At 41.3% G+C, this 72089-nt stretch overlaps 1 protein-coding gene across 1 annotated transcript; it reads right to left on the bottom strand.

Annotated features, from left to right (window-relative positions):
* Positions 1–13157: 13157 nt before the first annotated feature.
* On the bottom strand, positions 13158–46597 carry LOC127433210 (glutamate receptor ionotropic, NMDA 3A-like). Its single transcript, XM_051684937.1, has 9 exons — positions 45836–46597; positions 33983–34584; positions 23156–24206; positions 22910–23055; positions 19242–19357; positions 18980–19131; positions 16031–16195; positions 15801–15871; positions 13158–13494 (listed from the first exon to the last, which is right to left on the bottom strand). The coding sequence occupies exons 1-9, from the start codon at positions 46595–46597 to the stop codon at positions 13158–13160; spliced, it is 3402 nt and encodes a 1133-aa protein (XP_051540897.1).
* Positions 46598–72089: the final 25492 nt, after the last annotated feature.

Genomic DNA, 72089 nt, shown 5'->3' with positions numbered 1-72089 from the left:
GAGCAAGAACCACTAATCACAGTTAAAGAAATACTCAAACCAGCCCATCTGACACCCAGGTGATTTTAATGTTGTGGCTGATCAGTGTATATACAGCTCTGGAAAAAATTAAGAGACCACTGCAAAATTATCAGTTTCTCTGGATTTACTAATTATGGTATGTGTTTGAGTAAAATGAACATTTTTGTTTTATTCTATAAAGTACTGACAACATTTCTCCCAAATTCCAAATAAAATATTGTCATTTAGAGCATTTATTTGCAGAAAATGACAACTGGTCAAAATAACAAAAAACTTGCAGTGTTTACAGACTTCGAATAATGCAAAGAAAACAAGTTCATATTATTTTTAAACAACACAACTAATGTTTTAACTTAGGAAGAGTTCAGAAATCAATATTTGGTGGAATAACCATGATTTTCAATCACAGCTTGCATGCGTCTTGGCATGCTCTCTGCCAGTCTTTCACATTGCTGTTGAGTGATTTTATGTCACTCCTGGCACAAAAATTCAAGCAGCTCGGCTTTGTTTGATGGCTTGTGGCCATCCATCTTCCTCTTGATCACATTCCAGAGGTTTTCAGTGGGGTTCAGGTCTGGAGATTGGGCTGGCCATGACAGGGTCTTGAACCAGTGGTCCTCCATCCACACCTTGATTGACCTGGCTGTGTGGCATGGAGCATTGTCCTGCTGGAAAAACCAATCCTCAGAGTTGGGGAACATTTTCAGAGCAGAAGGAAGCAAGTTTTCTTCCAGGATAACCTTGTACGTGGCTTGATTCATGTGTCCCATCACAACAGCAATGTGAAAGACTGGTAGAGAGCATGCCAAGACGCATGAAAGCTGTGATTGAAAATCAGGGTTATTCCACCAAATATTGAGTTCTAAACTCTTCCTTAGTTAAACTATTATTATTGTGTTGTTTAAAAATGATTATGAACTTGTTCCCTGTCTGTCACTCACTCGACATTCTGTCGATGTAGTGACACTAGGGGTTCCATCTTGAGAGCCCCAATCATCTTTGCTTAAAATAGAAAAGACCAATGAAAATTGGCGAGTGGAATTTGCATGCCACTCTTCGCCCCAGATTTTTTCTTTGGAGCCAAATGCATGTGTGTTGGTCCTCTCACTCTTTGCTACGCTGCTGGATTCTTACGGCGCATACCAGCAGTCACCCTCACACGGTTGAGGGCTGTGTTTCCCATGGGCACTTCGGCAGCCTGAGTCTGCAGGTGCTAAAAGAGTATATTCGAAAGAGTATAATTTCTTCTAAAAGAGCTTGCGCAAACGCTTGCCGTCATTTTAAAGATGTCCATCTGCGTTTGCGCTACTGGATGTGGCCGTTATCTCTCCCCTCCAGATACCCATGAAATTTGCCTCGAGTGTCTGGGGCGTCAGCACGTGTGGTAGAGCACAGGATGAGTCGGACACTGAGATGGCAGACGTGCTTGCCTGGGCAGCTGCGAACATCGGGCTGAAGTGGAACATTTCACCCTGCCCTGAGCATTTGCGGCTGGATGATTGATTTCTGGGCTCCGGTGCCTTTCTACCCGGAAGTGCACAAGGAGCTAACGAAGTCACGGAAGGCACCTTTTACCGCCCGTACACGCTTCGCGGGCTCGTCCACTCTGACTATCCTCGACAGCAGAGTGGCTAAGGGATATGTCGATCTTCCTCAGGTAGAGCGCGCTGTAGCGGTGCATTTATGCCTGCAGGGTGCAGCCACCTGGCATGACCGACCAAGGCTCCCTTCCAAGGCCTGTAAGTTCTCTTCATCTTTAATGACGAAGGCTTACAAGGCTGCGGGTCAGGCTGCTTCCACCCTGCATGCCATGGCCATCCTGCAGGTCCACCAGGCCAAGGCGCTAAAAGACCTGCACGAGGGACTGTGATCGACCTCGCCTTACGTGCGACAAATGTCATGGCATGCGCCCTGGGGGGACGATGTCCTCGCTTGTGGTCCAAGAGCGGCACTTGCGGATCAACCTTGCGGAGATGCGTGACGCCGAGAAAGTCTGCTTTCTTGATGCGCCCATCTCCCAAGGGGGGCTTTTTTGTGACACCGTTGAGGATTTCGCCCATCAGTTCTCGCTGGTGAGAAAGCAGACCGAGGCAATTAAACACATCCTGCCGCGGCGCGACCCGGCCGCCTTCAGGCCGCAGAGGTCCCGCACCCCGTCTGTTTCTTGCCAGAGCCATTCCCCTGCGGGGCCGGCCTGGCTCCTGTACCATCAGAGCCCGCAAGCCGGCCTCAGAGAAAAAGATCCTCCCGCAGGAAGTGGGCTCCACCTGCCCGTCAGTCGGCCCCAAGAACCCCAGATGGGCTTTGAGGTGGTCCTGACATGGCCGCCCAGGGATGAGGTGACCGCTCCTGACCGGTCTGGCCCGGGACATCTCTCCAGCCCCACCATCACCCCTGGGCCAGCATGTGGTGAGTATGACATCGCTGAGTGCCCTCTGGGCCTCGGCACCCACATGGTCAAAGTTTCCACATTCCCTGGGCCAGCGCACTCACAATGGAGTACTTCCCGTTCCCTCATTCTCCGTCGAGAGACAGCCGGCGAACAGGTAAGTGTGCTGATCTCTGGGGCCGCTCGCCTGCCCCAGTCACTGGCCACCGTTGCGGGCTTGCTGAGAAGCACATCCCCCCTGGGCTGTCTTCCAGGTGGGGCGCCTGCTCTGCCTTGCCACGAAACACCCTGCCTGGGCACGGTAAGTCCAGTCGTCCCCCTGGTGCCACTGTCATGAGGCTGGAGGCCTGGTTAGAGCTCTCCAGCCCCTCACGGTGGCTCATCAGGACGATTTGCCTCAGCTACGCGATCCAGTTCGCCAGACGCCCGCACCGGTTCAGTGCGTCCTCTCCACTATGGTGCAGGGTGAGGGTGCCTCCATCCTTCGGGCGGAAGTTGCCACCCTTCTGGCGAAGGGAGCAATAGAGCCCGTCCCTGTAGCCAAGTTGCACAAGGGCTTCTACAGCCCTTATTTTATTGTGCCCAAGAGAGGGGGAGGGTCACTCCCAATCTTGGACCTGCGTGCCCTGAACAAGGCCTTTCACAGGCTTCCGTTCAGGATGTTAACGCAGAAACACATCCTGGTGTCAGTACGACATCAGGATTGGTTCGCGGCCATCGACCTGAAGGATGCGTACTTTTACGTATCGATCCTTCGAGGGACGAGCATACCAGTACAAGGTCCTCCCCTTCGGTCTGTCCCTGACCCTCACATCTTTTCCAAGGTCGCAGAGGCTGCCCTGGCCCCGCTAAGGGAGAAGGGCATACGCATTCTCAATTATCTCGATGACTGGCTAATCCTAGCTCACTCGCGAGATCTATTGAGTGCACACAGGGATCTTGCACTTCAGCACCTCGACCGACTCGGGCTTCCGGTCAACTGGGAGAAGATCAAGCTCTCCCCTGTGCAGAGCATCTCTTTTCTTGGTATGGAGTTGGACTCAGTCACTCTAAGGGCATGTTTTACGACCGAACATGTTCAGTCAGTGCAGGCAGAAGGTAGTGGTGCCAGTGAAACAATTCAGAGGCTCCAGGGGCATATGGCATCCTTGGCGGTGGTTCTCCCCCTCGGGTTGATGCATATGAGACTGCTTCAGCACTGGCTACAGACTCGAGTCCCGAGGTGGACATAGCGCCTCGGCACCTGGTGTGTGACCATCATGCCACAGTGCCATCATACTTTAAGCCCTTGGTCGGACCTGGCGTTTCTACGGGCAGGTTTTCCCCTAGAGCAGGTCTCAAGGCGCGTAGTGGTCACGACAGACACATTGAACTTGGGCTGGGGCACCGTGTGCAACGGGGCCCCGACTCCAATGGCACATCAACTGCTTAGAGTTGCTGGCAGTATCGCTGGCCCTGAGGAGGCTCTGGCCATTGATTCAGGGCAAGCATGTGTTGGTCCGAACCGACAACATGGCGACTGTAGCGTACATAAACTGCCAAGGCGGCGTACACTCACGTCGCATGTCGCAACTCTCCCGCCGCTGCCTCCTTTGGAGTCAGCAGACCTTGAAGTCTCTGCGAGCCACTCACCTTCCGGGCGCCCTCAACCGTGCAGCGGACGCACTCTCACAGCAGGTTATGCTCCGCGGGGAGTGGAGACTCCACCCCCACGTAGTCCAGCTGATTTGGGAGAGATTTGTGGAGGCACAGGTAGACCTGTTCACCTCCCAAGACTCCCCTCACTGCCCTCTGTGGTACTCCCTGTCCGAGGTCCCCCTCGGCACGGATGCCTTGGCGCACAGCTGGCCTCGGGGGCTTTCCTCCTGTGAGCCTCATTGCACAGACTCTGTGCAAAGTCAGGGAGGATGAGCAGCAAGTCCTGTTCATTGCGCCATACTTGGTTCTCAGATCTGATGCTCCTGACAGTAGCACCTCCCTGGCGCATTCCCCTGAGGCAGGACCTTCTCAATCGGGGCAATGCATGCTCCAGCACCCGTGGCTGGACCTCTGGAATCTCCACGTCTGGCTCCTGGATGGGACATTGAAGACCTAGCAAGACTTCCATCAGCAGTAGTAGACACGATCACTCAGGCCAGGGTCTCCTCTACAAGGCGGCTGTATGCCTTGAAGTGGCGTCTTTTCACTAACAGGTGTTCTTCCCGTGGGGAAGACCCACAGAGATGCACCGTTGGGTCTGTGCTGTCTCTTCTTCAGGAAGGGCTGGAGAGACAGCTGTCTCCCTCTACCCTGAAAGTGTACATGGCTGCCATAGCAGCTCACCACGATACACTAGATGGCAGTCCCTCACACTGATCAACAGGTTCCTCAAAGGCGCGAGGAGATTGAATCCTCCTAGACCGCGCCTGATCCCCTCTTGGGATCCCTGTCCTACCTGCCCTACAGTGAGCCCCGTTTTTAGCCCCTGGAGAGCAGGCCAAGCTCAGCACTCTGTCTCTGAAGACGGCCCTCCTGGTGGCACTCACTTCCATCAAGATGGGGGTGGACTTGCAGGCACTCTCTGTTACCAGCGAATGCCTGGAGTTTGGGCCGGCACACTCTCACGTGATCTTGAGACCCTGGCCCGGTTACGTGCCCAAAGTTCCCACCACTCCTTTTCGGGACCAGGTGGTGAACCTGCAAGCACTCCCTTCAGAGGAGGAAGACCCGGCCTTGTCATTGCTGTGTCCAGTTCACGCCCTGCACATCTATCTGGACCACACACAGAGCTTTAGATGCTCAGAGCAGCTCTTTGTCTGTTTTGGAGGACAGCAGAAGGGGAAAGCTGTCTCCAAGCAGAGGTTGGCCCATTGGATTGTGGATGCCATTTCTCTCGCATACCAGTCTCAGGACTTACCGTGCCCCTTGGGGGTCCTGGCTTATTCCACTAGAGGTGTTGCGTCCTCCTGGGCACTGGCAAGGGGGGCCTCTCAAGCAGACATATGCAGAGCTGTGGGTTGGGCTACGCCCAATACCTTTGCAAGGTTTTATAACCTATGCACAGACCCGGTTTCGACCCGAGGTAGACCGGGCGACTCTTTAATTCTTTAGCACTGATGAACTCAACGGAGGAGTAACGCCACCAGGCCCAGTACTCGTGGTATTGCCCTTTTCAGGTGAGCCCGTGTGCTTGGGCTCAGTGCTCCATGCGTGGTGATTCCCCTTTGGTAATCCCGTATGATGAGTTTCAACTGTTCGGTTTCCCCCTTAGGTGAAACCTGTGTTTCCACTCATCAGAGCTTTCTCTGTCTCGGTCACTGTGCTGCGTACCCTCTCTGTAGATAGGGTCCTCCTGTGGTATCATTCCATATATGTACTTCCTGTTGGTAAGTCCATGTGAGGTATACTCCACATTTTATCCTCCCTCCGGCAAGATGTGGTCTCCGTAGTGCTCTCCTTCTTGGAGAGGGAAGAGCACTTCCCAGTGCTATTCTAGAAAGTGCTCGGTGGGAGATTTCTTAACAGCAAATTAAGAAAGGCACCACCGGTAGCCTACTTGGGTAAGTGCCTTCTCCCCCCTTAATGGGACTAGGGACATGCCTTACCTAACTCGCTGGAAGGTCACGACATGGTTGAGTGTTCGCTGCGAGGCACGCAGCAGCTTGCCCGTGTCCACTCTTCTGTGCCTCGTGACATGGTTCAGCACCTGCAGCATTTCCTATGGGAACCCCTAGTGTCACTACATCGACACAACGTCGAGTGAGTGACAGACAGGGAACGTCTTGGTTACTGATGTAACCTCTGTTCCCTGATGGAGGGAATGAGACGTTGTGTCCCTCCTGCCGCAGCGCTGAACCGGCTGCTAACATGGCCTGGACTCGCTATCGGCTCCTCAGCATAAATCTGAATGAGTGATGCACGCCATCTCCTTTTATACCCGTATGTCCTGGGCAGAGACGGAATTTTCATTGGCCTTTCCTATTTTAAGCAAAGGTGATTGGGGCTCTCAAGATCGGACCCCTAGTGTCAGTACATCAACACAACGTCTCGTTCCCTCCATCAGGGAACAGAGGTTACATCAGTAACCAAGACGTTTTCTTTGCATTATTCAATGTCTGAAAACACAGCATCTTTTTTGTTATTTTGACCAGTTGTAATCTTCTTCAAATAAATGCTCTAAATGGCAATATATTTATTTGGAATTTGGGAGAAATGTTTTCAGTAATTTATAGAATTAAACAAAAATGTAAATTTTACTCAAACACATACCAATAAATAGTAAATCCAGAGAAACTGATAATTTTGAAGTGGTCTCTTATTTTTTCCAGAGCTGTATATATATATATATATATATATATATATATATATATATATATATATATATATATATATATATATAAATTCAGCAAAAAAAGAAACATCCTCTCACTTTCAACTGTTTTTATTTTAAGCAAACTTAACATGTGTAAATAGTTGTTGAATCTTTGTGTTCATACAAATAAAACATAAACTGAACAAGTTTCACAGATATGTGACTAACAGAAATGTAATAATTTGTCCCTGAACAAAGGGGGGGTCAAAATCAAAAGTAACAGTCAGTATGTGGTGTTGCCACCAGCTGCATTAAGTACTGCAGTGCATCTCCTCCTCATGGACTGCACCAGATTTTACAGTTCTTGCTGTGAGATGATACCCCACTCTTCCACCAAGGCACTTGCAAGTTCCCGGACATTTCTGGGGGGAATGGCCCTAGCCCTCACCCTCCGATCCAACAGGTCTCAGACGTGCTCAATGGGATTGAGATCTGGGCTCTTTGCTGGCCATGGCAGAACACTGACATTCCTGTCTTGCAGGAAATCATGCACAGAACGAGCAGTATGGCTGGTGGCATTGTCATGTTGGAGAGTCATGTCAGGATGAGCCTGCAGGAAGGGTAACACATGAGGGAAGAGGATGTCTTCCCTGTAACTCACAGCATTGAGATTGCCTGCAATGACAACAAGCTCAGTCCAATGATGCTGTGACACACCGCCCCAGACCATGATGGACCCTCCACCTCCATATCGATCCCGCTCCAGAGTACAGGGTAAATGCGAGTCCGACCATCACCCCTGGTGAGACAAAACCGTGACTCATCAGTGAAGAGCACTTTTTCCCAGTCCTGTCTGGTCCAGCGAAGGTGGGTTTGTGCCCATAGGCGACGCTGTTGCTGGTGATGTCTGGTAAGCCCCTGCCTTACAACAGGCCTACAAGTAGGGCTGCCCCCGACTAGCAGGCAGCAATTTAAGCCATTAGTCGACTATTCGCATGTTTATGATATTAATTTAATTACTTATATTTATATATATATATATATATATATATATATATATTGGGGGGCATCAGAAAACGGTTTGAGTTCCAGGGCTGAGAAAATACAGTATGTTATAAGTAACATTGCTAACACTGTTCTACATTACAGAGAAATACTAAACCGTAATAATAATTTTAAAATATAAAGTTTTACAAGCGCACGCACGAAGTGAGCTGCAGTGACACCGGCAAAAGCAGCAAGGAGACTGTCTGACCATTTTTTTAATTTACAGAGAGAAATGCACATTAGGGTTGTGCCGACAGACAATGATCTCGGGGATCGACGATGGTCAGAGTGATCACCAATAGCTGATGCCTTTGACGATGTCAAGACGATATTTGGCTCGTTTTCCCAATGTATTAAATTATTATTATTATTATTATTAGGCTATTATTATTATCAAATTAATATTACAAATTATTTCCCTTTAGACACACAGACACGCGCTTGAAGAAACACACTTTATTATATTATTAAGAACATATGACAGAAAAGCCATCTGTGCGCATATATGTTTGTTCGGAGGCGTGCAGTCTCATGGAACATGCGCATGTAAAAGGTTCTCACTCTTTCTTTGTTTCTGTCTTCTGAATTTTTTCGTTTTGTTTTGCAAGAACAGTATTGTCTATAAGTGCTGCAAATGACCTCATGGAGGTGCTTTGAATTCAGTTCACTTTATTTCCACAGAGACATTCATTGTGACCACAACTTTCCAGCATATACATCTGTGATTAAAACATAAACTAATACAAAAACACATTCACCTGGAACCATGATTTATATTTCAGTGATTATTATCATCATTATAATTATTATTTTTACATTTATAATTGTTTTTATGTCTTCATTTGTGTTAGTAATTTTCTGCCTGCATGTTTATACGGATACTTTCCTGACGGTAAATGGATAGGTGTATATATATTATTCTTTTATCACTTCATTATTTTATTTGCTTTTTCATTTCGTTTGGAGTGCAATTTGAATTTACAAATGTATTTGATTTAAGTTTATCATTTTTAAATAAATAAATGTAATTTTCAATGCAAAATCACTAAAGCAAGAATATTCACCGATCCCTCAGCCCAGTGGTTGCTGATGTAATTGAATATTGCAATATATATATATATATATATATATATATATATACACAGCACTCGGCCTGCGGCCGAATCACAGCAGTGCTGATGTAGGGCCATATCACACTCTAGCTCATGTGATATTGCTTAATATATATATATATATATATATATATATATATATATATATATATATATATATATATATATGTATATATATATATATCCATAAGATGTTGGTTAATGGAGAAAAAATAACCTTGAGGGAAACCAGGCTCACGGTGGGGGCCTCTGGCTAAACAGCATGAATATAATGCCAATAGTTTTTATTTATGTGTAGTACAAGTCAAGATTTTAAAAACTATGTAAGTGTTAAGGGCCAATGTTTAAACAAAAAGCTTTTGTATTAACTTTTAGATTAATGACTAAAGTCTTAACATTCTTAATTAACTGCAGAAGTGCAAACAGATGCATTGTCCTTTGTTATTTGGCTGATTAAGACTGCAATTAATGTATTATCTATATATTCCATTTTAAGAGTGTAGTCCATCCTTTGATCAAGGTGATTCAGGCAGAGGTCAGTAAGGTGCACTGCAGTTTGACTGTAATCTTGTGGCAGAATAATTTTCCATGTCTGATGTTTGGCATCAGTTCATCTTCTGTGAAGTCCATCATAGTAGACTGAAGTGACATCTGGCTGGCACAGACTGCAGTTAGTATATATAAGGAGCATATATAAGGAGAAAAGAAGAGGCCCTAAAACTGATCCCTGTGGCACTCCATACTTAACTTAAGTTTGATCTGACAATTCCTCGTTTACACAGACAAAGTGGAAGCGGTCAGATAAATAAGACCTAAACCAAACATAGTTGGGAGGACACTACCTTTTCTAGTATTTTCGACATAAGTGGGAGATTTAAGATCTGTGTTTGATAAGTTTGTTTAGCTCTTCCTGTCCTATGACAGCAAAGGATTTAAGTTGCTTGTGGGGAATAATATGACACTGTTTTCTGCTGTGCTATTTCTGACGGTTGCATAATTCCAATTTTGTTTTTGATGATTAGACATTTTATCAGTAAAGAAATTCATAAAGTCATTAATTATGACATTTATTCCTTACAAATTTATCCGCAGTACAGGATAAACACCTAGGATTACTGTGGTTATGTTCTATGAGTTTGCTAAAATATGCAGACCTGCCAGCTATTAGAGACATTCTGTAGCTAGAGACACTATTATTCCATGCACCACGAAAGACATCTAATTTTGTACTCTTCCACTTGCTCTCCATTTTCCAAGCTGCTCTCTAGAGAACATGAGTATGATCATTGTACCATGGTGCGGGGCATTTCTCTTTAATTTTCTTTAATCAAAAGGGGGGCGACATTATCAAGAGTGGTAGAGAAGACTGTATCTAAATTTTCTATGACTACATCAAGTTCTTCTAAATGTTTTGGTTTACTGAGTATTTGAGACAAATCTGGAAGATTATTAGTGAAGCTATCTTTAGTGGTAGAAAGAATAGTTCTACCCGATCAATAATGCAGTGTAGATTGAGTGACCTTTGCTAAGCGCAGCATACAAGAGACGAGGTAATGATCTGAGATGTCATCGCTCTGCGGCAGAATTGCTATATTATCAACATCAATTTCATATGACAGAATTAAATCTAGCATATGATTATGACAATGAGTTGATCTTGTCATATTTTGTCTGACCCCAACAGAGTTGAGAATATAGATAAATGCTAATCTTAGTGTATAATTTTCTTTCTCTATGTGAATGACCAATGATTAAAGCTCTATCCACAGTAACTACTAGATCTGACAGAAAATCAACAAATTCTCTAAGGCAATCTGAATATGGCCCAGGTGGTCTATATACTGTAGCAAGAACAAAAGACGACAGATATTTTTATTTATATCATCATATAATTTATATATAGTGCTGTCAGTTGATTAAATGTTTAATTTTGATGAATCACATTATTTTTCATAGTTAATCATGATTAACTCTATAGAGTCAAATTTACCATTTTCAAATTCAGCTATTAATCTTCTTTTTTTTCTGTCAAAATGCATATACTTCCTTCTTAGAAAAGAAAACAATATGTAACAATAATGTTTTATTAGCATTTTCCAAACAAAGCATTCCACAGTATAAAGATAGAAATGCACCAAAAAGCACAAATTCAAGTAACATTTAATGTTTCCCAGAGTCTAAGTGGGAGGTTAACTAATTGAAATAGTCCCTGTAGTTTGCATTTTCATTGTAATGAGCATTAAATCTCTTAAACCCTCATCCTCCACAATATTATAGTCACTATCCACTTTGCTACAGCAATCGTGAAGCCACTTTTACATGATTTGCTGCTTTAAATTCCAAATGAAAAGGGCTTGCACAGAATGTCTTGTTTCATTCAGAGAATTTTCTGAAGCGTGACACAGGGGAAATGCTGACACTACATTCCAGCGGGCCGTGTAAATGTGGCTTATCACAAGTCCTATCTGGGTTTATTTTGTACAAAAAATTATGGTTAAAAGGCCCTTTCTTCATGACTTGATCATTGACACGTGAATCACTGTTGTGTGTGTTTGAGGTGTGTGTGTCAGTGTAATGACCTCGGACACAGCGCAAAGGTTCTTCCCTATTCCAACCAGTCTTCAGAACTCACATGGAGCTGCTTAAAATGTCAGAATCTAATGAGAAAAGTGGTAAATGTGTTAATTGTAATTAAGAAAAATGAACACGTTAAACATTTTAAATGAATCCCATGGGTTAATGTGTTAATTTTGACAGCTCATATACAGTTTGTATATAGATATATACACAAATGAGTCAAAACATGATGACCACCTGCCTAATATGCTGTTGGTCGTCAACATGAATGGCAGGACCCAGGGTTTCCCAGCAGAACATTGCCCAGAGCATCACAAACCCTCCACCAGCTTTTCGTCTTCCCACAGTGCATCGTGGTGCCATCACTTCCCCAGATAAACAGCGCACACTTACACGGTCATCCACGTGATGTAAAGGAAAACAGAACTCATCAGACCAGGCAACCTTCTTCCACTGCTCCAAGGTCCAGTTCCAACACTCGTGTGCCCATTGTAGGTGCATCTAACGGTTGACAGGGGTCATCATGGGCACTCTGACCGTTCTGCTGTTACTCAGCCCCATATGCATCAGGGTGCGATGCACTGTGTGTTGTGACACATTCCTCCCGTAACCATCATTAAAATTTTCTGTGACTTGTGATACTGTAGACCTTCTGTCATTTTGGACCAGATGGTATAGCCTTCGTTGCCTTCACATCGATGAGCCTTGGGTGCCCAACACCCTGTCGCCGGTTTGTGGTTTCTCCCTCCTCAGACCACTATTGGTAGGTACTCACTGCTGCTGAATGGGAGCACCCCACAAGCCTTGCCATTTCAGAGATGCTCTGACCCAGTCGTCTGGCTATAACAATTTGGCCCTTGTCAAAGTCGCTCAGGTCTTTACTCCTGCCCATTTCTCCTGCATTCAACATGTTGGCTACGAGCACTGATTGTTCACTTACCATCTAATCTACCCAGACCATGAGGATATTTATATATCTAATATAATCTTTATAATATTATGATGTCTTCACTGGTCGCATGCATTTTCTCCAACAAAATCACTAGCAATAAAAATCATTAAGTGGAATCAAAGCTCTTAAGATTCCCATCCCCGAGCATCTGATCATCTTGTCAAGATTATTGTAATTCATTTAAATTAATTAAAAAAGATTTGAAAGTCTGAAATTTATCTCACACAATTTATCTCAAAGTATTTTTTAATTGTTAGAAACAAAACACTTTCAAGGTTAACAGCATGTTTTCAAGGTGAAGACTGTCCCGTTACAACCCAAGAGATGAAAGTCTGCCTTTCTTCTTAAAAAATTTTTTTCTCAGCTCTGTGTATCAATATGCAGGAAACGCTATCATACAGCACACTTTGACACCTTAAATAAATTTTACTTTGACACATAAAATATCTTCCCTTGAGGCAGTTACACACTGTCTTTCACGTCAACCCATACAAACAGGGTATACACAGAATTAAACATCTGGGAATACAGAAATATACACTTCCAACACTACCAACTCATGACTTAGTTTCATTTCCCCCTCTGTCCTTTTTCAAATATAGTTCGATGAGGAATCAAAATAAAAATCAAAGTAAAACAGGACTTCAAAAATGCGCAGAGAAAGACTTGTTCCCTTAGGAACAGCAATTGAAATAATCAACCCTTAGGCCCAAGCCTTTGAACACAGTAACCAAGAAAACACCAGCTATAGAAAGATTTTTAAAAACTCTAGGGCTCAGTCAGAGTCTTTGTCTTCTGATACTGCTCCAGCTCTTTTTTTTTCTTCATGGCGAGCTGTAGTTGTTTTTTGATGAGCTGGATCTGTGTTTCCAGGTCTGTCAGTTCCTGTACTATTGGGTTCTGGGCCAGACCCAGCAGATCTGTTCTTCCATTGGATGTGGTCTGTAGAGGGAGCAGTCTCTTCTCCTGTGGGGACAGGAGCTCCTTGCACTGTGAACATTCCAGGTCATTCTGTTGCCCCTCCTGATTGGACATTTTCCTTCGATTACAATTGGACATTCCCAAAGAGTTCCACGGCATTTGTTGATTGTTTCCAACATTACAGCTTAATTGGGGCAAGGAAGACAAGACAAATTTTAGTTATATTCCAAAGTATGCCACCTAAATATATGATTCCTAATTATCTATCAAAATTGGTATTATGTAGTAATATACTGTATATTACAGGTTTATGCTTTGGAAAACCCAACTTGGAAAAACCAAACAGTTTAATCAAGACTATCCCAAGTACATCTAGTCACATCTAATTATCTAGTACACATGCAATAGCTGTTTGGCTGATTAAATCAGTTACTGGGTCGTCCTTGAAAACAGTGCAGTTTGTGTCAGAAAATGTGAAGAAAAAGTATACGATTATTATTATTATTTATTTTTCATTTGAAAAGGTTATTGGTAACACTTCACAATAAGGTTAGTTTTGTTAACATTAATGAATGCATTAGTATCATGAACTAAAACTTAAAAAGGGCTTTTTACAGTATGTATTAATCTTTGTTAATGTTAGTTTGTCGAAATACTATTGTTCATTGTTAGTTCATGTTAGTTCATAATGCTTTAACTAAACAGATACAACTTTTAATGTAAAACATTTATTTGTATATGTAGAAATTATCATTAACCAAGAATAATAAATGCTGCAAAAGGATTGTTCATTGTTAGTTCATTTTAACTACTGTGTTAACTAATGTTTACAAATACAACCTTATTGTAAATGGTTACCAGCTTACTACTAAAATTATGGGTTTACCAATTACTGATTCTTGTTGGGGGTGAAACAATCACCACCAATCCTAAATGTTATGTTATAGCCTTGCAAAATACCAGTAGTTATTTAGTATTACTAACCCTGAGCCTAACCCTAAAGAGCTACAAGGTTTTAACCTTGTCATAGTTAGTTTGGAATTTATATATTTTTAATTTGAATATACACCCACTTTATTAGCTACACCTGTACACCTTCTTATTCATGCGATTATCTAATCAGCCAATCGTGTGGCAGAAGTGCAATGCATAAAATCAAACAGATACAGGTCAGGAGCTTAAGTTAATGTTCATATTAACCATCAAAATGGGGAAACATTTTTTGACCATGGCATGGTTTTTGGTGACAGATGGGCTGGTTTCAGTACTTCTGTAACTGCTGATCTCCTGGGATTTTCACGCACAACAGTCTCTAGAGTTTATTCAGAATGATGCCAAAAACAAAAAACACCCAGTGAGTGGTTGTTATGCGGACATAAATGCCTTGTTGATGAGAGAGGTCAACAGAGAATGGCTAGAATGGTTCGAGCTGACAGAAAGGCTACGGTAACTCAGATAACCACTCTGTACAATTGTACATGTCGACCCTTGAGGTGAATGGGCAACAACAGCAGAAGATCGTGTCTGGTTCCACTTCTGTCAGCCAAGAACAGAAAGCTGAGGCTGCATTGGGCATACCATCTGTGTACCTTAGCAGAAATCGAGATTTGTCAGACCAGGCTATGTTTTTCCAGTCTTTAACTGTCCAGTTTTGGTGAGACTGTGCCCACTGCAGCCTCAGCTTTCTGTTCTTGGCTGACAGAAGTGGAACCCGACATGGTCTTCAGCTGTTGAAGCCCATTCGCCTCAAGGTTTGACATGTTGTGCATTCTGAGATGCTATTCTGCTCACTACAATTGTACAAAGTGGTTATCTGGGTTTCCGTAGCCTTTCTGTCAGCTCGAACCATTCTAGCCATTCTCCGTTGACCTCTCTCATCACCAAGTCGTTTCCATCCGCAGAACTGCTGCTCACTGGATGTTTTTTTGTTTTTGCCACCATTCTAAGTAAACTTTAATGACTGATGGTTGATGTGAACATTAACTGCAGCTCCTGACCCATATCTGTATGATTTTATGCATTGCACTGCTGCCATAAGATTGGCTGTTTAGGTAATCGTATGAATAAGTAAATATACAGGTGTACCTAATAAAGTGGTCGGTGAGTGTATAACTTAGTACATTCTGGCAGTTTCAGTGTGCCTTGTAATAAACCACACATTATGATTGCAAAACAAAATGACTATGTAAAAACATATTTTATCCCAACCCGTTACATTCAAAATGTTTTTTAAATATCACAACACCACACCACATTATTTACAGTGTTCTTGTGTTCTGTGCACAAGGGGAAAATGTCACAACATAATGGGGTTGGATAAAACAAAATATTATTTGAATCAAACAATGTGTCTAATTTCAGTAGCGTGTTAACTATATCAGTATTAACTTGTGGTGGACACACACATCACTCAAATGACAGTTTCCTTAGAATGACCCTACTTTATTTATTTAATTCAATGCTACATAAATGCTTGTGAGAGCAGTTTACCTTTTCTCTGGCTTTGCGACAGTCTGTAATTTGTCTTCTTTGAATCTCGGGTTAAGCGCTCGATGTAATCTCTGACAGAACAGATTAAATTAAGTGTTATTACAGAAAATTAGAATTAAGAAGTACAAAGCAAATAATTAGCTAAAACTTCCCCTACTACTACAATATGTCACCTTGATGAAATATGATTGTTTAATAAAATCAGCACAGAACACTACAAATCTACTCACTTGACTAGTGTGAAGCCAGTACGTATGCTGTGATGAGTTCTGCATCCTGGGTATCACCCAGCGATGGAGGATGTGTTCACCTAATGTAGTGAGCAGAGACAGGGCAACTCCAATGCATAACATGACAAATAATCCTGAGAAGTGCTTTATCCCCATCTGTAGCGTCTGGAATAAACAACACAACGTTGAGGTTAGAAAAGGTGTAAGAAGACAGCACACTAAAAAGAGTTTTGTGGCTTTTAGTCCATATCTGTTTAACTTCTATATGTCATCTAAATGCTCATTTTAAAATGAACACTACACACACCCTTCGACCCTAGTTGGTGCTATAATAAGCACTTTTACATTTTTGCTAATGTCTTCGCAACCACATGTTTAAGAATTTTGGTCTAGAAAAATTTGTAATTTGTAAAATCATTTAAAAGATATAGAGAATGGCTCTGTCTGACCGTGCTAGGTGCATCACTATGCGCAACGACAGTGTGCTACGTGCAACAAATGTGTGCTATGCCAATTTTCATGAGACCTCTAATTCTAAGCCCAATTTTCATGCCAAAGCAAAGCGCAATTGGGTGTGGGTGGGAGTGCTTGCACTGTCTGTGGGCATATGCATGCAAACTTTGGGTGTACTGTGATTAATGAAGTGGTGCAAAGCACAATTTGTTATTTTCCTTAAACGTCTGAGAACCACGTCTATACTCGGCCCAAAGTCTAAAATCAGTTCCTGCATTTGCAGTTTGGGGATTCCACCAGCAGAAGATATCAAAGAGCTATTGATCACTTTTAATACTAGCAATGATTTGTTACAGAGATGCCAATAGAGAACACATATAACACATACATCGTGGTCTGGAGCAGCGCAGCCGACAATACGGTCACAGAGCAGAGCAGGGGATTTCTGGGGCCAGGAGGAAACACAACTGTGAATTATGCTCGTCATTGATTATTCAGTCGTGACTTTGAACTCTAGTCTCCCATGCAGCTGATGCAACGCGCTGCCTATTGCACCAGGTGGAAAGGTAAGGCACATTGAAACCACTGCAAACATGTCTGACAAGAATGCTGCATGTCAGCGCATTGGCACACAGTCGCCAATCCTAGGGTACCGAAACTATCGGAAACATCATGCCGACTTCACGTGTGACCATGTTGATTTTATTTCAAGGCGTAATTTATATCATATATATATATATATATATATATATATATATATATATATATTTTTTTTTTTTTTTTTTTTTTCATTTTACACCCTTTATTTATTCAATTAAGTCTGTTATATCCTTCCATAGCAATTACCTCAGAACCTAATAATTAAAGGAATGTTTTGGGTTCAATACAAATTAGCTCATTCGAAAGCATTTGTGACATTTTATTGATTAGCACAAAAATTTGTTTCGACTTGTTCATCCTTTTCTTTAAAAAAAGCAAAAAACAATGTTCCAATGAGGCACTTTCAATGGAAGTGAATGGGGGACAATTTTGTAATGTAAAAATACTCACTTTTTTCAAGACATAAAGGATATGTGTGTAAACATGATTTTAGTGTGATAAAATCACTTACAAACCTTTTCTGTTTAAAATTATAGCCAATTTTACAACTTTGTTACCATGGCAATGTAATGTCAACAAACCATAAAACAACTGTAATCAAACATTACAACTTTACAGCTCAAATAATACACAAGTTTTAACAGAAGAATTAATGCAAATGCTTTTATAAAATTATAAGCTTCACATTTTTGTGTTCAAACCCTCCATTTGCCCCATTCACTTCCACTATAAGAACCTCACTGTAAATTTTTGCTTCTTTTTTTTTTTTTAAGAAAAGGAGGGATGAGTCGAAACACATTTTTGTGGTAATCAACATTATGCCACAAATGCTGTCGATAACTTGTACTGAAACCGGAACATTTAAATTGCACTTGACACGTGGACGATTTCACCAACCCACTTGTGCCTAGACTTAGCACATGCTTTTATGAAAAAGTCAAAACTTCATGGCCATGTCCACTGATTTGCACATATTGCAAAGCACTGCACTAAAGACGTAGTGCTCTAAAAATAGGATACTTAGTAATGAAATTACCCCTGACAGATCTATTCTTATCTGTTCTTTTAAATTTGGCAGTTTTGGTCATTTTCTTCACTTTTCCAAACTGCTTGGACCCCGGAAATTGATGCTTGCGGCTATATTTACATTTTATTTAATAGAGAAATTTGTGTACTTTTTCTATTGATCATGGCAACAGCGATTCATCAAATGAAAATCTAATGATGGAGAAGAGCATTAAAACCGGGAATATATCCAGACATGCCATGCATTCAAATGCACTTTCAGCATTTTAAAGAGCTGATTCAGATGCCTGGACTCCAGTTTTGAAGCGATGCTGTACATTTCCAGTAAAGTATGCCAGAGTGTTGTAGTCTGCTGCATCTTCCACAACCTAGCACTCAAACCAACCTGCAAGATGGGGATTTGCTTTGTACAAATAATGTTCAGCTCAAATGTTTTGGCCTTATTTGCATAGTTACCTGATTAGCAAAATTCCTTCAGTGAATTGGGTGCTAAGAAATCACAGACAGTGTGAGAAAATAAACAATTTGCTATCAGCGGGTGCAGTACATTCTTAGTTAATTCCCCCCACAATCTTTCTCTTCCTATAAATTTGGTGACATCTATATTTTTGTGCAATAAAATGCCCTCTAGAATAAGAATGTCCTTCCACCTAATTTCACCTGCGTCTGACTAGCAATAGCAAGGAGCAAATCATGGTTTTGCTGAGCTGTAACATACATACTAAAGTATATTGGCTATTGCCAACTCCCTTTTTTAATAGGAAATATGTGAACGTAGGACAGAAATGGCTTTTGTCAAACCATGCCATGGGGTCTTTAATATCTTTACTGAGCAAACAGATATGATTTTCATTTTATATCATGGCTTACCTCAGTGACAGCAAAGCTTCTTTTACCACAGGGCACCACCTTGTACCACTTATCATGTAGCATGTCCATAAATCCATCAGATTTGTACTGACTGACCAACTCAGAGATATTTGAAGTCAGACGAGAATTCTGTTTGAGCCCAATACCATAACCTGTGGACAGAAGGGAAAGTTAATAATAGAGTATATGCATAGTAGTACATTCACTCTACAACACAGGAAAACAAAAACAATAAGTGCGTAAGAAGCACCCATGTACTTGCCTTCGATTGCAAAAGGCTTCCCCACTGTCAGCATCTTGCAGTCTGCATCAATAGACACTTCATAGTCTAAGAGAGCTTTGTCCATTATAAAAGCATCAAGCTTTTGTGGATCATCCCTGAAATAGCATGAGGCACTTTGCTATTATATGATGAGACACATATTTGCTGCATTCAGAAGATTTTTCTGTGGAGATTCATTATCATGCAGTCACAATAAGACCTTTTGACATAAATATCTCTGCATCAGTTGAAATACTTCAATGCCTCTAAGTCCTCAAAATACACTTGTCTGTTAAGATTTGTACAACCAAATATGCTTGAATCTCATAAAAACTGTCAATAAATTTCCAGGTCATATTTCACACCAAAATCAAAAGATTAAAAATAAATTAAATAGCATATTTTTTTTTCTTTCAAAATACTGTAAAGTAAAATGTTTTTACTGTTAAGTGAAAAATGGTCAATCATTACTGCAATGCAAAATAAGTTACGCATTACTGTAATGCAAAACAAAAATACTCATTACTGTAATGGGAAAAATTCCAGTCTCATAACTATAATGTGAAAAAATTGTCACTCATTACTGTAATAAAACAACAGTCATTCTCTTAAAATCTTTATTTAAGTTACAATAATAACAAACACAATCTGTTTTAACTAATAACACACAAATTATTGTATTGTTCTTGTACATAATGAATACCTCATTCAAACATTCACAGTGTAGGTTGGAAAAAGTATGTGAACCCCTAAGCTAATGATGTCAACGAAAGCTAATTAGAGTCAGGAGTTGGCAAACCTGGCATCTAAATTAATGATTTGAGATTGGAGGTGTGGGTTAGAGCTACTTTGACTTATAAAAACACTCAAACATTTGGAGTTTACTATTCACAAGGAGCATCTGCTGACATGGACCATGCCTCGCAAAAAAGAGTTCTCAGAAGATCTACGATCAAGAATTGTTGCTTTGCATAAAGCTTACAAAGGGTTGCAAAGTTATCTGAAGAGCTAGGATATTAATCTGTCCACAGTTAGACAAATTGTCTATAAATGGAGATGATTTAGTACTGTGGCTACTCTCCCTACAAGTGGCCATCCAGCCAAGATGAATCAAAGGGCACACATAAAAAATAACCCTCGAGTGACAGCTAAAGACTTGAAGGAATCATTGGAACTGGTTAACATCTCTGTTCATGAGTCTACTATATTTAAAGCATTAAACAGGAAACAGGAATGGTGTCTATGGCAGGACACCATGAAGGAAGCCACTGCTTTCCAACAAAAACATTTCTGCGTAGCTGAAGTTTGCCATAGACCACCTTGACACTCCACAACACTACTAGGAAAATGTTTTGAGGACTGATTAATCTAAGGTTGAATTGTTTAGGAAGAACACGCAGCACTACGTAAAAAGGGCACCACACACCAACAAGAAATCATCATCCCAACGGTACAGTACGGTGGAGGGAGCATCATGATTTGGGACTGTTTTACTTCTTTAGGGCATGGATCGCTTGCTGTCATCGAGGGAAAAATGAATTCCCAAGTATATCAATACAGGCAACAGAATAATGTCAGGGTGGCTGTGCACATGCTGAAGCTCAGTAGAAGTAGGGTGATGCAGCAGGACAATGACCCTAAACATAGAAGTAAATCCACTATAGAATGGCTTCAAAAGAAGAAAATCCACCTTTTGGAAAGGCCCAGTCAGAGCCCAGACCATAACCCTATAGAGATGCTGTGGAATGACCTCGAGAGCGCATTATCCGCAGCTACCAGAAACGTTTGGTTGAGGTTATTGCTGCAAAAGGAGGAGCGACCAGTTATTAAATCCAAGGGTTCACTTACTTTTTCTACAGCACTGTGAATGTTTAATGTTTTCAATAAAGACATAAAATAGTATAATTGTTTGTGTGTTGTAAGCAAACGCACATTGTGTTTGTCTATACTTGTGACTTTGATGAAGATAAGATCACATTTTGTGACCAATTAATTCCAATGGGTTCACATACTTTTTATTGCCACTCTATGTCAGTTTCATTAATGTAATGCAAGAAAATGTCATTCTCATTACTGTAATAATAAGAAATGTCAGACTCACTACTGTAATTTGAAAAAAATTTCATTCTCATTACTGTAATTTAAAAAATACCAGTCTCATTACTGTAATGCCAAATATATATTTAGTATATACAGAATATTTAGTGATGCTCCGATCGATCGGCCACCGATCTGTATCTGCCGATATTCACTGTAATGAGATGACAGTAATGAGAATGAGATTTAATTAGGGTAGAGTAATTTGGGGGAAGATGTGCTCAATAGCTATGAAAATAATGTCACAATACAACAAATCTTAATGCTCCTAATCATTACATAAATATATAATTTCTTATATTCTTCTTTTGATTTTGAAATGAAATATGACCTGGACATTTCTTCTTACCCAAAGATCACATTTACTAGTTGCAGTCACATCCTTGTATATCCTGTGCAATTCAAGAAGTGAGTTATCTTGTAAAAACACGTGCCAGATTGATTTGAGAGGAGAAACCTGGCCGACCTTCATAGGAAAATATTGCAAATTTCATCAGCCTCTACTGAAATCTATTTATTCTGCCCTGCTTCAAGGAATTATATACACTGGTGATATTTCAGAGAGGTCTGATTTAAGGACTACATCAAATAATGTCCTGGAGGTTGTGAAAACTCAAAAGGAGAGTTTCAGGCTTGTCATACAGGATGTGGAAGAAAGAAAATCAATTCTAAATGTACTTGTGTATGGCTTGACACACACTCAAGAGATTTTGTCTGGAAACTCTTGGCATTCATCGTTTCTTGAGACATTCTTATTATGAAGTAAATTTTCATGCTCCCATCAAATATGTCTTAATATAGGATAAAGCTTAAATATATTGGGGATATTTTTGCCCTGGTGCAATGCACTAACTTCAAATAAAAAACTGTAAATTTGTTAAGAAATGTTCCATGTGTTTCTTTCTTTTTTTCCAATTGCAGACATAATGTTTGGAGGGAAAACATCAGTACAAACATTTGTAAGTATTCACATTGGATGTTATGAATTGTGTGATGTCTTGAGGTGTTAGTTGGTTTGATTCACTGAAACATTCCATCCTGTTCGATAAAACTACAGAAATCAGTAAAGGTCGACCGATATTTCGGTTTTACCAAATAATCGAAAGTTGCTTTTTGGAACATTTATCGGCAAAAATCAACACTGATATTGGCAGGTAGTTTTTGGTTCCAATTTGCAATTTGTTCCAGTAAGGTTATACAAATTAGAGCTCCAAAGAGGTTTTGTTGTTAAGTAGATATAAGTTAATTATAATTTAATGTTAATGTAAAAGTCTGTTTTATTTAGATCATGATGATCTGCTATTGATGAATGATGATCTACATTTCAGTTTAAATTGCCTTCATGTCAATACCCTCATGTAAGCTAACTCTCAAACCCTCACAGAGCAATGGCTAACTACCAGCCAAATAATAGTCAAACAATTTTATATATTCCTCTTGTTCAGTGAAACCACATGATTTTGTATGACATGGTAAGAAGGCAAGAATTTGAAGGACAAGGCAGAGGGCATCCAGTTAATTAGTGCTGCTTCTATGATCAATGCCACTTTGCAATAACAATTATGACTTACTTAAGGTGATCTATACCATCAGGGGTTGTAGGGACATTATATCGTCTCATGTATTCATGCATCTCAGGAAAGCTTTTTTTCACATAATCCTCGGCACTGCTCTCCCGGACAGTCCCGAAGCGGAAACCTTGTGATGGATGGTGGAGCTTGAAGAGCAAGAGAACCATTATCATCAACCAGGAAGTACATTTTCAACCTCTAACTAGTCACAAATTACACACCTGCCAGTCATTTTAACGATCTTACCTTGGGATCATGAATACCTGAGAGTTGCTCGTAGGTTTTTTCACCAACCATTACAGCAGCGAGATTAGCCGTGTACGTCGACAAGCAGAACAAGCAGAATATAGCCCAGAGGTTCATGAGGAATCTGCCAGTCCAACATTTTGGCGGCTTAATGGCGGCAGTCCGACCAAACAAGATTGCGTAGCAAACGTTTAGCGCTGAGGAGAAAGAGAAGACTCGTTCTCTATTCCTTCCCCTTGGGGTCATCCCGAAAGGGCTTTTCCACTCGTACAAGGTTAGAAACACGGCTGTGACATGTAAAGACACAAATATTCCCAACCACATACTCCAGTGTAGGGGCCACATGAAGGCACCGATAGGTGCAGCTGTATCTCTAGTCCTGACCAAGATTCCAAGACTTGTTGAAAAGAAGGGGCTGGTGAAGTCGATGACCTGACTGCGTGCTGAGTTGATGCTGAAGGAAGTGACTGCGAGGTGCGCTGCTCCGCTCATTAGATCCCCAACAAGGCCTGTCCAGCGCCCATTCTTATAAGCACCATATTTTCCATCGCCCACAATGTAGAGGTCAAAATGAAACCCCATGTCCTCTGCCAGCTTCTCTAGAAGATCAATGCAATAACCATAACAGCATTTTTTAAACTCCATGGGCACTGTATCATTGGCGCCTTGCAGACCCTGAAAAAGACTTACCAGCAAGGCTGTATCATTTGTTAGGGGGTCAAGGCACAACTGGCCCGCCGGGCACAAACCGTCCTCATCAACATCTCGAGTGAAGACAAACGGGTGTTCAACCAGGGTGACAACACGTAAGTGTAGACGTGAGGAATGCCGCCAGTCCGCCCCTGGCTGAGACTGTCTCTTATTCGGCCATACGCCATAATCCATGACCACTTTGGCTTGCTTCCAGCTGCCAAGACGCGTCCACATGGGTTTGCCTATTGGGTCATGCTGTAGATTCCATATGAAGTGATGGCTTTCAGAGATAATGGTAGATTCCTCTTGAATATTGATGTAGCCGCTGAGGCCATCAAATGACGTGTTGGCCATAAATCTGAAAATCAACAGACAATAGATTTTTCTGAGATCATCCATTATCCATAATTATGACATTCTGAAAACAACACAATCAAAATTGACCCTATTTACTTTAAATTATGAGTAGCGTGTGGCTTGTAGTTTGTATACTTTGCACTGAATATTTGTCTCACATGGAAATGTGTCACATCACGCATGTTAAATGTGTTGTAAAAACCTTGTCATGTTGTCTTAAAATTGTTTAATTTACAATGATTTACCATTGCCTGATGGGCCAGCTGTACTGCTTAGCTACTGTAGAAAACTACAAAATATGGGGGATATTTTTACCCAGATTTGTACTTTTTTTTTCCGCTAATACGTTTTTTTTTGTTTTTTTTTTTGGTGAAAGTGCAGTGTTGAAGGTAAAGGTAACCCTGTTAAATCAATAATGATAGGAGTGCTGAGCATGTGAAATGTAATCCCTGCAGCAGTTCGGTTTGTGAGTTTCCTGACAGTATATTGTTGGAGAAAATGCTCTTGATATGCTGTTTCTCTGAACGCATATGCCAGCAGGCTAGTGTCATGTCTTACTGCTTTTCATAATGGTGATTGCAGCCCTTTTTCTGCTCAACAATTTTCTCCAACAGCTGTTTCCTTTTTTTTTTTTTTTTTTTTTTTTTATAATATTGTTTAGAAAGAGCTCTTTTCTGCATTAACCTACACCATGGGTAATCGTACTTCTATGGCATGAGATCTACTCTTTCATAATGCTATTATAGTATGATCTACCATGCGCAATTTAAATATACATCGTTGGCAGTGTTGTAATGACATAAAAACTTCAGTAGTCGGTACCGATACTGTTGAATTTTTGACAAACCTCGATACCCAAACTAATACTAACTAATTTGTTAATTAGGTAAACATTGTTTCAAGTTCTCAAATAATTATTCAAGACAAAGAAACAGTCAGTAATAAAATAAGAACAAAGAAATAAATTAAGAAAACAGTGCTTAAAGTTTCTAACAGCAGATAAGAAAAAACTAGGCCTAATGAAATGTAACATAAAACCAGAGATGGGTAGAGTAGCCAAAAACTGTACTCAAGCAAAAGTACAATTACTTTAAAAAAACAATTACTCAAGTAGAAGTAAAAGTGCTAACATACTGTAAATAATTACTTGAGTAAGAGTAAGAAAGTATCCAATTAAAAGAGTACTCAAGTAGTGAGTAAACTGTTACTTTCACAAATGGACATTAACTCCCTACATTCCATTACATAATACACATTTAACATATATTACAGAATTTTTATTATTATTATTATTCATGGAAATTCTGTCATCATTCACCATCATGTTGTTCTAAACCCGTATGACTTTTGTTCTTCCATGCAACACAATAAGGAGATTTTAGACAGAATGTTAGCCTTGGTCACCATTTACGTTCAGTGAATGTGTTTTTTTTTTATATATATATATTTTGAAAGTGAATGGTGACTGAGACTGTCAGTCCCTAACATTTTGTCTAACATATTAGTGTTCCACAGAATACAAAGGGTCACATGGGTTTGGAAAAACATGAGGTTAGGGAAATGATGACGGAATATTAAATCATTACTTTTCTTCTGCAGAACACAAATTATGATTTTTACAAGAATATTTCAGCTCTGTAGGTCAGTACAATGCAAGTGAATGGGTGCCAAAATTTTGATGCACGAAAAAGCAAATGCAGGCACCATAAAAGTAATCCATACAACTCCAGTAGTTAAATCCATATCTTCAGAAGTGATATGATAGGTGTAGGTGAGAAACAGATCAATATTTAAGTAATTTTTTGCTAGAAGTACTTTTCCCAGCCCAGCAGGGGGCGATATGCAGAGAAGAATGTGAATCACCAAACACAAAAGAAGAAGAATGTGAAAGTGATCTGTTTCTCATCCACACTAGGGATGGGCGATACCACATATTTTCTTTTCGATTTGATACCAAGTATGTTTACGCCAATATCGCAGATATCAATACCAATACCGATACCTCTATTAAAATGAATTTTTATGAATTCTTTGGATAAAATTAGTAACTTTATTATTACTTAAATTTGTTTAATATATTTATGGGCCTAAACAGAAAATTATTAGGCTGCTTTGTTTACCCTTTAAAAATTAGTTAGTATAAGCCACATATAAAACCTCAAAATTAACCATAGATATTATTATATGGTTACTATTACAAAAACCAAGTTACCATATGGATGCTACAGTAATGCTGTAGTAAAACCATAGTAAATTGTATCAAGTCCTTGGTTACTGCCAAAAAGAAAAAGAAACACATGGTGACTACAGTCGTAGTTACAACAGTCATGGTTAATATGATATTACTATGGTAAATACATGGTAAGTTTTTATAAGGGTATAATTTATTAAAGATTAAAGGATTAAAGATCATTATCAATGTTTTAATGACTCTGAATTTAAATAAACCTGTAAGAATGGTCACACAAATCCATTATAATAAATGTCACGTCTAGGTTTGTCATTACATAGTGTGAATAACTCCAGATGCTGTTTTTCTGTCATTACCTCAGGAAAGCACTGCTCCCTCTTTGAACGAGCGCTATGACGGAAAGGGTGAGTGCTGTCTGACTGCTATTGTATTTTAGCATTTCTGGCGCGTCAAGATGAGTGGAAGCCAAAATAGTTCCAATACCATGCAACTTTATTCGCTCATATAATTATTTTTTTCCACTTCGAAGCTTATGAGATGCATTAATATTCATGTATTCTAAATAATAAGATACCTTGTTAAAAACAAACTTCGATATTTTTATGTGAGGATCGATATTCTTGATACCACATCAGTATCGGAAGTATTGATACTTTAGTATCGATCCACCCATCCCTAATCCACAAGATATTGATTTTACCACTGGAGTCTTTTGGATTACTTTTATGCTGACTTATGTGATTTTTTTTTAGCTTTAAAATGTTGGCACCCATTCACTTGCATTTTATGGACCAAAAGAGCTGAGAAATTCTTCTAAAAATCTTCATTTGAGTTCAGCAGATGAAAGAAAGTCATACACAACTGGCATGAGGGTGAGTAAATGATGAGAGAATTTTCATTTTTGGGCGAACTATCCCTTTAAGGGCTCTTGTCAGATCTGAATGAATTTGTCAATAAGAAGAGAGGGTTTGAAAACTTTCTAGTAATTATTACGGTGAAAACGTGAACAATGTCCCACAGGGACATTATATATAATGCTGAAATATAAACCAAAGCAAGATAATTGTTTATTGATGCCTACTTTAGCTATTTCATAACTTTTAGTTGTTAGTTCAATGTAGTTACAGTTTTCAGTGTTGAAATAATTTATATCATTAGATCTGTACACAGTACTGCCACTCCCTAAACTCAGAGGACTCAGCATATGTAGGGCACCACGTGCAGAAATGATTAAACAGTTCGTTAATATTCATCAGGAAAGCGCTACCTGATTGGTCAGAGAAACTATAACCCAAGCCTAACCCTACCCTTCAACCAATCAATCAGACAGAGCTACCTTCATAAATATAAATGAGTATTCCCTTGCCATCCTACCTTTTGGAAAACATTTTCATTATCTCTGTAGTTTCTCTACTCTCTTTCTCTTTTGACCAGTTAACGAGATCGATTAGTGGTTGTCTTGCGATCAACTGGTCCATACTGAATGTGAAACATCAGTGCAACCTGACACAATCAAATATATTGTTTAATGTACAGTTATGAGGAGCAGGACTTTGGACCAACGAGACTTCACAGTGGGTGGGACTATCCAGCGCAATGCACCAGAAATAGAAACCAAGCAATTAACGAAATGTCATGTTTCTTGAATTGCAATACAGTGCATTTGTCACATTGTAGTGTAAGCGCAGCAATGGACTTTATTTACAGTAGAGCCATCTTTAATTTTTTATGAGAATGGCAACAAGGCTGTTTAGAGATAGACTTACAGTGTCTTCAATGGGTTGTACTGTTGTTTAAATGTTTGGATCGTAATGCTGAGGAACCATTGAAAAAAAATGTCCTGGTTACTTTCGTAACCTCCGTTCCCTGAATGAGGGAACGAGACGTAGTGTCTATGAAGTGACACTAGGGGTCACTCTTGGGAGCCCCAAACACCTCTGCTTTTTGGGAATTGGCAAGTGGAATTTGCATGCCACTCCCCGGACATACGGGTATAAAAAGAGCTGGTATGCAACCACTCATTCAGGTTTTGTGCTGAGGAGCCGAGGCAAGGTCCTGGCCATTTCAGCGGGTAGTTCAGTGTTGTAGCAAGAGGGACACAATGTCTCGTTCCATCCATCAGGGAACGAAGGTTACGAAAGTAACCAGGAAGTTCCCTGTCTGTCACTCACTCGACGTTGTGTTGATGTAGTGACACTAGGGGTCCCTATACAAAACGCCACAACTAGCTGAACTGTGTTATGTGGACTGGCAGTGCGAGACAGGCAGACCGCTGTGTGCCTCACAGCCAGCGCACCAGGCCGTCACGTAACCTCCCCCGAACGGTCCTTTGGGGACAAGTCGACTGCCCTACAATAGGGACAGGCTAGCCCAGCCGTGGCCTCTTTTCCTCTTTTTTCTCCCCAAAAAGAGTGGAATTTGTTAACCAACTGGGGGCCATAAATGTCTACGTCGGGGGGGGGGTGTCACTCACAAGGGGAAGACACCGCGGAGACCACACCCTGCCCAGGGGGGGGGGGGGGGTATTTTGAGATTTTCCAAATCTTGTCAGAAGTATGTCATGTGGAGAAGTCGCATGGTAGGTCATACCCGAGGGGGGAGGAGTTTCTACAAACATGGTGACCAGGGGCAGAGGGGCCTCTGCCCAAGGAAGATGCAGTTTACCGACAGGGAAACGATTTAGCGGAAGATATCACACTGGGTCACCTACGGGGAACCAGCACATGTGGAGCACCTACCCCAGTACAGGGCCTAATTAGCATATGTACGGGGCCGGCAGCGAGTTTCTCCGCAAACTCGTCTGCCACAGAGCTAAGGAGGAATGTCATCCAGGGATCACAGCTTGTGAACACGACTGGGGGTCAAAAGCACACGTCTTCACCTCAAGGGAGGGGAAAGGCACTATGCGCAAGCAGTACACCCGGCCAGCTGTCCCGGAACTTACCTGCTCGTACCTGACAATATACGGGACGAAACTGTAGAACCTCGCATAGGTGTTGGGTGTTGCCCAGCCTGCTGGTCTGCAGATGTCTGCCAAAGAGGCACCACTGGTCAGGGCCCAGGAGGCCGCTACACTCCTAATAGAGTGGGCTCATAACCCCACGGGGGGCGGCACGTCCTGAGCGTGATATGCCATAACAATGGCGTCAACGACCCAGTGGGTGATCCTCTATTTGGAGACAGCGCTTCCTTTCCGCTGTCCACCAAAGCAGACAAAGAGCTGTTCGGAGCTTCTAAAGCTCTGCGTGTGATCCAAATAGATGCGTAAAGCATGCACCGGACACAGCAATGCCAAAGCTGGGTCTGCCTCCTCCTGGGGCAGCTCTTGCAGGTTCAAGAGCTGCCCTGCTCTTGAACCTGCAAGAGCTGATCCCTACAAAAGGGGTCGTGGGAACTGGTCAGGGTCTCAGGATCACGTGAGAGTAACCCGGACCGAACTCCAGGCATGATTCTCTGACAGAGAATGCCTGCAGGTCCCCTACCCTCTTGATGGAAGTGAGCGCAGTCAGGAGGGCAGTCTTCAAAGAGAGTGCCTTAAGCTCAACTGACTCCAGGGGCTCAAAGGGAGCTCCCCGTAGACCCTGAAGGACTACATAGAGGTCCCACGAGGGGATGAGGCGCTGTCTGGAGGGATTCAACCTCCTAGCGCCTCTCAGGAACCTGACGATCAAGTCATGCTTCCCCAAATACTTACCATCCACTGCATCGTGATGTGCCGAAATGGCAGCTACATACACTTTCAAGGTGGAGGGGGACAGCCGCCCCTCCAGCCTCTCCTGCAGGAAGGAAAGCACCAATCCGACTGTGCATCTCTGGGGGTCTTCACATCGGGAAGAACACCACTTAGTGAACAGATGCCACTTCAAGGCATACAGGCACCTCGTAGAGAGTGATCGTGTCTACCACTGCGGGTGTTAGGCCACTTAGGTCTTCCGCATCCCATCCAAGGGCCAGATGTGGAGATTCCAGAGGTCTGGTCATGGGTGTCAGATGGTGCCCCGTCCCGGAGAAAGAAGGTCATTCCTCAGGGGAATTCGCCGGGGGGGCTGTCGCGAGGAGCGTAAGGTCTGAGAACCACGTCTGGGTGGGCCAGTAGGGTGCTACTAGGACGACCTGCTCCTCATCCTCCCTGACCTTGCACAGGGTCTGTGCAAGAAGGCTCACTGGGGGAAACGCATATTTGCGTAATCCCGGGGGCTAGCTGTGTGCCAGCGTGTCTATACCAAGGGGTGCCTCAGTCAGGGCATACCAAAGCGGGCAGTGGGAGGATTCCTGGGAAGCAAACAGGTCTACCTGTGCCTGACCAAGTCAACTCCAAATCAGCTGGACCACCTGGGGGTGGAGTCTCCACTCTCCCCTGAGCGTAACCTGTCATGACAGTGCTTCCGCTGCGGTGTTGAGGTCGCCTGGGATGTGAGTGGCTCGTAGCGACTTGAGGCGCTGCTGACTCCAGAGGAGGAGACGGTGGCCAAATTGTGACATGCAAACTTGACAAGTTTTCAAGGAGCGTAGACCGCCTTGACGGTTGACGTACGCTACCATCGCCGTGTTGTCCATCCAGACCAACACGTGCTTGCCATGGATCAACGGCCGGAACCTCCGCCGGGCGAGCAGTACTACCAACATCTTGAGGCAGCTGATGTGCCAACGCAGCCGCGGGCCAGTCCAGGAGCCGGCAGCTGTGTGCCCATTGCATATGTTGCCCCAGCCCATCTTGGAGGCAGCCATCGTAACCACGACGCACCTGGAGACCTGCTCTAGGGGAACCCCTGCCAGTAGAAATGTAAGGTCGGTCCAAGGGCTGAAGAGGCTGTGACAGATCGGCATGATGACCACGCGATGTGTCCCGCGGCACCATGCCCATCTCGGGACTCAAGTCTGAAGCCAGTGCTGAAGCGGTCTCATATGCATCAACCCGAGCGGTGTGACCACTGCTGAGCATGCCATATGCCCCAGGAGCCTCTGAAAAAGTTTCAGTGGAACCGCTGTCTTCTGTCTGAACGCCTTCAGACAGTTCAGCACCGACTGTGCGCACTTGTTCGTGATTCCAACTCCAAGCCGAGAAAAGAGATGCTCTGTACCGGGGAGAGCTTACTATTTTCCCAGTTGACCCGAAGCCCCAGTCGGCTGAGGTGTGTGAGCACCAGGTCCCTGTGCGCACACAACACATCCCGGGAGTGAGCTAGGATTAGCCAGTCGTCGAGATAATTGAGGATGCGGATGCCCACTTCCCTTAGCAGGGAAAGGGCTGCCTCTGCGACCTTCGTGAAGATGCGAGGGGACAGCGGGAAGGGGAGGACCTTGTACTGGTACGCCTGGCCCTCGAAAGCCAGGAAGGGTCTGTGTCAGACCAAGACGTTGAAGTACGTGTCCTTCAGGTCTACCATCGCGAACCAATCTTGATGCTGGATGCTCGCTAAAATGCGTTTTTGCTCTTTTGTTTTGCTCTGCCGAAGTGCCCAGGGGCGTTCTCTGCACTCCACAGGTGCAGAGGGGGAGAAGCCACTGAAATGCACCGTAAATCCAGCAGTTTGAGGTGAATGGAAGGGAGAATTGAATTCAGTGCACTGAATGCAACCACTCGGCTCCGAAGAGAAAATCTGAATGAGTGCTTGCATACCAGCTCCTTTTATACTCGTATGTCCGGGGGAGTGGCATGCAAATTCTACTCGCCAATTCCCATTGGCCTTTTTTCAAAAAGCAGAGGTGTTTGGGGCTCCCAAGAGTGACCCCTAGTGTCACTACATCGACACAACGTCATGTGAGTGACAGACAGGGAACATCTTTCCAAGAAATTTTCTAGTAGCACTAGAAAAATCACATCTTGTACTAAGTGAATTGGTTCTTTCACACAGTTCATGTAAATGAACCAGTTAAAATAAATAGTCCCTTACATTTAGCGTTGGGAACACCGATTCATTTTAGTGAGTCAGTTCTTTTGGACAGTTCATGTAAATTAACTAGACTGATTCACTTGAGCCCCACAAAGCCTAAAAGGGACTTTTCCTTCTTTTCTGAAGCAGACTAACACCCTAATTCCCCTTCAAATAGCTCCAATTTTTGATAGTGTTTACCATTAGCATGTTGCTAAGCTAATACTATGATACACTAATAATCATAAAAATAAATAGCACACACAACGTGGGTAAAATAGCCTATTTGAGTGCTATTTTAACTATTTTATTGATACTTTACAGTAGCATACTAAATGAAATAGATGACTGAGGTTCAGGCAGTAAACTCTGTGGTGCAAGCTGATAGGTTCCTTGAACTCGTTATCTGTTTGCCAATTGTCTCGATTACATGTGACATGTTAAGCCAATCGGCTCGCATGGTGCAAGCTGATTGGCTGTTTGACAAGTAATTGGGTAGCCAATCAACTTGTGTCTCTCTTTTTGAGAGCCCACAGACTTTAGTTGAAGGAAGGACCTAAATTATGGCTGCGTCCAAAACCAAAGGTAGCTGTCTCGCTGCCCCAATGCCCTATCAGATGCCGCAACAGACAGCATTTACGTACAAAGGTACCTCCAGAAAGTGGTTTTGGACAGGCTACAGAGGTAACATAACGTCACATCGTTGCAAGAATACCAGCAACTGATTATCGCCATCTGGTGTCCACTAAAGATAATGCGTCTGCTTCGCTCAGTCTAATGGTCTAATAATCTAGAACAAAATCAAGAGAGTTTTGGCGATAACCAAGTGTATATTTAATAACTACAATACTACTTTCTTGCTAGAAATGGAATCAAAAGTTGTAAAAAGAATAAAAACGTACATTTATACACAAATTGGCTATCAACTGCCTCTTAGGCCGCCATTTTTTTTTTTTCTTCAGCTCAACTGCTGTGGATCCGCATGCACAAGATTGTGGGATTTCTTAGGCAGTGAAGGATACATCTATGCTGCCTTCAAACATTCGATCAGATGAAGTTATCTCAGAAGACAGGATGTGACTCGAACATTGGATTCAGATGTGCCTTGATCCCTTCCTACCTCCATATACAACCTCCGGAGGCAGCATTTTCCTGGTTTCAGACTCAGTGTATATCTAGGGATAAGAATGTCTTCAGTGCAGGCACCCAGAACACCCTACCAACCACATAGCAACAGGCTAAAAAACACTCAGAACAGCATAGCAATGCCCTGGCAACCACACTGTGGCAATCACCCACAACACCCCAGCATTGTGGTGATAAATTTACTGTTGTTTATAATCATGTAACATTCTTAAACCTAAATCTGAGATTGAATTATTTTTATTTCAAAGTGATTTATTCATGGGAAAGTAAAGTGATTCTAAATTAAACACTGTTTACACTACAAAAAATATTTTCTTAATCAGTAAATATGTTTTTCCAGTAAAACCGTAACTCACTGATTTTATGTTTAAACCAGAAAACCAGTTTGACAATGGGGTAAAAATACACATATTTTTAGAGGATATATCTTGAATTAAGTCTTATTATATTATGCAAGTAAATGTATCTTTTTTTAAGGAGATTTAGACATTTTTACTGGAAAATAATAGAAAAATACTGGGTAGGAAAATTATTTTTGCAGCTTGTACCAGATAGTTACATGTGTACCTGGACAGAAAGGTTCCTGATGTGAGATTTTTAGTCTCAATTGCCAGACAGTTTGTGATGCCAGGAATCAGTGCCAGCTCTGGAGACACAGTGGCAGCCGATCCCACTGCCCGCGCCAAAAGCTCCAATGCATCCTGGACATATTGATCCAGTGAGGGCTCACCCATACGACCATGTGCAAGAAGACCCATTGGTAGCCCCTCTGTCCGCAGTTCTTCCACATTCTGAGAGTCACCTATAATCCAATGATAATCAGGAAGAATCAGACCAACCTTTGCAACAGTGGCAAAGATCCTCCTTATATCCCTGATGTCACATCCAAAGGTCACTATTGTAGATGTTGTGTCCTTGATGGACTCCAGTTGACCTAGCAGAGAAGTTTGAAAGTCACTTTTGGAGCTGCTGTTGGTGGATATCTTGAGAACTGTACCCAGATGAAATTTTGAGTTGTTGTGGAGTAAGAAAACAAAGTCTGAAATGTTCATCTGCTGACACATGATTAGACTGATGTCGTACCAGTTGTTCATTGACAGCAGGGAGAAGATGAGATCCTCTTGAGGAGTTTGAGGATTTTGCATGGCCATCTGGAAATGGAGGGAGTTCTGCTGGGATGAAATTAAAGAGGAAATCATTACAGAGGGATGAGTGCCACACAGAGTGAAGGCTTTGGGTCCAAAAGATATCAGAAAGCATGATTTGGCAGACTATCTACTTCTGTATTTACACACTCAAGATTTCAACCGGATCTCTTCTGGAAACAAACATGATTTTCCACCTGATGTCTAAGTGTGCAGTTCTTTGCACTGGAAAACAATGACTTTAATAAAGCTTACATCTCAGTCCAAAGTGTGGATACACTTGACTGAATTTATGTTTCTTATGATCTTAAAAAAACATTTTGATCTAAAGGCTTTTGCTTACATGCTTGAAATGTGTTTTGTAGACAAATATGTGCCTATATATGATTTTCTTTACAAAACTCTGTGTCCAAACGTTTGACAGGTAGTTTACATAGAAATGCATAAATTATATTTGAAAATTGTCTTCTGTAAATAGTCAAATCAGTCCAGACTAACTAACTAAATCCCTTTAATTAGTATCTTAATTAGCTTTGATCTAATTTTATTTGACTGCTTGATGGTATTCACTTCATCCAAAGACAAAAGTACATGAAATTATCCATAATTATTTGCCTCTTTCTTAATTTTTTTGCTAACACAGTAATGTAGACCAGACAACTGATGTAATTGTTTGCTTTTCTAAGGACTGTGATGATGGGCATTGGCATGACAAGTGTTGACACCTGGGAAATTTTCCTGTGATAAAACTTTAAAATCACTTTGTGTGGGAACCTCACAAAAACATTTCCAGGTCAAACCAAGATCAAAAGAAAAACAAATAGGTACTTATATTTTTTCTTATAATTAAAGGAATAGTTCATCCAAAAATGAAAATTCTCATCATTTACTCACCCACATGCCATCCCAGATGTGTATGACCTTCTGTCTTCTGCTGAACACAAACAAAGATTTTTAGAAGAATATCTCAGCTCTGTAGGCCCATACAATTCAAGTAAATGGTGATCAGGCCTTTGAAGCTCTAAAAAGGAGATAAAGTCAGCTAAAAGTAATCCATATGACTACAGTAGTTTAATTAATATCTTCTGAAGTGATCCAGTTGGTTTTGAGTGAGAACAGATCAAAATATAACTATTTTTCATGGTACATCTTGCCATTGCAGTCTCACGATCGTGATTTCAAGATCCATTACACTTCCTAGTGCTTGAGACATGCTCAGAGCGCTAGATGGTGCTATAGGAAGTGTAATTGAGCTTGAAATCATGATTTACGGAGTTACATTTTTTCTCAAAACCAACTGTATCGCTTCAGAAGATATTGATTAAACCACTGAAGTCTTATGGATTATGCTTATGCTGTCTTTATATCCTTTTTGGAGATTTTGGAGTTTTGGTCACCATTCACTTGCCATTCATATGGACCTACAGAGCTGAAATATTCTTCTAAAAATGTTAGTTTGTGTTCTGCGTAAGAAAAAAGTCTTATACATCTGGGATGGCATGAAGGTGAGTACATGATGAAATAATTTTCATTTTTGGATGAATTAACCCTTTAATCTCTTTTGTATTGAGACATAATTTTCATTAAAATTAAGCATCAGGGGTAAGAAATCGTTAAAGGAATGAAAACCAAAAATGAATGAATTTTTTGGGAACAAGGTCCCTTTCAAGATCCCGTTCCGGAATGAAAACTTTATTTTTAAATGCTGATAACCAGTAATATTTTGTCCAGTTAATAACAGTAATATTTTGTTTGGATAATTATTTCATGAAACCTATGACCAAAGTCTTTATCACAGTAAATATTCATAATTACACCACTTCCTGTTGCCTGAAAAAATTAGGCTATTCTCATTTTAGTTGAACATGATGAGCACGTGCTTTGATTCTGTGCTAATAGCACGTTCTGGATGTAGCCTTCTCTGACATGCTGAAGACCTTTTTAGCAACTACTGTATATACTGTATAATTACTAAATATACATGCATTGTTTTTTGTTTTGATTTGTTTTTTTTACAAAAAAAAAAAAATTTTATCCCCATTTTTTATCCCCCTTTCTCTCCAATTTGGAATGCCCACGAGGACTACTTAGTAGGTACTCGTGGTGGCACAGTTACTCACCTCAATCCAGGTGGCAGAGGACAAGTCTCAGTTGCCTCCGCTTCTGAGACAGTCAATCTGCGCATCTTATCACGTGGCTCGTTGTGCATGACATCGCTACCCAGAGCTACCCAGACCCCAATACATGCATTGTTAATCCAGATGTTATTTATCTGCTTTTCCTGTTGTTTATCCACTTATCCTATTTTCTATGCAAAGGATTCACTTTCTAACAAGGTTTTCCTTATTTTATCATTCTGCTTAGTTGAGATTCATTAATATAGACTACTCTATACTATATTTCTTATGATGGTAACACTTTACAATAAGGTTCCATTCTTTAACATTAGTAAATGCATTAGGTATCCTGAACTAACAATGAACAATACATTTTTTTACAGCATTTATTAATCTTTGTTCATTTTAGTTCATAAAAATACATTGTTAGTTCATAGTGCATTAACTAATGTTAAAGGTGCACTCAGTATTTTTTTCCTCATTTAAAATTTTTACTCCTGAAGAAATGAATTGTTATTTTGAAACACATGTATAAAATCATTAAAACTTACATGAGATGAAGACTCCAGTCATATCAGTAACCTTATAAAAGCTGTTTTATTCTACATGGAGAGGGTCCGCACATGGGGGCTGCCATATTATAATCACATGAATAGTCACATACTGCTTGCTTAATCTCAGTAACTGCCCTGTTATTAGACCCTTTACTTAGGAATTAAGTTCATTATGGCTGCCTGTGAATAGTGAATTTCTATAATGGCACTGGTAACTGAAAACTATTGAGTTTGAATCATGCTGCATCCACACCACTAGGTGTCAGTGTAAGTCCAAGATGACATATTAAAAAAAAATTACTGAGTGCAATTTTAACACATACAACTTTTGATTTTAAAAATGTATTAGGCTACTATATGTTGAAATTAACATTAACCAAGATTAATAAATGCTGTACAAGTTTTGTTTATTGTTATTTCATATATTTCAACTTATGTTGTTAACTAATGTTAACAAATAGAACCTTATAGAGCGCAACAGTCTGGTTCCGGAAGTAACAATCCCATTCATTTATCCCATAGATGAACTGATTTTCAACGATAACTTATAAAACTTTAAAGACAGACCGTGAGCTCAGAGGATGTTCGCTGATGGTATATGCTTCTGCTGAAGCCATCCATCTGCGTTATCTCAACGTCATTGTTTAAAAATCATGTTTGTTAGCAGAATTCATGGTAAACAACTACATTACCCATGGTACAGCAGAGAAAAATCCACCAATCAGAGAACCGTGGCCAACGTGCCTTGGAGTGACTGCCCACTCCCATGATGCACTGTGAATGATGTAATCAAGTCGTTCTCCCTTCACCCTTAAACTACTTATAAATTTGTACATATCTGTATATTTAGCAATAAACAACCTAAAATCAATAGTTTTATATCTTCCCATCATTCAATGACATCATTCGCAATGCTTCATGGGATTGTAGTTTGTGCCCTCATGAAAGACGGGAAGTACACAGCCTTGTACCTTTGTCTTTATGTCTGATTTTCAAATAATTTTTTGCCTCAAAACAAAGCTTGTGATGCTGTGATTCACCTCTGGTTGTTTTGGTTCTTGGCTCACAACTCCTTTATGAAGGATTTTATTAAAAGTCTTTGGAAGAAATGAATGGGGAAAATACTTCCAGAACCCAGACTGCTGAAAAAGTGGGCAGGCACTGTTCCCAGGGAGGAAAATCAACAATACCAATGGATTCTACCATTAAGTTACATAAATTGACTTTCTCAAATTTTGTAAATTAGATACAGTATAAAGAGAACTTCATCAATAAAAAGACCGGTTTGATATTTATAACATGAAGTCTGGCAATCCGATTAATAATATTATAACAATAAATAAATAAATACATACATAAATAAATAATAATATAATAACCAATAATAACCTCACTTTGTCTTGCTAGAAAAAACAAGCCCTTAACAGAACTGTCGGATGAAATTCTTAGCTGAGCTGTTTAATTTCCCCCGGGGCTGATTTTAAGTGATGGCAGAAAACAGGCTAATCATAACTGATTAAGGAAAAGCTTTCCAGGGATTTACTTCAAGATGTCTAAACAAAGACTTATTTTCAGAAGGAGTTGTCATGAAATCTAATTGACCTAACCAGCAGGAGACCAATAAGCATCACTAACGGGTTAAGAAGAGAAGAGACACTTAATGTTTTTGAGTGGCTACATCATCCAAATATGTTATTTCCTGTGGATGTCCCTGTTATTAAATGATTTGTAAGCTGGCACAGAGCCAATGAGTACTGCTGTGTCATATAAAAGCACTGGAGGGTGATACAATTATTGTGCATTTGCAGCAGCTTTGAAGATGAATGGTCAAAGATGGGTGATTTGATACGCCCCAGTTCTCACAGCCCTGTGAAGAGTAGTTTGATGGACTTCCCGTTTGTCTTTTTTACATCACAACCTCGAATCCTTCAAAATATTCACTGAGTATATATTCTGAATGATAAATAATGAAACAGTAAAGGCTATAAAATAATATTGTTGTTAGGTGTCATGTGAAATGTTTATATATATATATATACAGGTGCATCTCAATAAATTAGAATGTCGTGGAAAAGTTCATTTATTTCAGTAATTCAACTCAAATTGTGAAACTTGTGTATTAAATAAATTCAATGTACACAGACTGAAGTAGTTTAAGTCTTTGGTTCTTTTAATTGTGATGATTTTGGCTCACATTTAACAAAAACCCACCAATTCACTATCTTAAAAAATTAGAATATGGTGACATGCCAATCAGCTAATCAACTCAAAACACCTGCAAAGGTTTCCTGAGCCTTCAAAATGGTCTCTCAGTTTGGTTCACTAGGCTACACAATCATGGGGAAGACTGCTGATCTGACAGTTGTTCAGAAGACAATCATTGACACCCTTCACAAGGAGGTTAAGCCACAAACATTCATTGCCAAAGAAGCTGGCTGTTCACAGAGTGCTGTATCCAAGCATGTTAACAGAAAGTTGAGTGGAAGGAAAAAGTGTGGAAGAAAAAGATGCACAACCAACCGAGAGAACCGCAGCCTTATGAGGATTGTCAAGCAAAATCGATTCAAGAATTTGGGTGAACTTCACAAGGAATGGACTGAGGCTGGGGTCAAGGCATCAAGAGCCACCACACACAGACGTGTCAAGGAATTTGGCTACAGTTGTCGTATTCCTCTTGTTAAGCCACTCCTGAACCACAGACAACATCAGAGGCATCTTACCTGGGCTAAGGAGAAGAAGAACTGGACTGTTGCCCAGTGGTCCAAAGTCCTCTTTTCAGATGAGAGCAATTTTTGTATTTCATTTGGAAACCAAGGTCCTAGAGTCTGGAGGAAGGGTGGAGAAGCTCATAGCCCAAGTTGCTTGAAGTCCAGTGTTAAGTTTCCACAGTCTGTGATGATTTGGGGTGCAATGTCATCTGCTGGTGTTGGTCCATTGTGTTTTTTGAAAACCAAAGTCACTGCACCCGTTTACCAAGAAATTTTGGAGCACTTCATGCTTCCTTCTGCTGACCAGCTTTTTAAAGATGCTGATTTCATTTTCCAGCAGGATTTGGCACCTGCCCACACTGACAAAAGCACCAAAAGTTGGTTAAATGACCATGGTGTTGGTGTGCTTGACTGGCCAGCAAACTCACCAGACCTGAACCCCATAGAGAATCTATGGGGTATTGTCAAGAGGAAAACGAGAAACAAGAGACCAAAAAATGCAGATGAGCTGAAGGCCACTGTCAAAGAAACCTGGGCTTCCATACCACCTCAGCAGTGCCGCAAACTGATCACCTCCATGCCACGCCGACTTGAGGCAGTAATTAAAGCAAAAGGAGCCCCTACCAAGTATTGAGTACATATACAGTAAATGAACATACTTTCCAGAAGGCCAACAATTCACTAAAAATGTTTTTTTTTTATTGGTCTTATGGTGTATTCTAATTTTTTGAGATAGTGAATTGGTGGGTTTTTGTTAAATGTGAGCCAAAATCATCACAATTAAAAGAACCAAAGACTTAAACTACTTCAGTCTGTGTGCACTGAATTTATTTAATACACGAGTTTCACAATCTGAGTTGAATTACTGAAATAAATGAACTTTTCCATGACATTCTAATTTATTGAGATGCACCTGTATATATATGATATTTGATATAAATTGTCATTTAGAATTGTTTTTTTTTTTAAGTATCTATTTTTTAGTTGATGTAAATGTAAATGATTTCTAATTACATTCTTCATAGATAGTAGGTAATTGGTTGGTAATCTCACAAAACCTGTCAAGAACGTGCTGAAAAAAAAAAAAGACTATTGTTCTTAATTTCTATTTTACAAGTTTTTGCACACAGTAAATCTTAATGGTAAAGCAAAATCTTACTTACTAAAGTGAGTGAGAAAATTTTACTTAAACATTTAAGTAAATTCAGCAACTTTTACTTACAAAAATGATATACATGGTTCTTAAACTTAGTAAAATTTTAATAAATATCTTATTAGAACATTCCACAATTTAAATTTTCCTTAAAAAACTGTTTAATCACGTACTACATACGGAAGCCTCCCACAGAGAAACTTAATGCATGCTATGTAGTCTATGAGTCAACATCACCCCGCATTACTGGCGACAGGAACGAGATACAGGGCTGCGCACACAGACCTCAACACTTGCACAAAACACGATGACGGTGACAATCAACAGATACATTTTCTTTTTTATCATGAACGGGTAATTTTGAGTAGAAAATTAACTTAAGACTTTACAAAACAAGACGTTATCAAACGTAACAACAAAATTAACAATAAAATGGTGTGAAGGAGCTTGCAAACAGTGAAACCATGCAAACTCATTAATTATACATTAATTATCCAATGCATGCTGGGAAGATCATCTTCGAAAAGTTAAGTTAAATTTACTTATTTTATTTATCAGTGAAATTTGCTCAAATTAGCAAATACATATGACAAAGTTTTCAACTTTAGGATTATTAAATGATGACACATGGTAAAAATAACAAACAATCATAAATCATATTTACTTAGAAGCTAGAGCATTAGATTTTACATGTTTGAATGTAGAACTTACCTAACATTTTCAAGTTAACACTTAAACTAACTTATTCAATGTAGAAAGTACTTAATCTTTTTCAGCAATATTTACTTCACCACAAAATAATTTTTCAGTGTTCCCAGGTCCATTTCAACCCAATCAAAAGACACTATATTTTTTATTATTATTTTTGCAATACAATAGAGACTATTTAGAGCCATTAAGATTATTATTATTTTTATTTATTTTTTGCATTGTGACATTATTCATGACAATTAAACTATCAAATTATCAAATTATCAAATTATCATTACCGCAATGTGTCCAGACATTGTTTTAGTTTTGTTTGTAAATCCCATCATTCTTAATGGTGATTCTGATAAGATTATCATTACTGTAACATCATTGTATGTATTACATTAAAAAATACATAATATGATGCTTTATCTAAATCAGCATAAATTAAAGGCAGTATGACAAATACTACCTTTACACCGATGAGCCAAAACATTATGATCACTCACAGGTGTAGCGAATAACATTGATCATCTACTAACAAGGCCACATGTCAAGGTCTGGGTAGATTACATGGTAAGCAAACAATCAGTTCTCGTAGTCAACGTGTTGAATACAGGAGAAATGGCCAGGAGTAAAGACCTGAGGGACTTTGACAAGGGCCAAATTGTTATGGCCAGACGACTGGGTCAGAATATCTCTGAAACAGCAAGGCTTGTGGGGTGCTCCCGGTCAGCAGTGGGGTGCTCCCGGTCAGCAGTGTTGAGCACCTACTGACAGTGGTCCGAGGAGGGACAAACCATAAACCGGTGACAGGGTGTTGGGCATCCAAGGCTCATCGATGCACGAGGGCAACGAAGGCTATCCCATCTGGTCCGAACTGACAGAAGGTCTACTGTGGCACAAGTCACAGAAAATGTTAATGATGTTATGGGAGAAATGTGTCACAATACACAGTGCACTGCACCCTGCTGCATATGGAGCTGCGTAGCCGCAGACCAGTCAGTGTGCCCATAATGACCCCTGCCCACCGTTGAAAGCACCTAAAATGGGCACGTGAGCATCGAAACTGGACCTTGGAGCAGTGGAACAAAGTAGCCTGGTCCAATGAGTCCCGTTTTCTTTTACATCACATGGATGGCCTTGTACGTGTGCGCCGTTTACCTGGGGAAGTGATGGCACCAGGATGTACTGTGGGAAGATGACAAGCCGGTGGAGGGAGTGTGATGCTCTGGGCAATGTTCTGCTGGGAAACCCTGGGTCCGACCATTCACGTGGACGTCAATTTGACACGTGCCACCTACCTAAACATTGTTGCAGACCAGGTACACCCCTTAATGGCAATGGTATTCCCAGATGGCAGTGGCCACTTTCAGCAGGATAATGCACCCACACTGCACACATTGTTCTGGAATGGTTTGAGGAACATGATGAAGAGTTCAAGGTGTTTCCCTGGCCACCAAATTCTGCAGATCTCCATCTGATTGAACATCTGTGGGATGTGCTGGACCAACAAGTCCAATCCACAGCGGCTCCACCTTGCAACTTACAGGACTTGAAGGATCTGCTGCTAATGTCTTGGTACCAGATACCACAGGACACCTTCAGGGGCCTTGTAGATCCATGTCCCGGTGGGTCGGCACTGTTCTGGTGGCACGCGGAGGACCAACAGTATATTAGGCAGGTGGTCATAATGTTTTGGATTATCACTGTAGATTTATATAGATATCTTAATAGTCCGAAAAATAGGCTATATTTTTTTAATGTTATTTTTAGTACAGTATAATGTATTATTTGCTTCAGATTCTGGGGGAAATATGACCTGGACATATTCTTTTTTTTTCTTTGAGGTTCACCCTTTTAGTGAAAATGTCTACTGATTCTTCATGGAATGTAATTATATTATTGCATCAGCAGTATCTAAATATGACCAAAGGAATGTGCTGTATTGTGACAGCTTAAGGGAACATTTGGTTTAGCTGCCCAATGATTACACTAATTTAAATACATATTATCTTAAATCTCAAGAGCCCTTTTAATGTTGAACCTCATGTATTTTGTAATAACTTGACAATTGTTTTCCCTTTGGGCACTTTAGCTGCTGATGTTTTTGCAAACGGCCAATTATTTGATCATTAAGAATGCAATTCATTTTTTCATATTTGAAATTCACACTAAAATATTAATGTTTATTTTTGTTTACTCATTTAGCAAATGCTTTCTGATGGTTCATAATGTTGCTTTGTTGAATTCCTCCTCTCTTTAATATATCTTGCAACAAAATCTAAACTCTTGAGAGCTTTTTGATTTGTCATCTTGCACCCCAACTCTCTGTTTATGTGATGTTTGATTTTAATGTTTGACACTGTGAGAGAGAAGATCCAGGCAAATAAAGACCAGTTCTAGATATATAAATGGAACTTTAAAGGAATACTTCACCCAAAAATAAAAATAAATCTGTAATTATTTCCTCACGCTCATGTAGGTCGAAACCCATATTTTTTTTTTCTTTTCTCTTTCCTCATATGGGTTTAAGATGACATGTGAAGAAATGTTTGGGTGAAATATTCCTTTAAAAAAGGAATAGACCCAAAAACTTTTGGGTTATATGACAGGCTTTGTATTTATCTACCGTCTGTGAACAGCAGTCAGTGTTGAGCAGAACAGTGAACAGGGACTATTTCTTGTTCTGAGAGAAATCAGCAAGGTTCAGTAACAACCACACTGACATATTAATTGATTATTGGGTAGACAATAGTGCCCAAATTTGTGCTGACAGTGAAATATGATGGGATAATGCTTATGTGATACATGTAAACAAAGACCAAACCAGAAGATGGTGCTAACTTCTTAAGATCAAATAGCAGTTGACTCGACCCTCAGGGTGGTTAATAAAATGTCTTTAAAACAGTGTTTTAGGCTGACATGAAACTCCATATGACACAAAACATGCTCTATGTTATGCATTTTCATTACTTTAATGACAGCACTCCAACTCAGACGGTCATCAAAAAACCTTATGTGCTCTTCAAATCCAGACATTTGATACCAATTATTCAAACACCACACAGAAAAGGGTTTTAAAATAACCTGTGCTGTTAAACCCAGATATTTATGTACTGCTTCTTGAGATATGAGACAAAACATCTCCCACAGCTTATGCCTTAATCTTTAACAGAGCCATTTCCACTTTGAAATTAATCAGAGACGATCACTAATAACAAATATTATTTTCTCTCGAACTCCATGTTGAAATATTTATTAAATGTAATAATTATGTATATCTTTAAAATAAATATTACTAATGTGTCTGGACAGCAGGAATATGTTAATATAATATATGTCTAAATATAGGCCTACATCTTTTATAAGGCTTCACAGCTTTGTGGTTTACTGTGTATTATGTTTATTTTGTCAACACCGTCAGATTCAAGAGCTGACAATCAGTTTGAAACCATACTATATTCTGAATTCATTCTTAATTGAAGTTGAATGCTAGATTCATCCATAGATATAATAAATATTTGACATGATAGTACAGTTATTTTTGTGTCTGACAGAACTGACAGATTTTGATTGAAACGCAAGGAAACAAAACACACATTTTGTTAGCAAATCAAGCTGTTGCACCAAAACATACTGTAGGTGAATACCTTTGTCTGTCGAATCAGTGAATGACATCATACATATCAAGTGTGTGTGTTTTTTTTTTATTCTTTTCACTGTTAAAATAACTAATTGACCATTCATTTTTGCTTCCAATGCATCCAAATGTTTCAACATGTGTTAACTATTTCATAAATACACTGTATAAAGTGCAGTCCACAATTGTTGCTGTTTTTATTCACATCTCTATCCAGTTTTTCAGTAACATACTGCAGTTGACTTACACGCATTGGGTTGATGGCATGCGTCCCATTCTCAAGCACATAGTGAAATAATGATAGTGGAGCTGTCCATGGTGCTGAAGATAAAACATGCGGTATATCTCCAAAATAACGCATGCCATAACGAATAAATAAATAAATAATAAATTTAATAAAATATACACACCTGACTCTGGCGTTTGAATTCATTCTGGACGACGCTTATAACTGGAATATGAAGCATTGAAGAAATAAATTCCAACTTTAACAATTCATCCTTGTTTTGTGGGAAGGCAATGATTGCTGAAACTCCTTGGACAATTACAGTGTGGCAAACACTTTGCAGGAACGAAACAGGATCCGCACTGGCAGGTGTAGATGATGAGGAAAAGGAGAAAGCAGGTAATTCTCCAAGTCCTGCTTCCACAGCCATGACTATCTCAAGGGTCAGGTTATACGGTAAAAGCCCCACCACTCGATTGAGAGTCTCCGTAGCGAGTATAACGGAGTCTCTAGGTAGAAACACAGTCTCCACATCCACTTGTTTGAGTATCGTTTTTCTTTTGGATGCCCTATGAGAGTTATTCGCTGAGCTTTTAGTCCTAATACCCATCCAGTCATGTTCAGGTCCACTTTGTATAGTCATATCCCACTCTTCATCTCTGCCTACATCCCAGTCCAGGTCTCTTCCCCTGAAGGAACTCTGCTTAAAAACTCGCGGTTGAAGGTGCAGAGCCCCTACTCGCACCGTATGTCCGATCCTTTTCAGAATCTGACATGGTTGTGGATGCGCCAGAGATGCTGGAGCAAGAGGGATGATCATCAAAACGCTTGGCGCTAGTAAAGAGAGCCACATCAACCTGCCTAGCGCACCCCACATCCAAGAGCCCGTCATAACTCCAAAAAACCCTCGGATGAGCTCTGAAAACGACGGGATCCGCGTCGACATGCGCGCCTGGTGGTCCCTAACCAGCGCTGAATAGATGATGGATCACCAGGAAATCTCCTAGACGCAGCAAAGTTGCGCTCCTCTCCAACAGGCTTCTGGGGGATCGCCAGCAGTGCACATGCCCAACGCGGGTCAATACACTCGGTGTTCATCTCAAAAGCTTTTATGGATACAGTGTTCCCCGTATGGAATAATTAAGGTTTAAATCAAACGTGTTTTTACGCCAAAAAGCGCTGCTGTCCTTCAGATTATTGTAAGAGAACTCCAAGCATTTGAAAATAATAGTTAGATTTTCCATTTTTCCTAATTTTCAGATGTAAATCTGTTTTCCATCCTGTATTTGATCACAAAAAAATCGCGATTGAGATAAAAATGCAGATCATTTACGAGCAAATTGGATCAAAATATAAATGAGCGGTTAAATGGTTTTCAAACATCCTAGTTTAAACATGTTGCGCAGTTAAATTGTTGCGCTAAACTCCAAGACCGGCGCAGGAATAGTGCAGATAATTGCACCGGCTGTGCTTCATGCGTTTAACCTCTGCACTGCCGCACTGACACTTCTGCATCGAAAGACATCAGCCATGGATTCTGTATATGCAACTGATGGATTTGGAGACGTAAGTAATTTGCTATATATAATATACATACATTTGTATACTACTAATTGTACTAATATTATACTATATTAGTGCTGTCAGTCGATTACATTTTTTTAAAATTGCGATTAATCCCATATTTATTTGTAGTTAATTGCAGATTTTGAAAGTGCTGAAACTTGACACAATATATCCTTCTTTTCTTGACAAAACGTATTTATTTCCATCTTAGGAAAGAAAACAAAACTATATGTAGCAATGAAATGCCTTATTAACATTTTCCAAACAAAGCCTTCCACAATTTTAAAACCAGATCTTCTTAATTGGGCTAGGAAAACATTGTTTTTGCTTTTAAACTCTGCTTTTTTTACCTGTATAAATAAAATAACATTAAACATTTCCCAAAGTCTAAGTGGGAGTTTAACTAATTGAAAGAACTAGTCACCACATAGGTTGCATATTCATTGTAATAGGCATTAAATCTCTTAAACTCTCATCCTCCACAATATTAATCTGCCAGTTGACTGTGACTATCCGCTTTCCTACAGCAATTGTGAAGCTGCGTTCTTGATTCAGCGTCGAGCGCCACTTTGAACTCACCATGTGCCTTACATAGGCTGAAAAATACTTGATTTCTATCACAAATGTCATCTGGGCTTGTTTTGTACAAGAAATAGTGCTAAGAGCTCCTTTTTCCGTCATTTTATAACTGACAGGGAAGCGCTGTCTGAGATTATTTTATTTATACGGTCCACTAACGTGTAACGACATTACTGCCCATAGAATGTCTATGGGACCGCCACATTATGCTTTTTTATGTTAAGCTTGTTGGTAATTTGGTAGAAGGGTCAGTGTAATGACTCTGGGCGGATTACAAAGGTATATATATATATATATATATATATATATATATATTTACACCAATGAGCCAAAACATTATGACCACACAGGTGAAGCAAATAATGTTGATCATCTTCTAACAAGGCAACATGTGAAGGTCTGGGTAAATTAGATGGTAAGTGAACAATCAGTTCTCGTAGTCAACATGTTGAATGCAGGAGAAGTGGACAGGAATAAAGACCTGAGCGACTTTGACAAGGGCCAAATTGTTATGACCAGACGACAGCGTCAGAGCATCTCTGAAACGGCAAGGCTTGTGGGGTGCTCCCGGTCAGCAGTGGTGAGTACATTCTGACAGTGGTCCGAGGAGGGAAAAACCACAAACCAGCGACAGAGTGTTGGGTACCCAAGGCTCATCGATGCCCAAGTGCAAAGAAGGCTATCCTGTCTGGTCCAAACCGACAGAAGGTCTACTGTTGCACAAGTCACAGAAACGTTTTATGATGGTTACGGGAGGAATGTGTCACAATACACAGTGCATTGCACCCTGCTGCATATGGGGCTGTGTAGCTTCAGACCGGTCAGAGTGCCCATGATGACCCATGTCGACTGTTGAAAGTGTCTACAATTGGAATGCGAGCATCGGAACTGGACCTAGAAACAGTGGAAGATGGTTGCAAGGTCTGATGAGTCAACTATGTAATGAAGGTGGATTTTATGCAAAAGTTTGAACTATATTCTCAGGATAATGGTATTTGTCATACATATCCTTTCAGGACACATTTTTTCAAAGCATATTTATTGGGGCAGGTTATTACGTGTTTTTAATTATACTTTAATTAATTGCTATATTTGTTGGCCAACATTCAAACATTGTTATTATTGTGTATTGTTCAAACATTGGCCTATGAAATACATTATCAACTATCTGTTATCATGCTGGGTCCAACTTGCATCTACATTCAATTCAATTCTAATCAAATTCCTTTGTATTTTCACAGTACAAATCGTTTCAAAGCAGATTTACAAAGAATAGTGCTTCACAATCCCTAGTGAGTGAATCAAAGACGGCTATGGAAAGGAGAGAGAGAGAGAGAGAGAGAGAGAGAGAGAGAGAGAGAGAGAGAGAGAGAGAGAGAGAGAAATAAAAGATGTTTAGGTGAGATGAGGAAGAACCCTTGGGAGGAACCAAGGCTTAGCTGGGGGAGCCCATTTCCTCAGACTGGGACATTTAGATGAATGGCAGATATGTGGTATGTTAACTTTATTGTTGACAGCTTCACAAAAACGTATAATTTGCAAAAGCCAGTTATGTACCTGTTTTGATGAAAATTATTTTGATTGGTTATTGCCTTCCCTTCCCTACAATCATCACCATCGCCACCCTCCTATCACTGACCAAATCCTGACTTACGACAAGAGTGGTTGGATGATAGGAGGGGCGTGACAACAGGACACTGCACACTGCTGAGTGATGAACAAGAGAACATCTGATGCCTGTTGTGCCTTGTCACTATTACCATAAATCTGTTGCATCTCTCTTTTACTGAGACTGGTCTGCCTGTGCACCGGTTGTCCCCTGAGGTCCAGGTATGTCACAGCTTAGACAGGCTACAACAGATGATCTGATGGCCTGGCCTCCAACATGATCTCTTTAGTAGGCTACTCACATGTATGTTTAGTTTGTCAGTTAATGGAGAGGAAACTAAAACATAAAACCTTTTCTCTAGGTTTCAATTATAAATTCATTTCCTGTTATAAAGGCCTGTCTCATTAAAAGTTTCTCCTTCATTTACTGATAAATGAGAGATTGAAATCTGTCACCTGTGGTGGAATCTTCTCCAAAGGTTCTGGAAATTCCAGTTCTGTCCAGTCGATGGAGGATTTGTAATTATTTGTTTGTCTCTTAAGTGCTACATACATAAGCTAAGTCAAGTTATTTTATTTGAATAGCACTTTTCACAGTACACATCGTTTCAAAGCAGCTTTACAGAAAATTATGCTATAATGTTTCAAAGTCCTTGTTGAGCAGTTTCATTAAAGAACGTCATTGAAAATCATGCCTTAAATAATAGGCATACATACAGTACAGAAGCTCTATATACAAAAATGTATACAGCCAATGCATTTACGTATGTATGTTTCAGTGTCTATTTAAATGTACAAATACCTAGGAATATGAATGCAAGAAAAAGTATATGAAACCATTAGAATTACCTGCATTTATGTATACATTTGTCTTAAAATCTGGTTTGATCTTCATTTAAGTTACAATAATGAACAAACACAATCAGTTTTAACTAATAACACACAAATTATTGTATTTTTCTTGTACATATTGAATACATAATTCAAACATTCACAGTGTAGGTTGGAAAGTGTATGTGAACCCCTAGGCTACTGATGTCAACAAAAGCAATTAGAGTCAGGACTTGGCAAACCTGGCATCCAATTAATGAAATGAGCCCGAAGGTGTGGGTTAGAGCTACTTTGACTTATAAAAAGCACTCACAAATTTTGAGTTTGCTTTTCACAAGAAGTATCTGCGGATGTGGACCATGCTTCGCAACAAAAAAAAGAGATCTCAGAAGACCTATGATCAAGAATTGTTGCTTTGCATAAAGCTGGAAAGGGTTACAAAGTTATCTTGAAGAGCTTAGATATTCATGTCCACAGTTAGACAAATTGTCTATAAATGGAGACGTTTTGGTACTTCTCCCTAGAAGTGGCCATTCAGCCAAGATGACTCAAAGGGCACACTGCAGAATGCTCAGTGAGGTAAAAAAAGGACCCTAGAGTGACAGCTAAAGACATGAAGGAATCATTGAAACTGGTTAACATCTCTGTTCATGAGTCTACTATATGGAAAACATTAATCAGCCATGGTTTCCATAGCAGGGCACCACCAAGGAAGCTGCTAATTTCCAACTAAAACATTTCTGCATGCCTGAAGTTTGCCAAAGACCACCTTGACACTCCACAATGCTAATGAGAAAATGTTTTGTGTGGACTGATGAAACTAAGGTTGAATTGTTTGGGAAGAACACACAACACTACGTATGCCGTAAAAAGGGCACCGCATGCCAGCATTAAAACATCATCCCAACAGTGAAGTACGGTGGAGGGAGCGTCATGATTTGGGGCTGCTTTGCTGCTTCGGGGCCTGGAATACTTGCCATCATCGAGGGAAATATTAATTCTCAAGTTTATCAAGATATCCTACACCATAATGTCAGGGTGGCTGTGTGCCAGCTGAAGCTCAGTAAGTTGGGTGATGCAGCAGGACAATGACCCTAAACATTGAAGTAAATCCACTGAATGGCTTAAAAAAAAAAAAGAAAAAAGAAAAAAGAAATTCCACCTTTTGGAGTGGCCCAGTAAGAGCCTTGACCTTAACCCAATAGAGATGCTGTGGAATGACCTCAAGAGAGCCATTCATACCAGACATCCTAAGAATATGGCTGAGCTGAAGCAGTTCTGTTAGGAAGAATTGTCAAACATTCCTTCTGAAAGTTAGTGGAAACGCTTGGTTGGGATTATTGCTGCCAAAGGAGGATCGACCAGATATTAAATCCAAGGGTTCATTACTTTTTCCACATCAATGTGAAAGTTTAATGGCATGAGTTCAATAAAGATATGAAAGATTATAATTGGTTGTGTGTTGTTAGATTAAGCACATTGTGTTTGTCTTATACTTGTGACTTTGATGAAGACGAGATCACATTTTATGACCAATTAATGCCGAAAACCAGCTAATTCCAAAGGGTTCACATACTTTTTCTTGCCACTGTATTTTTAGGTAGTATGTACAGTAAAGTGTAGTTCTAGCACATGTACATTGTTTTACATTTGGATACACACTTCTTTGTACAATATCAACATTTCAACCCACAAATCCCATCCGGACCTTTTCCATACCTTTTATCTCATCTATTTGAGTTATGCCCCAACCGATTTTAATATTCCTCAAACTTTTTTTCGTATGAATATTGTAACAATACAAAAAAAAAAAAAAAAAAAAAAAAAAAAAAAAATGAATTGCTTAGTTACAGAAAATGTATAGGGTCCATAATGACGTAATTGTTTCACAATATACATATTTGCGCTTCCATAAATCATGTTTTTTTATGGTTATTTCATATCTATTTAAGTATACTATCACAGGATATTTATTTCTTTGTTCATAGTTCATTCAATGAGCACTATATTCATGCAAATGACTACTACATCATGTCGATTTTCGGCACAATGATGGTGAATTATCAGTATCCCATATGCATGTAATGTATACATACATATTTTAAATTCTTAGGTGGCACTGTTGTGATTGATTTGATTTATATTTGACATTGCTGTTTGACCGAGAAGCAACATGGAAGTATACTATAGCAAGTACAACATATTAACAATGTGGTTTGAATATTGAAATTCTGTAAATTGCACATCTTTTAAGATTAAGTAAGTGCCAGAGAAAAAACATATGTGTACCTTATGTGTATCTTATTTCTTATGTGTGGCTCAATATGTGTTTGACAGGCAGTTGCGTCTCATAAAATTTTAGCGTGGAAGTAATGAATCCCGTTCTACCATGTTTTGCATAATCTCTTTGAAATATGAAAAATAAAACATCAAAATGTAACAGAATATATTATTTTCTATTATTTTCTAATGGTCTTGAAAATGCTTTGACAATTTTACTCTATATGGGCATTTTGTAGATCCATTTGGCATGCTATATGTGCCAGATCATGTTAGTTTCTAATAATGTTTGGTTTCTCCATCATGGGCTGATAAATGAAATATTGTGCTTTTTTGTTGTCTGTTCAGCCATAGACAAATATATGCATCACTGTATTGCAAATACCCACTAAAACTAATGAGATCACCTCATGGCTTTGATATCTGGATTTATTGTGTTTCATGCATAACCTGACCTACATTTAGCCTGCATGACAAGGACACCATACTCATTTGATTAATTTCAAAGACAGGGCCGGTTCATTTTCCCAGGAGGCCCTTTGGGCATAGGTCTTTATTTTCCCTCTGTCTAAAATGAAATTATAGTATTTACAAATATACAGTAAATAGTTCCGGTCCTCGAATCTGATTGGACGAGAGACATTCCATGAGCACTGATGGTCTCACACCATCAACACTCGGTTGCTTCACTGTGTGTATCACTCCGCTTGTGTTCGTGCAATTCTAAACTAAAATGTAAGAGCAGTGCAGGTGTGTTAAGAGCTACTGTATGTGTCTTTTTTTTTTTTTTGACATTACATATGTTAGCTAGCAGGTGATGGCAAAACATCATTTTTGTGTGTAATATGAGCCAGTTAAGTGACGTGAAGTGAATCCGCGTCAACCAGTGTTTACTGTACATACAGCAGCTCTACGTGATCGCTTGTATTACTACACTACTTAAGCTAGGAAATAGCTTTAAATGGCTTTAAATGAAAAACTTAAGCATTACGGCTCATCACAGCTGAGAGACACAACAGATTGATTAATTACACAAACTCAATGCGCTTACCTCTTACTGGACTTTCCACATTGGAGAGAACGTGCTGTTTAAAATGGCGGAGAAGATTGCGGTTTCTATAGTGAAAGACTTTTGTGCACCGGCTACCACGAAATAAGGAGAAATACCCCGCTTGGATGGCTATTTTTCCACTGAGAAAGCTGATCTTCAGAAAGCTGACAGCATTTCTGCTTGGGAGTGGCAATAGGTGATCGCACACGCTCTCTCTCTCTCTCTCTCTCTCTCTCTCTCTCTCTCACACACACACACACACACACACATTCATCCTTGTTTATCCAATAACAAAACAGCACAAGCCCTGATACTATTTCTGAAGTGACATTTTTGAATTACTAATGGAGGCTTGGACACATCATTTGGTTTGAACCAGCAACATTAGATTCTGATCTGTCGTGTAAAAAAGTAATTCCATGCACAAATGTGTTTTTATGACCATACTCAGTTTTTCCTAATTTTTTAATATGTACTTGTTCATTGAACTGTTGTATATAAGCAATATCACACTCAAAATCATGCTATATGGCCCTAAATCAGCACTGCTGTGATTACCTACCGCACTCGGCCACGGCCGAATCACAGCAGTGCTTATGTAGGGCCATATCACACTCTTGCTTGTGTGATATTGCTTAAATACTTCAAATACATGAACTGATTGCTCTGAATATCATTCATTATATATTTCAATAACTGTTAGGCATAAAGACTCTGGCATAGATAATGTGTTTGTAAAACTTGTACCACTCATAAAACAAAAACGAAAAACTCAATGTAGACCTTCGTCATAAGAGAGGTGGGCTTTCAACGGTGACCCTTTTACCCTCCATTGACAAGTCCCTGCAATAAATCTCATATTCTCATTCCCCACCTATCAGACCTAATTATAAGAGCTGACCCAAGCACCGGGCATGACTGGTTGCATCATCAACTTATAATGCTCTGGTGATACTTTATATGGGATATGACAAAATACCATTGTGACCTGTCTATACACTATAGCACTTGTTCTCCAATGGTGGATCTCAGGTCTGTTCTGATAAGGTCACAGACAGCAGGGAAAAAACAATGTGAAATGCATATAATAAAACATCCTGGTTACTTTTGTAACCTCCATTCCCTGATGGAGGGAATGATACGTTGTGTCGATGTAGTGACTCTAGGGGTCACTCTTGGGAGCCCCAAACACCTCTGCTTTTTGAAAAAAGGCCAATGGAAATTGGCGAGTGGAATTTGCATGCCAATCCCCCGGACATATGGGTATAAAAGGAGCTGGTATGCAACCACTCATTCAGGTTTTGTGCTGAGGAGCCGAGACAAGGTCCCGGCCATTTCAGCAGGTAGTTCAGCATTGTGGCAAGAGGGACACAACACTGTGGCACTACATCGACACAACGTCTCATTCCCTCCATCAGGGAACGGAGGTTACGAAAGTAACCAGGACGTTCCCTATCTGTCACTCACTCGACGTTGTGTCGATGTAGTGACACTAGGGGTCCCTTTACAAAACGCCACAACTAGCTGAACTGTGTTACGTGGACTGGTGGTGTGAGATGGGCAGACCGCTGTGTGCCTCATAGCCAGCGCACCAGGCCGTCACATAACCTCCCCAACACACTTATGAGTATCGAATGGTCCTTCGGGAACAAGTTGACTGCCCAGAAAATAGGGACAGGCTAGCCCAGCTGTGGCCTCTTTTCCTCTTTTCTATTTTGAGTGGAAATACGTCATATGGTCTTACCGAGTCTCATCGGAAGTATGTCATGTGAGGAAGTCCCATGGTAGGTCCTACCTGAGGGGGGAGGAGTTTCTACAAACATGGTGACCGGGGGCAGAGGGACCTCTGCCCAAGGAAGACGCAGTTTACCGACAGGGAAACGATTTAGCGGAAGATATCACATGGGGTCACCTACGGGGAACCACCACACGTGGAGCACCTACCTCAGTACAGCACCTAGTTAGCACACGTACTGGGCCGGCAGTGAGTTTCTCCACAAATTCGTCTGCCACAGGGCTAAGAAGGAAAGTCATCCAGGGATCACAACTTGTGAACACGACTGGGAGTCAAAAGGGAGGGGAAGGGCGCTATGCACAAATGGTACACCCGGCCAGCTGTCCCGGAACTTACCTGTTTGGACCTGACAACACACGGGACAAAACCAGCTCAACCCAGAGATTATAGAACCATGCAAAGGTGTTGGGTGTTGCTCAGCCCACTGCTCTGCAGATGTCTGCTAAAGAGGCGCCACTGGTCAGGACCCAGGAGGCCGCTACACTCCTCCTAGAGTGGGCTCGTAGTCCCACGGGAGGCGGCACATCCTGGGCGTGATATGCCATCATGATGGCGTCAACGACCCAGTGGGCGATCCTCTGTTTGGAGACAGCGCTTCCTTTCCGCTGTCTACCAAAGCAGACAAAGAGCTGCTCGGAGCTTCTAAAGCTCAGCATGCAATCCAAATAGATGCGTAAAGATCACACCGGTCACAGCAACACCAAAGCTGGATCTGCCTCCTCCTGGGGCAGTGCTTGCAAGTTCACCACCTGATCCCTAAACGGGGTCGTGGGAACCTTGGGCACATAGCCGGTCGGGGTCTCAGGATCACGTGAGAGTAACCCGGACCGAACTCCAGGCATGATTCACTGACAGAGAACGCCTGCAGGTCCCCTACCCTCTTGATAGAAGTGAGCGCAGTCAGGAGGGCAGTCTTCAAAGAGAGTGCCTTAAGCTCTACTGACTCTAGGGGCTCAAAGGGAGCACTCCATAGACCCCGAAAGACTACAGAGAAGTCCCATGAGGGCATGAGGTGCGGTCTGGAGGGATTCAACCTCCTAGCGCCTCTCAAGAACCTGATGACCAAGTCGTGCTTCCCCAAATACTTACCATCCACTGCCTAGTGATGTACCAAAATAGCAGCTACGTACACTTTCAAGGTGGAGGGGGACAGCCGCCCCTCCAGCCTCTACTGCAGGAAGGAATGCACCAATCTGACTGAACATCTCTGGGGGTCTTCGCGTCAGGAAGAACACCATCTCGGGACTCGAGTCTGAAGCCAGTGCTGAAGTGGTCTCATATGCATCAACCTGAGCGGTGTGGCAACCGCTGAGGATGCCATATGCCCCAGGAGCCTTTGAAAAAGTTTCAGTGGAACCACGGTCTTCTGTCTGAACGCCTTCAGACATTTCAGCACCGACTGTGCGCACTCGTTTGTGAGGCACGCCGTCATCGAGACTGAGTCCAACTCCAAGTCGAGAAAAGAGATGCTCTGAACTGGGAAGAGCTTGCTCTTTTTCCAGTTGACCCGAAGCCCTAGATGGCTGAGGTGCCTGAGTACCAGGTCCCTGTGTGTGCAAAGTAACTCTCGAGAGTGAACTAGGATCAACCAGTCATCGAGGTAGTTGAGTATGCGGATGCCCACTTCCCTTAGCGGGGCAAGGGCTGCCTCTGCGACCTTCGTGAAGACGCGAGGAGACAAGGATAGGCCAAAGGGGAGGACCTTGTACTGGTACACCAGGCCCTCAAAAGCAAACCGCAGGAAGGGTCTGTGTCGAGGTAAAACCAAGACGTTGATGCCGGACGCTCGTTAAAATGCATTTTTGTGTCAGCATCTTGAATGGGAGTCTGTGCAAGGCCCGGTTCAGTACTCGCAGGTCCAAGATTGGCTGCAACCCACCGCCTTTCTTTGGTACAATGAAGTAGGGGCTGTAAAACCCTTTCTTCATCTCGGCTGGAGGGACAGGCTCTATCGCACCCTTCCGTAGAAGGGTAGCGATCTCCACACGCAAGGTAGCGGCATTCTCGCCCTTCACCAAGAAGCAGTCGCCGCTGAACCTGGGAGGCGCCTGGCAAACTGAATCATGTAGCTGAGTCGGACGGTCTGGGTCAGCCATCGCGATGGGTTGGAAAGCGCGAACCAGGTGTCCAAACTCCGGGTGAGTGGGACAAAGGGATAATCACATTGGACGTACCGGCGGGTGGGGCCTCGTGTCGGGGCAGAACCTGAGGCGCCACGTCGAGGGGGCTCGAGCCCCGTGGCCGTGCTGAGTCCAGGGACATCGAAGTACTTACCTGCTCTTATACCCACCATAAGATTGGCTGGGGAGGGGGGAGGAGGAATATCATCCCCGCAGTCCATCGGAACCAACCTGGTGTGGGCATGTTTGTGCCACAGCTGGGCACACAGGGGCGGGGGGTCCACCGCTGGAGCGCCGAACCTGCCAAAATGGGACAGTGGACGGTGGTCGTGATGACAGCTGTGCACACCTGACATGTGACCCAGAGAACAAGGAAACCACTCTTTTGTTGAAGTTTTGGGTACTGCAGCCTCTTGGGTATGTGGCAAAAAATGAAACAAAAGATTCTCCTCCTGGCCCTCCACCAGGGGATGGAGTGGTATGTCTACCAGCTCCGTGTAAGAGGGTCTCCTCTCCCCTGGGTCGCCCGTCTCAGGGGCGCTTGAAGCCTTCCTAGGGTTCTTGGTGGCCGGCCGTGAGACAGGTGGCGTCTGCTTCCTGTGGTGGGCTCCACGCCGGGAAGGGCTTTGGCGGAGCCGGTGCTGTTGCTGCAGGAGGGTGCCCTTGGCAATGAGCAGATGGGGTGCGGGGTCTTGAGCTGTGCCAGGGCAGGATGTGTTGAATGGCCTCCATCTGCTGCTTCACCTCCAAGAACTGCTGGGCAAAGTCCTCGACGGTGTCGCTGAACAGGCCAACTTGGGAGATGGGGGTGTCAAGGAACCGTGCCTTGTCAGCCTCTCTCATGTCGACCAGGTTGAGCCAAAAGTGCCATCCTGGACCACCAGGGTGGACATCGCCTGCCCGAGAGACCGTGCCTTGACCTTTGTCGCCTGGAGAGTGAGGTCGATCACCGAGTGCAGTTCCTGCATCAATCCCGGGTCAGAACTACCCTCATGCAGCTGTTTTAGTGCCTTGGCTTGGTGTACCTGCAGGAGAGTCATGGGACGCAGGGTGGAGGCGGCATGTCCAGCGGCACCGTAGGCCTTAGCCGTCAGAGATGACGTAAACCTACAGGCCCTGGACGGGAGCTTCGGCTGCCCACGCCAGGTGGTATCCACCTGGAGGATCACCGAATACACCTTGGCCACCCCACCATTGAGGGTAGTGAGAGCAAGGGAGCTGAAAGTTGGGGACCGGGTGGTAAAAGGTGCCCCCCATGACCTTGTCAGTTCCTCATGCACTTCCGGGAAGGAAGGAACCGGGGCGGGGCGGGGCGTGGCCGTAAGCGGCGCTCTGGGCCCAGGAAACAATCATCGAACCGCGAGGGTTCAGGGGAGAGTGGAGGGTTCTACTCTAGCCCGATGGAAAAGCCCGGGAAAGCATGTCCGTCATCTCTGCGTTGGCCTGAGACTGGGCGATCACGCCCGAAGGAGGAAGCCCAGCGAAGCCTCCACGTCAGAATGGATGAGCCCTCTCTCCAATGCTGCACTTGATAACTCATTGTCTTCCCGGGCCCCGAATAAGAGGTCGAACTCGCCCTGAGATGAGCTGGCGTTCTCATCCGAGAGCCCAACAGGGGCAAGCGAGCATGCTGAGGAATGGGAGGTCTGTGGAGGTTTACCCGGTGGAGGTGGTCCCATTGGAGTCCCCAAATCGCCCCTAGTGCTAACCGACGTGGCCTCATAGCCGTAGGTAGAAGGACCGAGGCGGAGAGCCGCTGGGGTGGCTTGCTTTCTTACAAAGGCAAGCCACGACCGCAAAGTTGCCATGATCATGTTCTCGCAATGAGGACAAGACCCATCCACGAATGTAGTCTCCGTGTGGGCAGCGCCCAGACACATAAGACAGCGATCGTGGCCGTCAGAAGCGGAGAGATAATGACCACAACCAGGAATAACACACAAACGGAAAGGCATCTTTAAAAAGACGTACCGTGTGTGCTGCTCTTTTAGAGTTGAAAATATACTCTTTTAGAATATACTCTCTTTTTGCTGTTCTGCTGAAGCGCCCAGGAGCGTTCTCTGCAGTCCACAGGTGCAGAGGGGGAGAAGCCGCTGAAATGCACCGTAAATCCAGCAGATGAGGTGAATGAACTCAGTGAATTCAGCTCAATGAATAGAACCGATCGGCTCCGAAGAGAAAATCTGAATGAGTGGTTGCATACCAGCTCCTTTTATACCCGTATGTCCGGGGGAGTGGCATGCAAATTCCACTCGCCAATTTCCATTGGCCTTTTTAAAAAAAACAGAGGTGTTTTGGGCTCCCAAGAGTGACCCCTAGTGTCACTACATCGACACAACTTCGAGTGAGTGACAGATCGGGAACTAAGTATATAACTAGGCATACTACTTAAGCCTATTTATTTTGCTTTTCAGCTTTTATAAGTAAAGAGAAAACACTTACCGTATCTTTTGATTTTGCTGTTAAAGACCATGCATCCAATCAAACTCTACAGTTTATTGCAGCAAATTCATCTGTCACTTGGTAGAAACTTGGCAAATTAGACATATGCCAACCTGGACATGTTGCTTGGCATGACTTCATCCTCGAAAACCATGAACAAAACTATTAAATGTAAAAGAAAGTATGACCCAGACTACATTAAATAAATGTTCACTTGCAACAAGGATAAACATGGTTTGTGTCAACAATGTGGTTTGTGCTGTGAATTATTGCCTTTTGATTACATGAAACCATAGAATTTCAAGAGACATTTAGAAACCAAAATTGTCCACTTTTCCTATTCAGCCTGTCATGTTGATAATTTAGAAAGTTGTTGGGCCTATATAGTTCATGGTAATATAAATACATTTCAGTATTTGATTTTAAGAATGTTTAGGTTTTGGAACAGTTTTAGGCTGCCACTTTATGTCCAATGTAAAAGCTGGGTCCTGAAGCAAAACCAGTTGAGAACCACTGCACAGTAGTGTGGATTATCTTTGACATTGATGCCAAATATTAATATATAGGACATTGTACAACAGTTATTTCTGGTCATCAAATTTGATTGGACGAGAGGTGTTCCAAGAGTGCTGATAGCTCAGACCTTAAGCACTGGGATACTTTACTGTTTGTATCACTCCGCTTGTGTTCGTGGCATCCTGATCTAATATGTAAGAGCAGTGCACATGTGTAAGAGCAGCTATGTGTGAATTTTGTGTGTCCTATGAGTGAGTTGAGTGCACATTGAAAAAACAGTGTTGTCAGCCAGTGCACAATTGTCTTTGAAGTCATCCAGAATTTTCTCTTACTCCAAGATCCCTCAGATTACTATAACACTATAGCTGAGGAATAGAGTTAAACTAACAGTTTCAGCATTTCTGCTGATCACAGCTTAGAGTCGCAACATACGGAGTAATAACGGTTTCTGTGTCCATGTTATACTGAATACAAGAATGAAACTGCCATTCACCATGTTTTCTCTCAGACAACAAAACACTTGAATGTGAGTGAAATACTCGTAGGATAATTCTGATAGCACATATGGCAGCATCAGTCCATGATTAGAGCGGATTACCACTACACTACAGCTGAAGAATTTAGTTAAACCAGAGACTATTTAACAGAGACTAGCTAATTTTATTAAAATGAATGGGAGAAATTGGAATGCCCAACAGTCAACGGATGTAGAAAGGAAGTCCTTTTTACAGGTAAAAGAGCAAATCACCTTTAAGATACAGACATCGCCTGTCAATCAACTCAAGAACGTGCATGCCAGTTAGCTATACAAGTGAGGAAAATAGCTTTTTTTAGCGTAATTTGAGGTAAAGAAGCACAATTTCTAATACCAGTATTGTCAGATTTTTCGTAATCTTGACCAACCTTTTTGGAGATTTCGGTCTTTCCCTATTCAAGTAGATAGCTGCACTTTCATGACTGGAAATAGTTTCCTGTGAGCATTTCAAAGATGGCTGCTAGTAGACTGACTTGCTAGAAAGACTTTAGTTAAACTAACAGCTGTAGCATTACTGATCATCACTGCAATAGCCGCAGGTAATCACAAGCTCAGTCTCTCTCTCTCTCTCTCACACACATACACACATACATCCTTGATTCTCCTATAACTTGTTTAAAACAACCTAAGCTGTTATTACTAGTTCTAAAGTGTGGTTTTTGAATTAGTAGTAGAGGCTAGGCCACATGTTTTGAACTTACAACGGCAGATCTTGAATCCATGGTGTTAAAAAAATAGTTCCACACACAAGCACTATTTATTTACTTGTTCATTGAGCTGTAGTTTAAAAGCAAATTCACACTCTCAATTTTGCTGTATTTTTCATCTATCAGCATGCCTGTGATTACCTGTGGGACTCAGCCTACAACATTCTTGCTTGTGTGATATTGCTTTATTGATGACCAGAATGAGGTCACATGAGAACTAGGGATTCCATCATGTTGTTAATTTCAGAATGGAAAAAAGTAGTGCCACAAATCACACATTTAATGCAGTGTGCTGTTCCGGAAAGCTCATCTAAACCACTACAGCATTCAGAGAAATGAAAGTCTAGCCAAAATGTTCAGCAGTACAGGTATTGATGTATCTGTCCATGTATCAGTATTAAATGGCTAACAAACCTGGAAATACTGATATAGGTACATCTTAATCATTCATCCACAGAATTAATTTTCACTCATATTTTATAGGGTACAATGGGCGCTTCATCCAGGGGAAAAGATCCTCTTGATTGATATAAACAGGAAATGGTATAATATACCATTTACTTGAAGGGGTTATTTTGAATTATTTACTTCAAATGATATTTCAGATATCTTGCTTTATTATAATTGTTATTTATTTTGTATTTTTTTGCGTATGATGACAAAATTTTGCCCTATCACTATTGCCCCTACAGCAACCACTGTATCAATATTGCCCCAACCACTGTGCCAGTGTGCTGTGAAAGATTGTCAGGTGTGCTGTGGAAAATTATAAAATTCCACAAAATAAATAAATGCATGAAAATATATATATACAATTTCAGGGATCCAAACTCCTCACCTTTCGGAGAAATTCGCCATTTTAAAACCATAATCGGTTACTTTTGTGATTGTGAAGAGCAGTGATTAATGTTCAAAAGTGACTGATATTTGTACGCATTAAGGGTCTTTCACATGACTCGTGTCAGCACTGCAGAATACACTGAAGTTCATGAAGTGACGCCACTTTACACCAAAGTGTTTTTCACACACACATTTTTGCTTCACCAATAATGTCTTTGAGAGTAACAAGAAATATTTAAAAACTGTCCAGATTTGTGAAAGACATTGCATGTCTCATAATTTATTTAAATTAAATATTACCTTATCGTTTATGAATATCAGAGACCCCAGTTACTGAACTAATTTAAATTCACTAAGAAAATGCTTGGACCTAAACATAAACGAGTCCTTTTATTACTTTCTGCTATCAAAGCAACTGCAAGCTTTTTCTCTCTCTTCCAAATACATGTTTTCAATGTTTATTGTGCACACCTCCTGCTTTTTTATGTGGCAAACTCGTAAAATCGCCCCGTGACGCTTTCTGCAACTCTTGCCATGTGGAGGGCAATGCGGCGCTTGACAATGGCGCTGAATGGAGCGTTGACACCTCGACTCAACTCATGTGAAACGCGCTTTACAATGATGAAAGAACATTATTAAAACTCAAAATTATTATTATTTGTCTATTATTGTGGTCTTTTCTGATAAAAGTCATGCTCAGCAGTTTAAATAGGCTACTGTAGGAAAATGATACCATAGATCTGCTTTGTGTTTATAATTCTTATACTGAAGTCAGTAGATTTGTAGCCATGCAAGTTTTTATAAAGGAGAAGGTTAGGACGTTATTGAAACTCACTATTATTAGACTATTATTGTTGTCTTTTTGGATGAAAAATAATGCTCAGACTGAAGGAAGACTATAGAACTGTTTTGTTCTTTTAATGCTTAAACACTATAAAGTCTCTTGGTAGATTTCAGTCATGAACGACTCAAAATGATTCACTGACTCACTCATAGCACATAAGACACTCATTTGTCACCACCTAGTGACATTTCCAGAAGTGGTCACTGAACTAATCAGTTAATAAAATTGAAAAAATTTGTGAAACAGAAGCAAGCCTCACCAAAATACTCTTTATTTTGCAGCTAATTCTGCACAATTGTAAACTTGAATAACTAAAATAGCTGGAATTGGTGCTTTTAGCTTATTCTTTAAAAAAAGATCCCCAGAAAAAATGTTCGTGGACCAGTGATTGTCTTACCTTTTTCGCCCCTCATGAGTTTGCCTCCCTGTAATTTCTTGTAGCATTGTAAGAACAAATCTACAAATTAGAAAAGAAGCAAATTTGTTGTTTTTCATTACCCATTTAGCGCTCTTGCCACCTGTGACCTCACACAGCGTAGCCTGTGACTTTTTTTGTGTTTTTTTTTTTTTTTTTGCTTTGCCGAATTTCGAACATTACAAGTAAACATGCTACTAAGACGGACAGAAAACATGGACAAGTTCTTGAAAAGGAAAAATATTGACGATGGTTAGCCTATGTGGGATAGTGGTGTGCCATAGAATTTTTTAGTCGTAAAAAGTGTGCCGTGGCAGAAAAAAGGTTGGGAAACTCTGCCCTACAGTATATCTACGCTATATCACAATAGCGCCCCAGTCACTGCCTTTATATTTAGGCCTACATATATTTGAATCCAACCAAATGATTTTATACATCCAATAAAAAAATCACATTGACACCAGTTGGTTAAAAGTAACTGCAAAAATGGCTTGGAAAAGTAAATTTAGTCCTGAGAAAAGCTCTAACATCATCTCAGTAGTTCGTATGTTAATGTAATCTTGTGTTGAAGCAGTAAACATATTTGGCTTGCTGTCCGTATACTGGAGGGCTCGGAGCTTGAGACTCGACTTGAGTCCTGATTACCCCCCCCGGACATTACTTATTTAGATAATGGATCTAGAGTATAGGTGGAGATGGGGTGGAGGTGGGATGTCAGGAGAGTAGTCACAGGAAGCAGGTAAGCAGCGGCTTATATACTTCTGCTCGTAGGCTGTGATTTTTCAGATTAAAATTAACACGCTCCTCCCGAACCTCTGTTAATTAACTCCATTTCAGTAGTTCGTATGTTAATGTAATCTTGTATTGAAACAGTAAACGTATTTGGCTTGCTGTCCTTAAACTGGAGGGCTCGGAGCTCGAGACTCGACTCGAGTCCTGATTACCCCCCAAAAGGCGTTAAGATGAAAGAACAGTACCATGGCTATGGCAGGAAGTATTTAATACAGCAAGCCAGCAACAATTCTATTTGGCAAATTGGCAAATTGTACAGAGGGAGTGCTTTAAGCATTAGTTTGAAGGTGCGTTCTTTTATGATTGCTGGTCGAGAGGGCTACACTGCGATTCGAACGAGAGACCACCACTCATTGTAGAAGTGGGTGGGCTCACGGTATGCAAACAGGGAAGGTGAAAATGAGAGTTGGCTCATGCTGTGTTCAAAAGGGAGGGCTCACAATGTGATTCAAACGGGAGACTGTTCTAAGAAAGAGAGGTTTAGCTCACGGCATTTGAACGGGTAAGCCCAGCAAGCAGTCAAATGGGGAAGGTGAGAATGAGAGTTGGCTTGCACTGTGTTTGAAAGGGAGGGCTCACACTGCGATTCGAATGGGATACTGCTCTATAAAGAGAGAGCGCTCACGGCATTCGAACGGGTAAGCCCAGCAAGCAGTCGAACAGGGAAAGTGAGCACTAGTTGGTCATGCTGCGTTCGAAAGGGAGGGCTCAAACTGCGATTCGAATGGGAGACTGCTCTAGAGAGCGCTCACGGCATTCGAACAGGTAAGCCCAGCAAGCAGTCGAACGAGGAGAATGAGAACGAGAGTTGATTTGCACTGTGTTTGAAAGGGAGGGCTCACACTGCGATTCGAATGGGATACTGCTCTATAAAGAGAGAGCGCTCATGGCATTTGAACGGGTAAGCCCAGCAAGCAATCGCACGGGGAGACGGCTCACGCTGTGTTCGAAAGGGAGGGCTCACACTGCGTTTCGAACGGGAGACTGCTCTATAGAGAGAGAGCGCTCACGGCATTCGAACGGATAAGCCCAGCAAGCAATCGAAAGTGAGAATGAGAGGAACGGGGCTTGTTTGCGGGGGTAGCCTCACTAGGGAAATATGGTGCTTTGAGAAGAGGAGGTGGTGACCGCTATCTCCTGTAATGCTAGCTGCAGCTGTTGAGAAGCGAAGAAAAAAAGGCTTCAGTGGAAGCATGGTAAAAAAGCTGCTGCGGCAGTAGTGTAAAGTGGGCCTTCTGTGGGAGCGGAGTTTAAAGCACTGCGGTGGCAGTGGATTGAGTATTTGGGGGCATAGTGAAGGAGCTCCTGTGGGAGCGCTGCTGTGTTTCCATTGCTGTAGATGCACTTCTATGAAAGTATGGAACTTAGACATTGAAAGCGCCTGTGGAGAAAATATTAACAACTGTGTACACACAATTGGTGTGGGTGGGGCACTGTTGCTGTGGTATCGAGCAGGGCACAAAAGACTTCATTAGATTTATTAAAACCTGTAATTGAAGCAAAGGTTAGTTTGTACTTACCTGTTGGGGGAGCAAATGGTTAGTTAGGAATACGTAAATATATTACCTTTATATACGTCTGTAAGGGAAGCAAAAGGTTTGTTATGGAAAACATGTCAACGTTCATGTGCAGCTTTGAGGGAAGTGAAAGGTTAGTTAAGAATACAACTTTATTACCTTTGTCATGGCAGGGCACTGCTGCGGCAGTATCAAAATGCGAAAGGGGAGATGCTGTGGCATAATTGAGAGTATGCGGGCAATGCTGCGGCAGTATCGAGCGTGGGCGGGTGCTGCAGCACATTATCTGGTGGGGCACTGTGGCTGTAGTATCAAATAGGGCACACATAGTTTATCACATTTAGGCACACCTTATTGTGTGTTGGGCTCATTTAGACCATGAGCAAAGGAAATGCCAATGCCACAGTTAACGGAAAAAGCTAAAAGGCTCTTAAGATTACTGCACCACCACTACACTCGAACAGGAGAGCTCAAACTGCGTTTCGAACGGGAGAGCCCACGGAATGAATGACGTGAAATCTCACACTGCATTTGAATGGGAGAGCCCACCCTGTGATTCGAACGGGAGAGCCTGCATTGCGGTCGAACAGGAGGGCCCACACTGCGATTCGAACTGGAAAGCCTGCGACCAATGCGCTGAGGTTCACACTGCATTCAAACGGGAGGGCCCACACTACATTCAAATAGTGGGTGGCGCAGAGTAAAGAACCTTGCTGAATAGCGGTTTGATGGGTATACATTTGAGCTGTGCCCCTCAAGTCTTAAGAGAAAAAATAAGAGGAAACAGGAAACATGATTGCGGTGTTGTGGGAGATTTAGTGGCAGGGACTGAAAGGTTCCGCAGTTGCGGCACCTGGAAAAAACATATTTGCGCTGCTTTGTGGTGTGGTGGAAGTTTGTCGCATGTCCGAAGGACACCGCAGTTGCGGCACCTGTACAGCACGTTTGCGCTGCTTTGCGGTGTGGTGGGAGTTTGTTGCATGTTCCGAAGGACACCGCAGTTGCGGCACCTGTACAGCAGGTTTGCGCTGCTTTGCGGTGTGGTGGGAGTTTGTCGCATGGTCCGAAGGACACCACAGTTGCGGCAGCTGTACAGCACATTTGAGCTGCTTTGCAGTGTGGTGGGAGTTTGTTGCATGGTCCAAAGGACACCGCAGTTGCGCACCTGTACAGCACGTTTGCGCTGCTTTGCGGTGTGGTGGGAATTGTTGCATGTTCCGAAGGACACCGCAGTTGCGGCACCTGTACAGCAGGTTTGCGCTGCTTTGCGGTGTGGTGGGAGTTTGTCACATGGTCCGAAGGACACCGCAGTTGCGGCAGCTGTACAGCACATTTGAGCTGCTTTGCGGTGTGGTGGGAGTTTGTCGCATGGTCCAAAGGACACTGCAGTTGCGCACCTGTACAGCACATTTGCGCTGCTTTGTGGTGTCGTGGGGGTTTGTTGCATGTTCTGAAGGACACCGCAGTTGCAGCACCTGTACAGCACATTTGCGCTGCTTTGCAGTGTGGTGGGAGTTTGTCGCATGGTCCAAAGGACACCGCAGTTGCGCACCTGTACATCATGTTTGCGCTGCTTTGTGGTGTCGTGGGGGTTTGCTGCATGACCCAAAAGACGCCGCAGTTGTGGCCCATGGACAGCATGTTTGCGCTGCTTTGTGGTGTTGTGGGGTTTGTTGCATGACCCAAAAGACGTCGCAGTTGTGGCCCGTGAACAGCACATTTGTGCTGCTTAGGGATGTTTTGAGCCGAAGGCAGAAGCACTGCAGTTGTGCTTTCTTAACTAAAATGGTTGCCATCTTTGGCTCCTCGGTAGGTAATGGTGAAGTCTTGGAAAGACACCTAGATAGAGAAAGTGAGAGGTAAACCTGCGTACAATCCAGTGACAGGAATTTAAATGATCTCTTGCAGAGACCTGCTGGAGTAATATTGGTGAGACCCTGAGGAAGGCACAATTTCAGGCGTTGCTGTAGAAAAGACAAAATAACAATATTTAGGTGAAATTTTAGAAAAATGTGCTAGGGAATACAGTACATCTGAGAAATAAGAGCTTTGGCTCTGTAATGCATGGACTTGCAATCATCATTGAAGGATTCACTTTAGGCCATTTGCTCTTTAGGAGTATAACTGTCACCTGTAGTACAGTATACGTCTTGCATGGACTTGCAATCATCATTGAAGGATTCACTTTAGGCCATTTGCTCTTTAGGAGTATAACTGTCACCTGTAGTACAGTATACTTCTTGCATAGGAAATGCATCACATAGCAATAGGTGTGAATTATCTATGAATGCATTGAGTTACAGAAATGCAGGAGATATGTGCTGGGAAATGCAATACATTTTAATAAACAATGTGAAAAAGCAGCATAAAATGATCTGAGAAATAAGAGCTTTGGCTCTGTACAGCATGCAGATATGCAGGAGAAATGGACTTGCAATCATTACTGAAGGATACAGTTGTGGTCATTCGCTCCTTAGGAGTATGACTGCCCCCTGCTCTACAATATATGTCAATATATGTCAATAATGCTGAGAGGAAGCGAGACACATTGCAGAATGTTTATGAAGGAGTTGGAACGCAGCGCACGATCCGCCTCTTATGGAGCCGAATTCAGCTCGTGTCTGTTCGACAGAGGCCGTGTATAACTGCAGTATGCTGTGGAATGGTCAGAGCCAGTGCTGCGTGGCAGCGAGCTTTGTTAAAATGTCTGCGTTAGTTTGAAAATAATTTGTCATTAGATTATCGGTCAATTGAAGGGAGTTCTGTGTTGCATGATGCCCCTGTGTTCAGAATGAAATAAATCACGCTCCGAAGGGCACTTTGGAGGGAGAAACAATCGTAATATTCATGTTAGAAGATGAGGAACAATCGCTGAATAAAGCACGCCCCCTAAAAAAGCTGTGGCGTGGTAATGAGGCTGACAGGCATCACCTGTGCTGCAGAACCTGATTAAAAATGCTGGGGGTTGAAATGGAGGTTGGATTGAATAGTTAATCTTTGTTTCTTTCGCTTTAAAATAAAATTGAATTCTAATGGCATGAAGCCGGAATGGCGCCCGTTCACGGAGGCAGCTGACACTGCTTTCCGGGTGAAAAGTTTAGATAAGAGAACATAGGAGCAGTCATAGAGAGCTGTTTCACATTTTTTAAAGTGCAGGAGCAGCCAGTTTGCGGCAGCACCTTCGCGCTATAAACTGCTTCATCAAATGGAGCATAGAAAGAAAAAAAAAATTTATATAATATATATATATATATAAAACACAACGTGGTAGCCGTCAATACTGCTAAAAAACAAAGAGCTACTGTGGCAGCTTCTGTTGAATAATGAAACTGTTTGGATGGAAGAGCTGTTCAGGTGGAACCAAATGCTTTACAGGGAAGTTGCATCCGATGATCTGTCTGCCTGGGTCTGTTCGTGGGGAAATGGGGCTGAATGCCAGAAAGACTCTTATGTCAAGAGACAGGAAGCAGGTAAGCAGCGGCTTATATACTCCTGCTCGTGGGCTGTGATTTGTCAGATTAAAATTAACATGCTCCTCCCAAACCTCCGTTAATTAACTCCAATTGTTTGCCTATGACACTTTGTATGATATTTTGTTATCCAATGCAATTACATTCATACATTTTTTAATGTCTCTGAAGTGTCCAAAATGTTTTTGCGGTCACTATTCCGTTATTAACTTTCTAGCTGTTCCTCTAATACAAACATCAAATACTATAAATTGTAATACATGTATAATATATATATATATATATATATATATATATATATATATATATATATATATATATATATATATGTATATATATATATATATATATATATATATATATATATACAACGATCAGCCACAACATTAAAACCACCTGCCTAATATTGTGTAGGACCCCTCGTGCCACCAAAACAGCACTATTCTTCTCACCACTATTGTACAGAGTGGTTATCTGAGTTACTGTACACTTTATCAGATCGAACCAGTCTGGCCATTCTCTGTTGACCTCTCTCAACAACAAGGCGTTTCCATCCACAGAACTGCCACTCACTGGATGTTTTTTTTTTTTTTTTTGGCACCATTTGGAGTAAATTCTAGAGACTGTTGTGCATGAAAATCCCAGGAGATCAGCAGTTACAGAAATACTCAATCCAGCCTGTCTGGCACCAACAATTATCCATACAATTATCTAATCAGCCAATCGTGCGGCAGCAGTGCAGTGAATAAAATCAAGCAGATATGGGTCCGGAGATTCAGTTAATGTTCACATCAACCATCAGAATGGGGAAAAAAAAATTGATCTCCGTGATTTGGACCGTGGCATGATTGTTGGTGCCAGATGGGCTGGTTTGAGTATTTCTGTAACTGCTGATCTCCTGGGATTTTCACACTCAACAGTCTCTAGAATTCACTCTGAATGGTGCCAAAAACAAACTGACAAAGTCTATGGTAACTCAGGTAACCATTCTGTACAATTGTGGTGAGAAGAATAGCATCTCAGAATGCTATTCTGTGATGTGGGTTGGTGCTGTTTTGGCAGCATGAGGAGGACTTGCATAACATTAGGCAGGTGGTTTTAATGTTGTGGCTGATCGGTGCATATGTGTATATATAATGATTTAAGCATGCACATTATCAACAGCATCGTTTTGGCATATGCCGTTTGATGCCTTAGGTAAAGATAATCTAATTTTTTAAATGTCAGTTCAACAGGGTATTAAGAAAGCTATGATTTGAAAGAAAAAAATAATATTTTATGTATTTTACCAGACCAGCACCGGTGCTACACAGGGCACTCTGAGTATACTGATCTACTGTTTGGCATTTTGTAGTGTATCAAAAGCATATTGTTTTTTGTGTAGATGTTTTTTGATTCCCCGTGCCGTCAAAACAGTTTTATCCCCGCTGTGTCCTTTCAGTTTCTCCAAGGTCTTAAACTGTTTATCATGCTTTTTTCAACACATTTCTGTAAAGAGAAGTGAAAGAATGACTGATCAGTTGGCACTTTTGATGAGATTTTTAAAAATGCACACAAAATATGTTGATAGACACTGTGGAATCCCTTTCAGAGTGGCCCAGAAGTTAATTGATTGGAAGCAGATTAGTATACATTCCATTGATTTCAGGCCAGTTGGTTTATATGCCTTTAATACATTTATACAGATTAATTTATCTTTCAAGGTTTGTTCTGTTGGGATGTGTATTATTTATTTATCATACCTTTCTCAGGCAATAGCATCTGATTCTTGACAGGCAAAATGTTGTCTTCTCCTCTGTTCTGCATGATAATTGCTATGCAACAATGATATTCTCATCTCTGTGGGCCTCAAATTAAACTATTTGCTGAAACTAAAATATCAAACTGAATTTAATATTTTATTCACACTTGTAAGTGGTTTATCTTAATTTAAAGAACTGGTGTAACCTGACTTCCCTGATAATAACAGTAATAATAATAATGCATACTACAAGATGTGAGTAACAGAGCAGACCAAAAACTAATTTAAAATTAGAATGATGAACAACATACAATAATGACAAAAACCAAATAATTACATTTGATTTTTCATTTCAATATACAAATATTAAAAGTATAGTTCACCAAAAATGTAAAATTCAGTAATTTTTTACTCGCCCTTGTGTTGTTCTAAATACATATGACTTTCATTCTTTTTCGGTAGGCAAAGGGAGAAATTTTGAAAAAAATATTCTGCTCACTAATGTCATACAATGGCTTCAAAAGGATCCAAAATTCAAATTCAAAAATGTATTCCATCTCATGCCTTGTTCTGAAGGCATACGAAAAGGTTTGGTGAGAAACTAATCAAAATCGTACTATTTAGTGAACATTTTCACTGGACCAGTGCTCTCCTGTGCACGTTCATAAAAGTGTACGAGTATAGAAGTTCCCGCAGCTACCGCTTGCGAGATGGGGTGTTCAAGCCAGAACTTGCTTTGTTTTTGCCACAATCGGACCACAACAGTGAGAATTACAACATAACACAAGC

Source organism: Myxocyprinus asiaticus, chromosome 43 (genome assembly GCF_019703515.2).
Source record: "Myxocyprinus asiaticus isolate MX2 ecotype Aquarium Trade chromosome 43, UBuf_Myxa_2, whole genome shotgun sequence".
NCBI classification, from domain to species: Eukaryota; Metazoa; Chordata; class Actinopteri; order Cypriniformes; family Catostomidae; genus Myxocyprinus; species Myxocyprinus asiaticus.
Note: the sequence above shows the minus strand (reverse complement) of the source record. Positions and strands in the feature narration are given on the sequence as shown.

Bases quoted from the DNA above. Each gene is read 5' to 3' on its own strand.
- LOC127433210 (XM_051684937.1), bottom strand. From the start codon at position 46,597: ATGTCGACGCGGATCCCGTCGTTTTCAGAGCTCATCCGAGGGTTTTTT. The intron at 34,585-45,835 runs GTGTGTATATTT...TCATCCCAGCAG, and splicing joins AATTCAAACGCCAGAGTCAG to AACTCCCTCCATTTCCAGAT. The intron at 23,056-23,155 runs GTAAGATCGTTA...TTGCTCTTCAAG, and splicing joins CAGGTATTCATGATCCCAAG to CTCCACCATCCATCACAAGG.